This window comes from Xenopus laevis, chromosome 4L, assembly GCF_017654675.1.
Source record: "Xenopus laevis strain J_2021 chromosome 4L, Xenopus_laevis_v10.1, whole genome shotgun sequence".
Taxonomy (NCBI): Eukaryota; Metazoa; Chordata; class Amphibia; order Anura; family Pipidae; genus Xenopus; species Xenopus laevis.
Window position 1 is genome coordinate 150,621,246 of NC_054377.1, and position 56,698 is coordinate 150,677,943.

At 41.8% G+C, this 56,698-nt stretch overlaps 1 protein-coding gene across 5 annotated transcripts; it reads left to right on the plus strand.

Annotated features, from left to right (window-relative positions):
• The first annotated feature begins 3,818 nt into the window (after positions 1–3,818).
• Positions 3,819–50,367, plus strand: tasor.L (transcription activation suppressor L homeolog). Of its 5 annotated transcripts, none has more exons than XM_018240354.2 (24): positions 3,819–4,278; positions 6,673–6,815; positions 7,240–7,332; positions 9,142–9,214; positions 10,115–10,206; positions 13,414–13,575; positions 15,303–15,430; positions 16,234–16,265; positions 16,714–16,819; positions 18,156–18,259; positions 18,346–18,449; positions 19,269–19,341; positions 19,417–19,482; positions 20,369–21,025; positions 23,439–23,821; positions 25,634–25,751; positions 32,740–32,799; positions 42,019–42,896; positions 44,873–44,995; positions 46,580–46,739; positions 47,553–47,661; positions 47,748–47,929; positions 48,046–48,213; positions 49,385–50,367. In XM_018240354.2, the coding sequence occupies exons 1-24, from the start codon at positions 4,059–4,061 to the stop codon at positions 49,858–49,860; spliced, it is 4,710 nt and encodes a 1,569-aa protein (XP_018095843.1). In that variant the 5' UTR covers positions 3,819–4,058; the 3' UTR covers positions 49,861–50,367.
• The last annotated feature ends 6,331 nt before the right edge of the window (positions 50,368–56,698 follow it).

Below are 56,698 nucleotides of genomic sequence, written 5' to 3' on the forward strand. Positions count from 1 at the left end.
GTTTGATTAGGCTTGTGGTGCAGTAAGTTCATGTTTATTATACAAAATACAGCATTTTTTAGCCTTATTCTATTTTAGACGTTACTTCCCCTTTAAAGTATCGGATTCTGTATGGAATAACACAAAATTGCCATTACAAAAATATGAATATGCAAATTCAAATTTGATTTGTTAATTGCTTGAATATTTTGTGTAGGATTCAGCTCTCCCTATGCTGAGGGTTTGGGGGCCTCTACATTTTGGTCCTCTGTTAGCGCTTTCTTCTCTCTCTTATATGATTCAGTATTTGCCCATATGTAAAATGTATAGAACTAGTGCATCCATGATCATTGATTGTTACTTTTTCAGGTAATTTTGAACTTTGAAAGATTCTTCTGAAGTCCCGTATGTGGTGCATTGAACCAAATGGTTGGAGGGTTAAGAAATGAAAATTGGAAAAGAAAACTGCACACAGTTCAACTTTATCAATGCGTCCAACTTTGACATCCTTTCTGGAGTGATGGAAAAATTTAGATCCTGTGATATCGGTTCTATTACTCTTCCATCACAGCTGTAACATTCATCACAGAGTTGACTTTAGCCACTCAAAAAATGTATACAGAAAATCACCATAATAAGCAACCTACGAAATGAGCTATGTGGCAATTAAGAATCCATTGAAAAAAAAACCCAGACAACCAGACTTTTCTTTTTTAAAAAAACATTTTTCCAACCTATAAAATGTGATGTTTTTTTTAAACAGTAGAGTAACTACTGTGAAGCAGGCCCCTCTCCTCTAGAACCATGCCCAATCTCATTTGGACACACAGACCTGGATTTTCTTGCCATGTCACCTATGATGAGATGCTGTAGAGTCTCCTGTGAGCCGCATGGGTGAGCGTCACGAGTGCCATTGCAATCTCCAGCGCCGATATTCTTCAGTAAAATATTGTCAGAACATGTCAGTAGCTCAGCCACAACAGGGCACAAGGGTACACAGAAAACGACTAACACAATATATTTTTTACAGTATATTTTATTGCAATAAATATCCAGTTTTATGATAACCTGCATTATTGTCTCTCATCATTCTTTTTTTCTACTCCAACATTCTCTAATAGGGTTGCCACCTCACTCCATTAAAGCAAGACATCTGAAATTCACTAGTATAGAAAAAAAAGTCTAAATTGCGGCACTTGTTAATATGAAAATAAATCTGAGATTATAAAAGCACGAAAAATCTCAATAATTTGGTATGAAGGATTATTTACATCCTTATATGTGTGTTACTGGCTTGTTCATTTAAGGGGCCCTGACCCCCAGAACAGTCTATATACACATACGTTCTAGAGTTCATTCCCTAAGGATGCAGTTAACCTACCAGTATGATCTTTAAGCTATTGCAGGGAACTGGAAGAACCAGAAGAAATACTTGCAGATGGGGAGAAAATACAGACTACATCCAGATAATGCCTTGGTTGAATCAAACCCAGAACATGGACTGAAAGATTATTCATTGCATTACAGGGTGTGATTCTCTATCTGCCATTGAACGTCAACATCCTAACTTCATCAGGGTATTTCACAATCTTCTGGAGGCCTAACTGAATACTGGTCATCACCACCGTACACCATGCAAGCTGGAAGCGCCAATATTTTCATGGTTCTCCTGTAGAATTGTCATCTCTCTCCTATAAAGTCAAACACATACAAAACTCACCTGTTGTCTGACAAACTAGCGACTCATTTTGAAATGTGCACAAACTGGGTGACACTGGTTTCTGTGCAGACGCCCACAATACAGCCGCTAATTAGCCATGTAGGGTGTGGCTTTCATTCTGGTTAGGTATGAAATTGTGAGGTGGCAAACCTAATTTTTTGCAAACCAAAACAAGCAAATACATTCACAAAACTTGAAATACATAAAAGCTAATTTAGCAGTCTTTTAGCATGCTATCCCTTACTGCACAGTAATGGAACCACTTGCTCTACATTCACAAAGCTCTGCAGTCACCATCTCATAATGAAATGCCCATATAGCACGGTTTAACCAGAGCATACTATAGAACAGTCTTTAGGGGGCCCATAAGTCACATTAGTACAGACATTGAGCTATAATTTAGTTTTCTCTTCAAGAAACCCAAATAATGACATAAAAAGTGCTGTAAGGGTCACTGGCTTCAAAGAAAGAAATTCTGGATGCAAGATATTCTTAATAAATGGGCGAGGAGATAGTAGTCCCTAAATTAGCATTATTGCCACTCTCTTATTGCACTATACCTGCTACTACACTAACATAGCTCCCAGTGCCAGATTTCTAAAATATCCAAAGCCAGCTGCCTCCTGCCCCCCCTCCTCCTTACGTGTGCACACGCAAACTTACTGCTGCTCTGCTCCCTACTCCAGATGTAACAGTGAATAGCATAGATGTGGCTGAGCGGCGTGCTGCCCTGGGCCTTGAGAAATATCCGGCCCAGATAGCCCCGGCATTGGTGATGTCCTAAGTAGGTCCCCTCAACACACTCCCTTCCTAATCATGATCACCACATGCTCCAATCAGTGTCTGGCAAGGACAAAGGGGAATAATTTTCAAACATAAAGCCATTTTTATCAAGGCACTTAAAGGACACCCTGATAAAGCTGCAGCACTAAGCAAAGGCCTTCAGGTGCCTATATATCAAATATAGCACTGGGCACAACCTGAACTATGTCCACATTGGGCATCAAAATAGGCCCTTGTACTACAAGTATACAGGCTCAAATCTATGGCATCTTACAATAGCCCCTCTGGCAATAACCAGATTCTAGAGACTGTCATCTGAACCCACGTCTTCCTCTAAAACACAATATTTAGTCTCCAATACCCCAACATTGGTAAGTCCCCTACCGCTGTTCATGTGCCCCTCTGATACCGACGGTCATACTGAAATGTTCCCGCTGGTGAGGAACCACTGGCCATCCTGAAAACGGAGCACATGTAGCATCAGCTACAGTTAAGAGCTCACCAGATAAAAGTTGAAATCAAAAATGTGAGGAGGTTTGTATGAGGTGTCCACCTCCGAGCAGAACATGCAAAAAAAACATAGGGTAGAAGGAGACACGGGAAGAGCTTAAGAATTAATGGTTTGTCCTGCCTCCGTAGAGAACGTAACCCATGTTCTACACCGAGACGTAGGGCCGTTAGGGTTGCCACCTGGCCGGTAAAAACGATGGTTGATCCCAATGTTATTAATAGGAAAAAACTATAAGTATATGGGAAGGCCGATTTTTTTTTCCAGAAAAGGTGTCAACCCTAATGACCGTTCTCATAAATAGGTCCCTGTACTACAAGTTTACAGGCCCAAATGTATTGCATCTTACAATCGCCCCGCTGGCAACAAACAGATTGTACAGATCTCAACCCACATCTTCCTCTAAAACACCATAGTGAGTGTCAAACAGCCCAACATTGGTCAGTCCCCTATCACATGACATGTCCCACTCTGATAACTGCTCTTGCCATCTGCTTCGACTGAAAATGACTCTGTGGAGCCTCCATACTCTTCTCTCTGCCTCAAACACCTCAGCTTGAACTCCATCCGGGTACAAATCATCCCCACACAGCTGATTACAATCTTGAGAAAAGAATGAAAGCTCACAGTTTATTCATCCACCTCACGGCTCGGAATCCTAAAATGGCGGTCGTCCTCTCAGCTTTTTTTGTTTTGAAGTTTACGATTAAGTCACGTCCATCGCTCCGCCCACAGTCTGACAGCGTGACGCTACTACCCCGCCCTTGGCGCGCTCAAATCGGGACAACATGAGCCCATTACCCCGCCCCTTTATTATATAAGTACGGGTGACTCCGCCCTCTGACATCAGCCCGAGTAGTTATGAGGAGGCGGGAGCGAAGCGGCACTGCAGGCAGAAGTGAGATGGCGCCGAGCGAGAAGGAGACCCGTGAGATGGCGGCGGTGCGTGTTTGAGAGGAAAAAAAAGCAGCAGCATGGACTAGAACTCTGCAACCAAATCCTATCGCCCAATAAACTTTACCCTGATATAGAACGCTCGTATTTCTCTAGATAGAGCCTTGCAGGAAAATGGAAGATAACAAGAACGTCGCTGAAGTAAAGTCGGGCGCCGGGAGCCCGCGTGAAGCCGAAGAGACGCCGGGAAAATCGACACAAAATGGCGAAATCGAGGCGCAACAGCCACTGAAGCGCAGTAACAGCGCGGAAAGCGGCGGCGCGGGGCACAAACCCCCGGAGGAAACTCCCAGGAGGCGCTTTCAGATCCCGAGGAAGAGCCGCGATAAGAGAGGTGGTGAATCTCTTCCGCCATAAACCGACAAGAGTCTGAGGGGCTAGAGAGGCCGCCATAGTGTGTGTGTGATAGGGAGGAAATGCATTGTGGGATCGACCAAACACGTGTCATTCGTTCCCCACCCACGAGGTGCTGCTGTAAGCCACGCCCACGCGCAGTGACGAGTTACTTTTCAAGGTCATGATGACAAGTGGTTTAGGCACCTTCTTATTCGACTCTCAGGCACACTGTGGTCCCTGTGATGTTAGTGGATGTAGTATTTGCCTTTAATAGTGGGCAGGTAGGTTTAGGGACGTCACTTCTGCATGGTTAGGCGAATAGGGCAATGATGCATGAAAACTCTGGGTCTGGATCCCCGTTTTCATTTTCCTTTAGGGTAACCTGGACTGAAAACTTCGTGAAATCCCATTGTAAGATTCGGGCTTGATACAACTGTCGTCTAAGGAAATCATGTATTGAAACTGTTTTTGCATTGGTTCTCCTTTGAATTTTATAGCTAGGGTTTTTTTTTTAATAAACTGTTGTGGTAGGAGCCTTCCCAGCTCATGTTCTGGTTTCTACGGGACTCATTCCCCAGCCCATGAACCCTATAAAGCCGTACTCAAAAGCAGAACAATTTTAAGTGTATATTTTGTTGTCTCCATGTTCAGTGCATTTTCTGAAGTCACCAGAACATTCCATGTAATGAATTAATTAATGGTGAAGCAATTATTTTTGATTACTATAATCCAGCAATTGGTTGGTTTGAGTTGCAATTACAAAGGCTAAACTGATCTCCACATAGTGACTGGTGTATCGCAGTCAGGGCCCTAGCTTTGCATAAAGTTTAGGTTTGTAAGAGTCACCCAAAATGAATTGCCATCTAGGAGTGCTAAGTCTAACAACATAATGTTAGTGGTTGGCCCTCGAGGAGCTTTGAAGCCACACCCAGATGCCAAGACAATGCAATATCGTAGCATGATCATTGGAAGCTTTGACTGTAGATCTGTGACCTTTCTTGTAATGAGGTCATAGATAATTTTGTTTTCATTTGTTGCACATTGTAAACACACAAACCAGTAGGTTTTAAGTTGTCTTCAAAGGATCTTACATTGTTGATCGGTCTGATAACAGACTAGTTTGGACATGAAGTGCATTCTGGGAGTGTTTATTGACAAAATATATGATGTTACCAGCAAAGTCACCCCCAAAATGCCTTTTCTGCTCTCATGTCGGCACAGAACCTACATTGCATTTTATTGACCTCACTGGTAGATTCGTGGGTAGACATTATGTAAAAATGGCCAAAGTGAAAACAGTTCTTTAATATAAGTAAACTTGTGGTTGGTCTTGACTTTGTGCATAAGACTAAAGTTTGGATTTCTATATTTGAATGTTCCATTGTGTGCACGCTAGATGTGGGTCTAGTTTGTGTTGGTGTTATTAGTTACCCGGTGAGTTATTGTACCTGCCCATGAAAAGCCATAATCTACGCACGCTTTCAGTTGGTGACCATATTTTAAATAGCGGTGCTTTGATAGTAGCATGGCATCATAAAGTTTAGAATCCTTTTTATGTCTAATATATAGCTTTACAGAGGGTTTTTTTGTGTTTGGGAAGGTGTGAGCTGTGTTTAAAAAAATTTTAATCCATCCCTGATCAAATGCTTTGAGACAAACTATTTTTATTTCCTAATAAGGTGTGTTTTTGACTTAAAATCTTGTGACTCCGCGGAGTGTGGTTGTACTGCACGAAATGTATTTGTGTAGCTGATAAGGCTTCTCGGTGTGTGCCTCCTGCGCATATGGTTGTGCCCCCACAGTCATTAGTTCACTGATTGTTAGTGATTAGGTGAAATTAATACAAGATGATTTGTGTTCTGTGGTTAGTGAAGGGTTATTTTTAGTAAATGAAGTAATCCGATATTCATTATAAATGGTAATGTAACACACCTGGGGAATAGTCATTTATTCTTTGTTATGCAGCTTTGAGACTTGAAATTTAATTTCATTAACTTATTTTACCTTTTTAAGTTGTAATTGAATTTTTAAATGTATTCTATACTACATATGTGTAAATTAATTTTCAATGCTTCTGTCTGAGTGACTGTTTACTGTTACATGTATATAAAGGCATTTTCAGAATGTTAGTTCAGAAGCAGGCGTGATCACTTCAGAGCCCCTCCTATGTTTTACTTTGAGTCAAATGGCGGCCATGGATTTGTGGCTTTGTTACTGTCACTTGTCCATATTTTAAAAGTAAATAAAACCTTTATGAATAAACAGTTTTTTAAAATGTTTATTTGGACTTCCGTTATTTTATTAAAGTGGATGGAGAAACGTGTGTATTTATTTTTTATTTTTGCATCTCTTCCGACACAGCAGTAGTAACTTTATTTTTGCTTATTTTTAGCTCTTCAGATTATTAGTTCTGGCTCTCGGGAGTTTGAAGAAATTTTGAAAATTCTTCATTCATCTTACCTGGATGCAAACTCAAAAGCCAATTTCTCATACAAATGCGCTCGACTGGTTCATAATGAATTCTTGGAAAAAGAGGTTAGTGAACGAATGATCACTAAAAAAGATTGAGTTTGAGGAAACTATTGTTTGTATCTCAACCTCAAAATTGTAGTATGCCCATGAAGAATTTTGCATACTCTTATTTGTGAGTAAAACTTTTCTTAAAGTAAAGCCAAGGACATTTGTAATCACTTAAAATGAATTTAGGTGCATGGGGGAAAATGGTGATTAAAATATTTCAGCATTTAATACATTTGGATAATTTTAGAAATAAGCTTATTTTTTTCATTGTAGGGTGGGTGTTGGCAAATTGATTTGGTTAAAAAAAGTGTTTGTAACAACAATTCTTTACAATTTAGTCATTAAAACCGAGTTCAAAACAGTGTCCTGTTGTAATTAAAATTATTTCTCTCCCTCTCTCTCTCTCTCTCCTTATCCACTACTTAAATACTTCCTTTAGTTTACTGAGAAACGAAGGCAATTGAAATTTGATGGCCGACTAGATAAAGAACTTGCTGACTCTTATACGTTTCTTATGGTTGACCTAGAGCAGGTAAGACATTAAAAGATGCCATTGAACCTAAAACGTGTTGTGGCCCCCCCACCCTTCCCTCCCACATATGAGATTGTAAAGTGTTTTCACTTGGTGAGCTCCCTGTCTGCACCATATGCTAACTGGCCTCATTTTGTAGAATAATGGTAGCCTATATGGGAATACCTTCTAATTTTTGTGACAAACTTTTCGAATCTTGTGGCAATGTGTATATTTAACTGACAGAAGCATAAGTAGCCACAAATCAATCTGGTGTTTTTGCCATCAACTCTTGACGTCGGAACCAACCTATAGGAAAGGGAAATGTTTTTCGGATTTGGAACGGTATGTTAAAACGGAACCAAAATTTCTATAATAGTAACTGTTACTAGTAGTAGATGCATATCTGTAGATCAGTGCTTTTACTTAAATATCTTGTATGGATGGAATGAACATATCATTGTAAATATGAAAGCACAATAAAATGTTCACATTTAAGGAAATTCTGGAATTTTAGGAAGCTGAATGACACATTACGAATGTTTGATGTTGGAAAAATCCTACAACTGAAAACAACAAATGCTGATCTGTAAAGAAATTAATTTGAGAGCCAATTAGCATTTTGGAGCTTGTGCTTTTTAAAATACAACTTTCACGTGAATAATTCATCACTGCAAGAATTTCTCTGGTGTGCTAAGGTTCCTGCACCAGATGTTCGAAGATGCCTTATAAGCAGGGGCTGGCTGCTGCCTCCCCAACACAAGTCCCACCCCTGACTACCACACAAATAGGCCATGTGGACATTTGCCACTGGTAGTAAAGAGGGCGTTTTACAAGGAAAATATTGCATTCCAGGTTCTGGTTGACTGGCTTATAATAATATTACAGGACTTGGGATTCAGTAAGGTGCATACTTGAGGGTTAGCGGACTACAAGATTACAAAGGTTTGAAAAAGGAATCGTCGAGAAGCCCATGCAGAGATAATGCATGGACAGATACTCTTATTTTAAAAGCAGTCTGTGTTCTGGGCAATGTGAACTATCAACCTTTTCCTCATGACCTGTCCCTACATACTGCAGAAGCTAATATATGCTCAAAAAGGACTGTGCCATGCAATCTATTCGTGGAAAACTAGGGAAGAGGATTTTCTAAAATCCTTTTCTGTCCTGTTATTTTTCAAGCTATCTTGCTTTTTCAACAATAACGGATATATAGGGTAAATTACACCCATATTTCCATGCTGGATCATGTTTGTAAGTAGGCTTAAAAGAAGGATTGAGCGCAAGCGCTTTTATTTGTTTCTGCTCTTATTGTCAAAGTTCACTGGTGATCCAGGACAGAACACAAACTTTCTTGGACATCATGTTTATTTAGGACATGTAGCCACTATGAGAACGGACAAACCTGTGTTTGTGCTTCCAACCTTTACAACTACATAAGTTTCATCTTCCCATTTGGGCTGCTTATTCTTTAAGATGTTTACTCTCCCTCAATACCGTCGCTGGCTAGTTCATGTTGAGTGATTGCCTAACTGAAAGTGCAGACCAACATGTCCTTAATTGCAGGTCAGTCATTATTTACAAGTATATTTAGTGTCAGCCTATGCCACATTGCAATACAGTAAAAGGGTACAGTCTACATACAAATACTGGCAGATATAGGTGATATGGACTGCATAAATCCAGTTTGAGACTCGTTTGAAACGAACATAGCGTCTCCCCGAATTCTCAATGGAGTATGCTAATGTGTCATTTATCTAAAGGTGTGTTGTGTAAATGCACTTAATACAGCTATTTTACGATATTGGGTGATTTTTGTTCCTGTTTCAGATGCATAGTATTGTTGAAAAAGGATTACATGTGGGGCATTCTAGAATGACTACACTAGGCAAACCTAGCATGGGTAAGTATCGATCAAGTGTTATTGTGTCTCTTGTAAATGAGTCCGGACATCTCTTTAGGGCTACAGAAAAAGTGGGAAATTCTGATGCATATTGACTTGATTCTACCCACTGCATTATTCTGCCCAGAAATACAGTGTAGTAATAAGACTCCATTAAGTATCATTCGCCACATTTTGCTTAGGCTAAGTCATTTGCAGCTATGGATGCAACCTGCTACGGCAGCGGTTGTCTAGACATTTTCAAGTTCCCTTTGGAGTTTCAACCTTTTGTAAAGACACTGGTTTAGCTCATAAGATTACATATATAGGTAATCATACGTGTATCAGCCATAATTCTAAAAATATCTCGTCCAGGAGCATGTTTTCAACTCAAATCACATCCTAACTGACCTTTGAGCTATAGTGCGGTAAGCATGCTCTACAGATCTCACCCTTACTTGCCTTCAGTTGCCTTGCTTGCAACTACTTCTGGTTTAACCAGTACCACAGTTTAGGAACATCTACCGTAAGAGTGCTGGAATCACTATCCGTTCCAGTGAGCACAATTAATTCATCAGTGCAATCTGTGGGCACACTGAAGATAGCCACAATTTGCAAAGGAACATGTTTAGATGTAATTGTATTTGTGTGTAGCATCAATGCTTGCTCAGTTTTGCATCCAATTTAGCATTTAGCACTTTGCATTTGTGTTTTTAAGTGAACCCTGTTAAATATGTTAAAGAGGTTGTTAACCTGGTACAGGGTGTAGCTTTAGGCTGTGTGAAAACTGAATGAATTGTGTATTTAGGATGGCCATCGTGAAAAAATTGTAAAAAATAACTTGGCATGTTTGATTATTTGGTCAGAGATATGATAATTTTGCACTTGGGTTTTCTTGACCATTTACATTATCCTCAACAGGGGTGTATCTATCAAGGTATGCAGATCTGTTGCAGGCCAATCCTTTAGAAACTGGGACAACTGGAGATATATTCATATTTAAAGTAATAAAGGTAACTTAGAATTTTCCTTATTTTTGCTGTATTGCTGTGCTAAAGACCAAATAAAAGTCTTATTATAATTTGTCCTGTGTCCTTTTTTTCCACCTCTCCTACTTCTCTGGCGCTTCTGTGAACCCTGATGGTTCTATCTTTTACTGAAACTTTGGAAGATTGGATATAAACATGCTGGAACTGATGACACTTAGGATCCTGCCATTTAACCATCTCGCCCCTTTTTCAATTATCTTAGACTGTTGCATGCTGACAACTTTTAGGGGCAGATTTATCAAGGGTCGAAGTGAAAATTTGAATTTTTAAATTCTAATTTCACTTTTTTTGTGTGAAATTTTAAAAATTTATAATTTATTGGCCCTTTAAGAATTCAATATTTGTCACCTTAAACCTGCCTAATTGCTGTTTTAGCCTATGGAGGATATCCTGGGATCAATTTGTAGTTGTTTGCAGCCTTCCTGAAAATAGTTTTTTTTTTTTTTGGAGAAAAAACTCTATGATTCGAGTTTGTGGGTCGATCCCGTTTGAAAAATTAGAATTTTTTGATAAATTGCAGTTGATCAAATTTTGGTAGAATTTCAAGTTCATGGGAGGTTAAAAAAAAAAAAACTCCCATGAACTCTAAATTTGACCCTTGATAAATCTGGCCCTAAAGTAGAATATATGACATTGAAATTTTTTAAATCTTTTTAAAGAGGAGAGCAATTCCATTTGTTTTTACACACGTCTGCAGTAAATCATTCCAGCAGAGGCATATTTATCAGTACAGGTATGGGATCTGTTATCCAGAATGCTCGGGATCTTTATACTTTAAGTCTACTAGAAAATCATGTAAACATTAAGGATTAAAGGGCTACTGTCATGGGAAAACAAGTTTTTTCCCCCAAAACGCATCAGTTAATAGTGCTGTTCCAGCAGAATTCTGCACTGAAATCCATTTCTCAAAAGAGCAAACAGATTTTTTTTTATATTTAATTTTGAAATCTGACATGGGGCTAGACAAATTGTCAGTTTCCCCGCTGCCCCAGTCATGTGATTTGTGCCAGCACTTCAGGATGGAACTACTTTCTGGCAGTCTGTTATTTCTCCTACTTAATGTAACTGAATCAGTCTCGTGGGACTTGGCTTTTACTATAAAGTGTTCTTCTTAGATCTACCAGGCAGCTGTTATCTGGTTACCTTCCCATTGTTCTTTTGTTGGGGGGGTAGAAAGGGAGTGGGTGATATCATTCCAACTTGCAGTAAAGAGTGACTGAATTTTATCAAAGCACAAGTCACATGACTGGGGGCAGCTGGGAAACTTGCAATAGGTCTAGCCCCATGTCAGATTTCAAAATTAAATATAACAAAATCTATTTGTTCTTTTGAGAAATGGATTTCAGTGCAGAATTCTTCTGGAGCAGCACTATTAACTGATGCATTTTGAAAATGTTTTCCCATGACAGTATCCTTTAATTATATTTTAGGATTAAGTACAAGCTACTGTTTTATTATTACAGAGAAAAAGGAAATCATTTTTAAAAATTTGGATTATTTGATTATAATGGAGTCTATGGGAGACAGCCTTTCCTATAATTTGGAGCTTTCTGTATAACTGTTTTCCGGATAACGGATCCCATACCTGTATAACTTAATGAGTGTTAATATAATCATACCCTGTCCGGATCTTGAACTAGTGCTCCATTAGGTGCATGCTAATTTAATGTAGCTGGAGAATGCAAACAACATGGCGATAGATTTGTGAGTTATATAGTGCATAATGATTTCCAGGTGGGGCTGTGCATGCAGCTGATTACCTGTACACATGGAAGCTGATTTATTTAGTTTTGAGTGTAAAGCTGGCCATATACACATCAATATAATTGCACAAAAGTTATTGGGCCGTGTGTGGGCTCCAAATAATTGCCTGAAGTTTTCGTACCATGGCGGGCGGTTGTTGAGTCGATTGCACAGGCAGCCACGTCCCCCAGAGCCAAAATTTAGATCTGAAAATCGGAATTATATTCTGGTTGTTGACTGTCAATTAATGGCTAGAACATCATCCAATTTTTTTAATTTTTCTACTTTAATCCTTCAATGTAGTGGTTAGTTTTAGATTGTTGCATTTTGACATTAGAAACTTTGTCGTGCAAGGAATAAAATGAAACCAGGAAAAAAAATGTATATGCCAATTTAAGGGTAGAAACAATATGATAGTGTAATTAAAATATTGAGATTTTTTTTTTATTCTCTTAAAAAAAAAAATCCATAGAAATATTTCTATATAACGGAGGGAGTTTAGGTATCAATTCTTTTTAAAAATGCCCCTATGCTTTCCCCAGACCAGCAGTACCTGCAGTTCAGTAGTGGGAAAAGTGCAGTGTCTGCCCTGTTTTTTTCAGTCACCTGTTTAGGAGGCTTTGAAATTCTTCAGTAGGCAGATTACAAATGAAATCATTGCTGGAGACTACGGCAGAATTGCACCGTCTCCAGCCCAGCGTGAATGACAGAATCAAACAGGATCCTAAATTGTGTTGGAATGTTGCCTAACCTAAGTAATGGTGAGACGCAAAGTCATTTTGTTTTGCGGTTGAAAAGTCACATTGTTTAAGACTTGAAAATCTTGACTAAAATAAAAGTTCAGAGACCATCACCATATACTTTTACTAATTTTACTTGCATGGTTTTTTCATATAAAATTTCTTGCTATTTTTTTCCGACTTTTTTTTTTTGTTCCAAAGATGTTTTATGCAGTTTTAATTCTTTGTCTTCATAAGCTTATGATTGCATGGTATTTCAAAAATGTAGGACTTGGTGTCGATTTTAAACCTTCTCCCGTGGAACATGATCCATCTTTTGTTTGAGTTCTGCTGACAGGATAGTATGTGCTGGTCCATTGTATGTGACCTGCAATGCATACGATTTTGTCGATTAGTTGCCGTTTATTATTACATAATTTTTGTATGTTATTTTATTTATCAAATAAAGTTTGTTTTGTGTAACTACGTATATCCGATCATGTCTTATGCATGCAATTCTTTTAATTGTTTAAAAAACCTGATTTATTTTTTAACAGGGCCAGAGATAGCCTTTTGTCTGAAACTCTGAATATCTTTAATTTTGTTTGTCTCCTCCGTTAGTTGAAAACTTTCAACCGTTTTACCATATTTGGGGGTTAAACATACTGTGGGGAATTAAAAATCATTTTTCATTCATTTTCTATTTTAGGGGAAAATGAAGTATGTTTTTGATCACATTAGAAGTAACCAGATGGATTCATTTAGTGCTAATGGAGGTTTGGACCCAGTCCCCAAACATGAATGCCATGTCTTAAAAAACATGAATGCAGTGACCGCATTGCTCGGCTACAGAGCATTTGAGCGTACCCAGGTACTGTTTGTTCTTATTATGAAAAGTCTATGACAAGAAGTTAAAGCAATTTTCTACAAAAACTTTAAATTCAGCTTGATTGGCAAAGGAGTTCTAAAATTTTTATTTAAATTGTGCATACCAAACCCTGAACCCCAGCTCCTCTCAAGATAAAGGGATGTTGGATCAGGAAATTCAACGCTTTTGAGTCAGAAATGATTATGTAATTAGTTTTTTTAAAGGAACACTTACTTTCTTGGGCTAAGTTTGATCAGGAAGCCATCAGTACTTTTAACTCTACTTGTTAAAGTCCATGGTGCCTATCCTCTATTTCAGCTTCTGCGGTACCGAGGACCAGAAAATCTGGCCAACATGGCGGAGGGCCGATAATGGAAGCTCCAAAACAAATACCAGGCTTATGTTCCACAGGCAGAGCAGGGCACACACAGGCAGAGTACGGCACAGAACAGGAGCATAGTGAAGGCAGAACAGAGCAGGGGACAGTTTCCACTGATCAGGACAACTCTAAGATTTGCTACATACTGTGACCCATTGCTTGTGCTTGTGTGAACAGGTGAACAATGGGGCAGTTTCAGGCTTGCTCTCGGGTGTGAACAGTACAGGGGGATTACATGTCTGAACAATACAGGATATAGTCTGAATTTGATTAAACAATGCAGGGGCCAGGTAATCTCTGTAGTGATACATTTTAAAGTTTACACATGGTAAGCAGACACAGCAGGCAGACTGATGTGGGGGCAACACAAGGGGGGGTCGGGATTCGCCAGTTGGACAGCCCTGTTCTATTTCATTGTCTTTTGTTCTTACCTGTTTTATTGACAAAAGTCATTCGGTACACTAATAAATTCCGTGTTTATAGAAGTCATCTCTCACTACATACTTAAGACACAGAGTCAACAAAACACAGCCTAGAGCAGTGTTCCCCAACCAGTGTCTCACAAGCAACATGTTACTCACCAACCCGTTACTCACCAACCCCTTGGATGTTGCTCCCAGTGACCTCAAAGCAGGCACTTTTTTTAATTCTTGGCTTGGAGGCAAATATTGGTTGCATATAAACCAGGTGTACTGCCAAACAGAGCCTCCTTTAGGCTGCCAGTCCATATAGAGGCTACAAAATAGCCAACCACCGCCCTTTTTTGGGACTCCCTGGATTTATTTTGATGCTTGTGTTGCTCCTTAATCCGTTTCATTTGTATGTGGGACTGGTAACATAAACATGAACTTACTGCACCAGAAGCCTAATTAAACAAATGATTTATGTTTTCAGAGTTGGCCGCAGGGGGCTGTCATCTTGTAACTATGTTAAACATCTTTGCAAGACCAAGTCAAATAATATATGCGAGCAGTTGATACAGCTAGACTGATTAATAATCAGAATATGCAGACTGCATTGGGTCTGCAGATACAGGACAACAAACAAAGCTGCTTCAGTTGTGGGGAGCTCCCCTTCCTGTTTGAAAGTGGGATTGTTTCCCTGCAGAGCAGTTAGGGACCGTCTGAAGTTTTCGATCTACAGCTGTCAGAGCTTCAGCTAAGTATGCTTTGGATAATACTCTTTCCTAATTTAAAGGCAGTTCCTTCCACCTCAATAGTGCTTGGATATCACTGGGGCAGTTTCAAGCTTAGGAAGACTAACAGAATTAATTATTATTTCTCACTTTTGTTGTAAAACTGCCACCATTAAAAGTAAATGATGTACTTTTGTGTATTTTCTTGTGTTTTAGTACTATTTTTATGAGTATGGATTTGACGATGTCCTCAAGAGACCAAGGCATGTGTGCCCATATGCTGTTGTGTCATTTGGCTACAGAGATGAATTGGCAACGAGGCAGCCTTCTTTGCCCGCATCTGGGTAGGTATTTGATTTCTAGCTCAAGCGTAAAAGAGAGGGATTCGTTTTCAAGAAGGCATCATGTATCCAACATAATCCAACTAATAGATCTTTTAAAAGAGAGCTACAGGCATGGGACCGGTTATCCAGAATGCTTGGGACTTTGGGTTTTCAGGAAAATGGATCTTTCTGTAATTTAGATCCTCATACACTGTCGACTAGAAAACCATGTAAACATTAAATAAAACCAATGTTTTGGTTTTGCTTCCAATAAGGATTAATTATATCTTGGTTTGGTTCAAGTAAAAGGCGTTGTATTATTCAAGAGAAAAAGGAAATAATTTTAAAAATAAATAAATTATTTATAAAAAAAAAATTGGAGTCTATGGGAGACGGCCTTTCTGTAATTCGGAGTTTACTGGATAATGGGTTTCTGGATTATTGATCCTATACCTGAAAAAATGATCAGAACCAATAAAGTATTAAATGCAGATTTATTTTCTGAATTTTGGGCTTGTTTGTGTGTCAGAACTCATTAGTTGTATTTCACACCTTCAGTTTGTACTGTTTCTGGATAATGCCTTGTATAATGGACTCCTCTTTATCTGTAAACCACAAAATGGCAGAGCAAACGGCAATTATCCTAGTTCTCCAAGTGAACCTTGGTGTGTATTGCCCCCCCCCCAAAATCTTTAATAGGTTTAATAATTTGTACTTTCGGTAGTAAATTACACTCAATTCGTGTTTTTTTTTCCTTTTTTGATTTTGATGATTGTATCAGTTTTTTAGTGACATTTTTTCTGTGTTTTTTTTTTTTTTTTTAGACCAGTTAGTTTTCCCACTGAGAGAAGCTTTGGTACGTATCCTTCCTGCAACGTGAAAAGTGTTCTCCCCAGTCGTTTTCTCACTGCCATGTTATTTGCCCACCCAAGTGGCTGCATTGGTTCCCAGCTCCCTCTCCATACTCTTCCAGTTTCTGCCTACAGAAGGTGCATGTCGGCTTTCAACTTACAGCAGCTTCAGGAAGCAGCAACTACCCATTCAAATATTTTTCATCCCTTGCAGGTGGAAATATTGTCTAGGGAGAACACTGTATAAATGTGTGTAAATGTTCTTGATTTAACTGTCCCTGTAATACAGAAGAGAACTTTATTTTATGTATACATCAACAAATTAAACAGATGAACATTGAGAACCTGATTAAAAATGGCTGTAGCAACATTATAGAACAAAATTATTTTTGCTTCTTTACACACTTTTATTTGGCAGAATTGCAGTCATATTCAGTTGCTACTTTTGTTTAGATAGGAGCAGTTTCACTTTATGGAGAGGACAGCTTCTTAACAAAGGAAAACTGTTGTGCTATGCATCCCTGAAATCAACAAGTGGCCCCTTTATCCCGTACAGGCTGTAAGTATATTCCTTGCATTGATATTCTCTTGTTGAAAAGCTTTCCCTGTCTCATGTTCAAGCTTTAAGCTGGCCACAGATGCAAAGATCCGATTGTACGAATCAACTTACAGTCGGACTTTCCCATCTCCCGACCTGCCACTAACCATAAAGATCAAAGTCTTACCATTCAGAAGTAGTAAGAACAGATCAGCCGATTTTCTGCCCCTGACAGCAATCGTACAATAGTTATGTCGGAAACGTACGATAGTTATGTCTGAAGATCGTACGATCGGCAATACACACAGAGATATTACCCGCAGCCGACAGAAATTTTCTAACCTGCCCGATCAATGAAACGACCGATCTCCGCCGGACGAAAAATGTCGGGACTCTCCTCACACGGTCCGAATATCGTACGAATACTCTATTCGTACGATCGGATCTTTGCCTCTATGGCCAGCTTTAGGGTGGCCATACACGGGCAGATTAAAGCTGCCGATACGGGGCTTTTAGACCGATTCGGCATCTTATCTATCAAGCAGGTTTTATTCTTTTTCTAGTTGATGCTTATTTAAGATAAGCAAGTCTCTTTAGGAAACTGTGACTTGCAGCTTAAAGGGCAATTCATCTTCATAAGCAAAAATGTATGTATGTGTTCAAACTTTCATAACCTGCCAAATGTTGTAAAGTGAACATGATACTTTGGGGATGTGGTCACAAAAATGTTGCTATGCTTTACGTAACAAATGTGTTGTGGTTAGCAAAGTGAAATGGCCATCCAGCAATCCTTCAGGACCCTAAACTAGAGAGATGCAGAGAGAAGATGCATTGCCTAGCAACCACCCCCCCCCCCAGCATTGCACCCTATGCACTTGCCTCTTATGCCTACCCCTAATTATGGCCCGGTCTCTGACACTGACTCAGGAAGAGCTACTGAGCTGGAGGCCTGGTATTAAAAGTCTAAAACTGCAAGTATCTCAAATCACAAAATAAAATTGAAAATTAATGTAAAATTCTAAAGTGCTCCAAGTACTTTAAATCTTTGTAGCTTTTGATGCCCTATAATGTGAAGGAGTTTTCCTATTTTACAGTCCTCCCATGTGGACTTGCTTAAGGAAGATTTTGATAGATTCAGACTTTATCTGACCCTCAATAATTATTTATTTATTTTTTTTTATACCAAGCAGCAGCTCTGCTATGCTTTATGGTTAAGGTTCTAGCTATTTCTGTAACCGCATTCTGATTGATCTTTCAACGCCAAATACTCACAATTGTTTGAAGGTGAACTGTCACTTTAAAGTTATGACTTTTTTTTGCTTCTTCCTATGTTTTATGTTTTGTTTTTCATCTAAAGACCCGACAAGCTGGACTTGGATATTGTCATTAAAATTGAGCAGATTAAGAAGAGCGTTCCGGCAGTTTTATTTTATAAAGAAACTCACAATAAGCCAAGTGAAGGTAATACAATCTCCTGCCTTAATAGCATGCAGTGCAAGTACATTGCAACCAATCACAGCTAGTTCATTCATTCTGTCTTATAACAGCAAAGCATGGAGGGATATACAGCCGGCTCTATGAAGTAGTCGAGAAGACAAGAACTGGCAGTCATTTGCAGGGATTACTTCAGAAAATAGAAAGAGAGAACCTGGTAAGTTCCTTTTTTTTTTTTTTTTTTTTTAATTTGACAAAATGAATAGCTCTAATGTGTTCTAGTAAAGACTAGCGGGATTGCAGTAATTTCCAATTCAGAGTACTATTCTAAACCAGAACACATGAAGGGGCGTTTAAAAATTCAAGTTTCTGAAATCGAAAAAAGATTAAGTGATCGCAAAATCGAAATAGACCATCAGCTTAAAGCCGATGAGTTTATGTAGAGGTCAGTGGGCATTGTCCTTTCAAAAATAGATATTTTTAAGTGTGCAGTTTCCAGATTAATTCTAAATTTGGCAGACTCGTTGAGGGTGGCATGTGATTTGACTGCATTGGTGTTTCACCGTTTCAGGCTAATGCCAGATGATTCTGCCAAGAATCTGCCCCTACACTGGCGTTGGCCTCCTGTCCTGCCTGAAACTATTATGTCGATCCTGATAAAGGTACATGAGACTGTTTTGGGTACGGAATGCAAACTTAAGTTTCTTCACCAAAATCCGATGTGTGCCTGAACTTAGGCCGAAACAATTGTTCAGGTGCAGGCAGGATAGGAGGCTCATGGCAGCGTAGGGGCTGATTCTTTGCCTGCAGGACAATTTTCAGCCGCACGCTGGACATGAGAAGTTATTGGGTTGCTTTCAGTCTTTGCAGTGTATGGTCTACGAATGCCTCCCTCTGAGCACATCAAGGCAGCTTGGTCCTCCAAATAATGTCCTTCTGGCCCAGATAACCTGGAAACTGTGCACCCGCTGTTTTATTATGTTTATTCAAACAAATGGCATTTCCCTGGCTAATGTATTTTTATTTTAAATCATAGGCTTTAGTTAAACCATTGGATGACAGAGGCTTCATGTTCCTCTTTTTTCCCTCACCTATGACTTCTTCATATGGTAGGTATATATCCTTCTGGAATATAAGATTCATAAAATAAGAACCAAAACTAACTACTGCACTATTTTTTCCAGCTGCTGCAAAGACTCGTCTTCTCCATGCCCTATTTATTTATCATGAATCCAGAGTCACCCTACCTGGTAAGCACATTGACCCTTCCATTTTATCGATATTTAAAAAAAAATATCGATAAAATATCATACTTTGCCTACAGAGGTTGAGCTATGCTAGTTTTTATGTTTGGCAGGCCAATCAAATATCTGTGTACTATGGATATTAGTTGGTTCAGGGATTAGACCAGTTTCAATATTTAATCTGCCGATGCACCATATCTGCCAGTTCATACGGTACACTGGCAGTTAGGGGTTTCTTTGCTGAACCATAGTCAAACCTTTAATATTAAATTTTTTATTTTTGGGCGACTTCACTTATTGGCATGTACAAATTAGAGTTTCGGATTTGGCCAATCTGTTGCGGTGGTTTTGGTATTCGGCAGAATCCTGAAATACTGCATTCGATGCATCCCTAATTTGAAGATTAGAAAGTGACCTTCTTTTCACTTTCTGCTGTTGTTGTTAGGGTTACATGCCATAGAACCATAGAAACTTGACTGTGCCATATATCACCCTTATACCCTATCTGTTCCTTTCATCATTAGTGGGGTAGTATGTGGGGTCATTCTGTGTATGGTTTCTTTAGCCTTCTGGTGCAAAAAAAGGCCCATTGCAGGTAAGCAGCAACACTCCTGTTTCCTGATTGTAGTGACTCCTGATGGAACAGCCTTGCATTATATAACTAAAGTATCTTTTATTTTTATTGTATTTTTTTTAAAAACTGAAAAAGTTACATTTGTATTAAAAATAAAAAATTGGTTTCAGACTTTGGTAGACACAACAAATGTTGCTTTATATAGAGTTGGCTAAGCAATTGTTGACTGAAAATGATGGTTTCATGTACGTTCCATGATGTTTCGTAATAAACTCTTTACTCCGTATTCATTACCGTAGCATTTCTTTCTGTCAACAGTTGCCAACGTTTCGGTACCTCCATCTTTCATGCCTGAAAGCCATGAGTTTATGCCAGAATTTTTAACATTTGTTCCTGCTCTCCATTTTGCTCTTCACAAGAGCCAGTCAGACACTTCTGCTGACTTTAATGACGTTGTCGAAAAACATTCCCGTGTTTATTTAAAGCGCCGAGCAGAGATACCGCACAAGTCCAAGGAATATATCCTCAAGCCTTACGATTCTCGATTGGATTACAAAAAAAGTCTCTACGTAGCACCCAGAAATAAAGGCCATATTGAGTCTGCTCTTCGCAGTTACATATTTGGCTCAGAAGCATATACAATATCCGTAGATAAGGCAAAAGAAATGGTTAAGGAGAACCAGAGGTTTCAGCAGTTTAGTCCAGTATCAGACTATGAACCTGTTGAAGATGATCACGACAGCTCCAAATACAACAAAAAGGCTCCCGTTTCTTATACGGAAACTAAAAGTGAAAAGGCATCTGAGAACACAGACTGGGACATTGACAAAATTAATGGCTTGATAAACTTGATCCAGAAAAAGAAACAGAGCAAACCAGAGACCGATGAGCCGTCAAGCGTTGGAGTCAAAAGAAAACGTGAAAGGCACTCGGAAAATGTCTGGAAGCCCCGAAAATGTGAAGAAAACTTTCACCGTAAGTTAAACTTTAATTTCTGCTTTTTTTTTTTTTTTTTTAAGGGATTCTCTTAACGATTTTTATGATGTAGTTTTTATTTCTAAATGACACTGTTTACACTGCAAATGATTCACTCTACAATATAAAATGTCATTCCTGAACCAGCAAGTGTATTTAGTTGTAATATTGGTGTGTAGGTGCATCTCAGGTTATTTTGCCTGGTCATGTGCTTTCAGAAAGGACTTTAGGATGGAACTGCTTTCTGGCAGGCTGTTGTTTCTCCTACTCAATGTAACTGAATGTGTCTCAGTGGGACCTGGATTTTACTATTAAGTGCTGTTCTTAGATCTACCAGGCAGCTGTTATCTTGTGTTGGGGAGCTGTTATCTGGTTACCTTCCCATTGTTCTGTTGTTAGGCTGCTGGGGGGGAAGGAGGGGGTGATATCTCTCCAACTTGCAGTAAAGAGTGACTGAAGTTTATCAGAGCACAAGTCACATGACTGGGGGCAGCTGGGAAACTGACAATATATCTAGCCCCATGTCAGATTTGAAAATTAAATCTAAAAAAACCTGTTTGCTCTTTTAAGAAACTGATTTCAGTGCAGAATTCTGCTGGAGCAGCACTATTAACTGATGTGTTTTGAAAAAAAAGTTTTTCCCATGACAGTGGAAATCAATTCTGCTACTGCCTGGTACAATTATTTATAGTTTTAAGGTACACACAGGCAGATGCTGAGCCTTCTTTAAAGCTTTCCACCTGCCTATCCATTTTCACTAGGGTAGATCTGCCTGTGTATCCATATGAGCTGTGGGCTAAATAGAAACTATTATGAAGTAGCACAGCTTCATACATATCAATTGTACTTACAAGGTATACGCTAATTATCACTTAATTGGTTTTATCATTATTCTTTACGGTATGTTGAGTATTTTACTTATTTAGGCTGCTTAGTAATCACTTGTTTACACAAACATTTTATTATTTTTTTGGTCCAAACTTCAAATTTTATTTAGTGTATTTAGCATCTTCTTTTCATTTGCATGCACTGCTGCTCTCTCTTGACTTTACTGATCCAAGCCCCGACTCAAGACAATTTCAACCCTGTTTGATTTTGTAGTGGTTGCAGGCTGTGATTATGTGACCTGTATAATCCATATAAAAAAGATCTGTTTCTTATACTGCTGTGTGTATGTGTGTTTCACCATGGCTCCCAGCTGCCCATATTCCTGATTTGTAGAACTTGCAGAAAAGCAAGTTTGGGACAGATAGCTACCATTACGTGTAAATGGGCATGTTCTAAAGCAGTGATCCCCAACCAGTGGCTTGTGAGCAACATGTTAGTCATCATCATCAACCCCTTGAAAGCATTCGGTTCTGCTGGGCAAAAGGATTTGGCCGAATCCGAATCCTGCTGAAAAAGGCTGGATTCAGTGCATCCCTAATATTTAACAAACAATTTTTTATGAAACCTTAACATAAATATCTGAATGAAAAGCATGAAATAGGAGGGTGATTTAGTCAAGCTGTTTGTTGACAGTGTCTTGAGATCTACTGACCACCAACTAAAGGTCTACTGGTAGATCCCAATCTACGTTTTGGGCACCCCTGCCTTGGATGTTGCTCCTAGTGGCCTCAAAGTAGGAGTTTATTTTTGAATTCCTGGCTTGGGGTAAGTTTTGGTTGCATAAAAATCAGGTGTCAGGGTAGTGGCAGACGGGAACAATTGTTCTCTTCTTCAGGCAACTAATCTCCCCGAAACGCCTTCCCGCTGACAAGAATATGAATCGCTGGCAGGATGGCATACATATCCTAAATTGCCTCACAAGGAAACTTCAGGTGACTTTGGAAATCCGAACGATTTGTATGCCATCCCACCTGCGATTCATATTCTTGTCAGCGGGAAGGCGTTTCATGGAGATTAATTGCCTGAAGAAGAGAACAGTTGTTGCTGTGCTACTAATCTCCTCGAATCTTCATGTGTGCCGCCACCCTAAGGCCAAACAGAGCCTCTTGTAGCTGCCAGTCCACCACCAAATGGCCACTCATAACACTTATTTTGCACCTTCCAGGAATATTTTTCATGCTAGTGTTGCTCCCCAACCCTTACTCCTGAATGTGGCTCATGGGTAAAAAAAGGTTGAGGACCCCCAATCTAAAGGGATCACAATTTCACTATGTTAAGAGTAGGGATGCACCGGATCCAGGATTCGGTTCGGGATTCAGCCTTTTTCAGCAGGATTCAGATTGGCCGAATCCTTCTGCCCAGCCGAACCGAATCCTAATTTGCATATGCCGAATTTTTAGCAAAGGATTCAGGGGTTCGGCCGAATCCAAAATAGTGGATTCGGTGCATCACTAGTTAAGAGTTATAACTTGATACTAGAACAGTAGATATTTTGTTTTCATGTTGGTTGTCTTTTTCCTTTTAGATGATAATGAACCAGGCGAAAGTGCCCAGTCCCTTATCTCTTCTATGGGTGGACAAGATACAGACCTAAGACAGGAAACTCCTGAACCGCTCACTAGTGAATATCTTAAAATGCTGCTGGAGAAGCTGGCGGACTCTTGTATGGATCCTGCTCTGGTACAGTCTTTAAAGTCATTGAAGCAAAATACCACAGAGGAACTGCCTGCTCAGAAACTCGAAAATGTTTCTTTAGCAGCACATGATACAGAAAGAGAGGCTGTCCGACAAGTCTATGAAGATCAAACAAGTGATTATCAAGAAAACACTACATCATTTTCAGAGGAAGCCCAGGAGGCTGAGGGTAGCCACAGTGATCCTTTAGTTCCCATGGAAGAAAATATCCTGGTAAGAGAACAACATGAGTCCTACTATTTCACACGGGGCACCGTTTATTTTTATTGTTTTATCCGACCAATCATTTGTTATTATTAAAGGAGAAGGAAAGCTATGGAGGCATTTTATTGCAAATAGATTAGCTGCAATAGTGCAAGCTAGAATGCTATATTTATTCTGTAGAATGTTTTACCATACCCGAGTAAAAAGCTCTAGAAGCTCTCTGTTTAGGATAGCAGCTGCCATATTAGCTTGGTGTGTCATCACTTCCTGCCTGAGTCTCTCCCTGCTCACTTATAGCTCTGGGCTCAGATTACAGCAGAGAAGGGAGAGGGGCAGGAGAGGAACAAACTGAGCATGCTCAAGCCCTAGCCCTGGAGGTTTGAGCTGAAAATAGGAAGTCTGATACAGAAGCCCATGAGTACACAATAGAAGGAAAGAAATGTGCTGTTTCTTTTGACAGAGGACTCAAAGCAGCATTACTTTGAGGTTTTACTGGTATATTTAGGTGGACCTTTCTCATAAGGCTTAGTTAGTTTTAAACTTTCCTTGACCTTAAAACCCACTCGTTTGGCCAGGATAACAAATGAGTGGATCTTTGCCTGTTTTGGACATGCATGTGCTGGGCCAAATCCGACAGATCATGTTGCAAGCCTGCAGAGACCCAGCGAGCAAGGACCACATCATTGTGCCTATGCAGTCCTGGATTATCAAACCTGCCAGATATTGGTAGATAAGGACATCAAGAAGGTCCCCGTATATGGGCCGGTACACTAATGCCCCATGTGTGCATCTGTCATTTTCTATTTTTTTTTTTTCAATAAGAAGAAAAAAAATCTATGGGCCAGTGTCGGACTGGCCCACCGGGAAACCAGGAAAACTCCCGGTGGGCCCAGGTGTCAGTGGCCACTCATGCTGCTAAACATTTGGCCTATTTCATGGCCATTCCTTATTTCTATGAGAACAAAGAGGCTAAATAGATGGAATAATAGATAATAGTATGTAAAGAAAAGAGACTAGGAGAATAGAGGTTGAGTGAGGAGAGGAAAAATAATAGTACTGAGAGTGGGCCCCTTGTCTAAGGTTTTTGGGTGGGCCCCCAGTGTCCCAGTCCGACACTGGTTTATATAGTGGCATAACTATATATAGAGAGGGTCTGCTTCCTCTATAGCCAACAAACCCCCCCCCGCTCTTGCCTGCAGCGGGGGAGCAGAGAGTGTCGGCATGGGGTGGATAATTGGTGGAGTCTGGGTGTTGGAGTGGGGATCAGTGTGCTGGGCCCCTCTGAAGATTTTTTTGCACTCTAGTTACGCTACTGGGTTTATTTCTTTTTCCAGTAACAAAAATTACACTATCCCTGGTTCTGGTTAGCAGATAAGGGGAGAAGAATCTCAAAATGTCAATTTGCATTCAGTCTATATCAGGGATCCCCAACCTTTTGAACATGTGAGCAATATTTAGAAGTAAAAGGAGTTGGGGAGCAACACAACCATGAAAAATGTTCTTGGGGTGTCAAATATGGGCTGTGATTGGCTATTTGGTAACCCCTTTGTTGGTTGTAAACCTACATTGAGGCTGTGTTTGGTAATGTACCTGGGTTTTATACAACCAAAACTTGCCTCCAAGCCTGAAAAAAATAAAAAATAATTCAAAAATAAGCTTTGAGATCTGCTTTGAGGCTACTGGGAGCAACATCCAAGGGGTTGGGGAGCAACATGTTGCTCGCGAGCTACTGGTTGGGGATCACTGGTCTATATGATTCTGAACATTTATGGCTGTTGTTGCAGTTAACATCATTTTACTTTCCTTTTTATTTTCTTTAAGGATCCGCCATTGGAAAGTGCAAGCCCTTGCCTCAGCCATACTGCAGACAATATCTGCCCCATGCAGGGTCCTAACAGTTTGGATTTGGAAATGCACTGGAAACTTATCCCCATTGCTGGTAATACTTTGTATCTTCATCTTGCAGTTAGTTAATATGGGTGATTTTGGTACCAACTGCCATCCAACTGCACCTGCCATTTCTGTTGCCTTCCATTGCCGACTTATACTGGCTAATTGATTGTTACTCTTCTCTGGTGAGAAAAGCTTCATGGCTGTGACTCCCTCTCTCGCCTGTGCTCATCTGTTGGACAGCAGACACATTGCTGTTGATTCAGGCAGAGAAAAGGTCGATTTTTTCTTTTGTTTAAGAGTACACTCCTTTTCGACATTCGTTTAAAGGGGTTGTTAGTTTTTAAATTAACTTAGTATGATGTAGAGAGTGATCTTCTGAGTCAATCTGCAATCATCTTTCACTTTTTATTATTTGTGGGTTTTGAATTATTTAGCTTTTTTTTCAGCAGCTCTCCAATCCGCCATTTCAGCCATCTGGTTGCTAGAGTCCAAATTCCCCTAGCAACCATGCATTGATTTGAATAAGGGGCTGGAATAAGAATAGGAGAGGCCTGAATAGAAAGATGAGAAATAAAAAGTAACAATACATTTGTAGCCTTACAGAGCATTTGTTTTATAGATGGGGTCAGTGACCCCTCATTTGAAAGCTGGAAAGAGTCAGAAGAAGATGGCAAATAATTAAAAATTGCAAAAAGAAAAAAATGAATGCCAAATAAAAAGTTGCTTAGAATTAGCCATTCCATAAGATACTAAAAGTTAACTGAAAGGTGAAATGCCCTTTAATGAATAGAGCTTGTGCAGAAAAATACCCTCCCTTCCCCTAGCTTTAACCTATTATCAATTTAGACAATTAGCAGCTCATTTTACAGAGGCTGCTCAGTTGGACTGCTCATAGGTTTTTGATTTGTTTTGGAAGTGGAATCTGACTCATCGTACAATGTTGCTCAGTTTGGTGCAATACATCAAAATCACACAGATATTTGTTTAAATAATAAGCAAAAATATATTCATAAAGGCCCTGTTCATCGAACATGTGTTGAAAGTAGCAGTAACACAAACAAAATGAAATTGTTTGCTCTAAAGGATCGACAATATAATGTACTGTTGCCCTGCACTGGTAAAACTTGTCCGTTTGCTTTAGAAATACTATTATAGTTTATATATACAAGCCATGCCTGTGTAGCCGTGGGGGCAGCCATTCAAGCACAGGATACACAGTGGATAACAGATAAGTACTACTATAGTTTATATAAACAAGCTGCTGTGTAGCCATGGGGGCAGCCATTCAAGCACAGGATACACAGTAGATAACAGATAAGTACTACTATAGTTTATATAAACAAGCTGCTGTGTAGCCATGGGGGCAGCCATTCAAGCACAGGATACACAGTAGATAACAGATAAGTACTACTATAGTTTATATAAACAAGCTGCTGTGTAGCCATGGGGGCAGCCATTCAAGCACAGGATACACAGTAGATAACAGATAAGTACTACTATAGTTTATATAAACAAGCTGCTGTGTAGCCATGGGGGCAGCCATTCAAGCACAGGATACACAGCAGCTTGTTTATATAAACGATAGTCGTGTTTCTAAAGCAAACGCACCAGTTGTTAGTGCCAAGCAACAGTACATTATATTTTCATTACTTTTTTACTTTTTGGTGTTACTGTTCCTATAAAATTAGTCGAATGAATGTATTGATTATAAATATCTGAGCTAACATGAATGCAGTAGAATGTTGCATGCATCCGGTTTCTGTTCCGTCCTGCTGGGTGGATGCTGCAAGCAGGGGCAGATTAAGATTGCCTTTGATTTAGGAATATGCTGTCCATATTCCAAAAATCACCACTTTATATGATATGGGTTTATGTGGTCAACTGAGACTGGCTGGAAAGGTGGGACATTGTCTCTGACTTCAGAGGAACCTAGAGGAAGATTCCTTGACTTTGTAAGGAAGGGGCAGGTCAGAAATAGGTTTGTTTCACACGGCTTAAAATATTTGGCAAGAGCTAAAGCCGGAATCACCTGCCAGAAACCTAATGCTGCCCACACCTCAAATATACAGTATTTACAGTGAAGTAAGGTAGGAAATCTTATTATTCAATTAAATGGGTCTGATTAATTTTTTGAAGCACTGAGTATATGTGTAAGAAAATTATATGACTACCCACTACTCCTATGTAATAAGTGGCGCAATACTCTCTCCATACAAGAATACCTCCGCAGACCATAAAGAAATCCAGTCTTGTAGAGTTCCATCCCATAGAATATTGTCCGTAAAACAGCAGTACAATTGCTGTACATATCACTCCCATGATCTTTAGCGGGAAAGGAACACTTCAAACTAGTTGCTCAGCCCATCAGCTTGCCCTGGATCAGGGCTGTCCAACTGGAGGCCGCGAGCCCCCCTTCTGTGGCCCCCCACATGCTGTGTCTGATTACCATATGTAAAATTTAAAAGTATCACTACACAGATTAACTGGCCCCTGCGTTGTTGAGACCTTAAATTCGCACTGTAATCCCCTGCATTGTTCACACTTGTGACACCTCTATTGTTTATATCCTAAAGTGTGTGCCATTCTCTGCTTGCCCAGTGTTGCTTGTGTGCCATTCTCTGCTTGCCCAGTGTTGCTTGTGTGTGCCATTCTCTGCTTGCCCAGTGTTGCTTGTGTGTGCCATTCTCTGCTTGCCCAGTGCTGCTTGTGTGTGCATTTCTGCTTGCCCAGTGCTGCTGGTGTGTGCCCGATTCTCTGCCTTGCCCAGGTGCTGGCCTTGTGTGTGGCCTATTCTCTGCTTGCCCAGTGCTGCTTGTGTGTGCCATTCCTTCTGGCTTGCACCAGTGTTGCTTGTGGTGTGCCATTCTCGTGCTTCCCAGTGTTGCTGTTTGTGTGTGCCATTCTCTGATTGCCCAGTGTTTGCTTGTGTGTGCCAGCCAGTGCTGTGTGTGTGCCAAGTGCTTGTGTGTGCCATTCTCTGCTGCCCAGTGCTGCTTGTGTGTGCCATGCCCAGTGCTGCTTGTGTGTGCCATTCTCTGCTTGCCCAGTGTTGCTTGTGTGTGCCATTCTCTGCTTGCCCAGTGTTGCTTGTGTGCCATTCTCTGCTTGCCCAGTGTTGCTTGTGTGTGCCATTCTCTGCTTGCCCAGTGCTTGTGTGTGCCATTCTCTGCTTGCCCAGTGTTGCTTGTGTGTGCCATTCTCTGCTTGCCCAGTGTTGCTTTGTGTGTGCCATTCTCTGCTTGCCCAGTGTTGCTTGTGGTGCCATTCTCTGCTGGCCAGTGTTGCTTGTGTGTGCCATCTCTGATTGCCCAGTGTTGCTTGTGTGTGCCATTCTCTGCTGGCCCAGGTGTTGCTTGTGTGTGCCATTCTCTGATTGCCCAGTGTTGCTTGTGTGTGCCATTCTCTGCTGGCCCAGTGCGGCTTGTGTTGTGAACATTCTCTGCTGGCCAGTGCTGCTTGTGTGTGCCATTTTCTCTGCTTGGCCCTCAGTGTAATGGCTTGTGTGTGCCATTCTCTGCTTGCCCAGTGCTTGCTTGTGTGTGCCATTCTCTTGCTTGCCCAGGTGCTTGCTTGTGTGTGCCATTCTCTGCTTGCCCAGTGCTGCTTGTGTGTGCCATTCTCTGCTTGCCCAGTTGTTGCTTGTGTGTGCCATTCTCTGCTTGCCCCAGTGCTGCTTGTGCTTGGTGTGCCATTCTCTGCTTGCCCAGTGCTGCTTGTGTGTGCCATTCTCTGCTTGCCCTCAGTGTTTGCTTGTGTGTGCCATTCTCTGCTTGGCCCAGTGTTGCTTGTGTGTGCCATTCCTCTGCTTGCCCAGTGTTGCTTTGTGTGTGCCATTCTCTGCTTGCCCAGTGTTGTTGTGTGTGCCATTCTCTGCTTGCCCAGTGCTGCTTGTGTGTGCCATTCTCTACTTGCCCCAGTGTTGCTTGTGTGTGCCATTCTCTGCTTGCCCAGTGTTGCTTGTGTGTGCCATTCTCTGCTTGCCCAGTGTTGCTTGTGTGTGCCATTCTCTGATTGCCCAGTGTTGCTTGTGTGTGCCATTCTCTGCTGGCCCAGTGTTGCTTGTGTGTGCCATTCTCTGCTGGCCCAGTGTTGCTTGTGTGTGCCATTCTCTGATTGCCCAGTGTTGCTTGTGTGTGCCATTCTCTGCTGGCCCAGTGCGGCTTGTGTGTGACATTCTCTGCTGGCCCAGTGCTGCTTGTGTGTGCCATTCTTTGCTTGCCCAGTGTTGCTTGTGTGTGCCATTCTCTGCTTGCCCAGTGCTGCTTGTGTGTGCCATTCTCTGCTTGCCCAGTGTTGCTTGCTTGTGTGTGCCATTCTCTGCTTGCCCAGTGTTGCTTGCTTGTGTGTGCCATTCTCTGCTTGCCCAGTGTTGCTTGTGTGTGCCATTCTCTGCTTGCCCAGTGTTGCTTGCTTGTGTGTGCCATTCTCTGCTTGCCCAGTGTTGCTTGCTTGTGTGTGCCATTCTCTGCTTGCCCAGTGTTGCTTGTGTGTGCCATTCTCTGCTTGCCCAGTGTTGCTTGTGTGTGCCATTCTCTGCTTGCCCAGTGCTGCTTGTGTGTGCCATTCTCTGCTTGCCCAGTGTTGCTTGTGTGTGCCATTCTCTGCTTGCCCAGTGTTGCTTGTGTGTGCCATTCTCTGCTTGCCCAGTGTTGCTTGTGTGTGCCATTCTCTGCTTGCCCAGTGCTGCTTGTGTGTGCCATTCTCTGCTTGCCCAGTGTTGCTTGTGTGTGCCATTCTCTGCTTGCCCAGTGTTGCTTGTGTGTGCCATTCTCTGCTTGCCCAGTGTTGCTTGTGTGTGCCATTCTCTGATTGCCCAGTGTTGCTTGTGTGTGCCATTCTCTGCTGGCCCAGTGTTGCTTGTGTGTGCCATTCTCTGCTGGCCCAGTGTTGCTTGTGTGTGCCATTCTCTGATTGCCCAGTGTTGCTTGTGTGTGCCATTCTCTGCTGGCCCAGTGCGGCTTGTGTGTGACATTCTCTGCTGGCCCAGTGCTGCTTGTGTGTGCCATTCTTTGCTTGCCCAGTGTTGCTTGTGTGTGCCATTCTCTGCTTGCCCAGTGCTGCTTGTGTGTGCCATTCTCTGCTTGCCCAGTGTTGCTTGCTTGTGTGTGCCATTCTCTGCTTGCCCAGTGTTGCTTGTGTGTGCCATTCTCTGCTTGCCCAGTGTTGCTTGTGTGTGCCATTCTCTGCTTGCCCTACACTACCTGTGGAATGTAAGCCTGTTAGGGGCTTATTCTTGCGGTTTGTTAGCATTTGGAAATTGTTGTTAAGGGCCCCTAAGGTGTTTAATCATGTGTTGGGGGGTTGTTGTATTATCCACAGGGGAGGATGAGGCATATGGATTTAAGGGGATGTTTTCAACATGACATCAGTTTTTCAATTGATAAAGGAATTTGCCTGCAGTGAGCACCAACCATTTGGTATTTTGTTGAGCTACCACCATTAATGTGAATATGATCTTACCAGTTCTTGTGGTAACATGAGTGTGGTTTACAGTGGGTGTGGTTTAAAAGGGGGCGTGGCCAACACTGACTTTCATTATTGGCCCTCCACCACATAGGTCCGTAAAATTGGCCCTCGGTACCACAGAACTTGGACAGCACTGCCCTGGATCATAGGGGGCATCTAGGGGGGGCTCCAAATAAGTCTTAATAAAAAAAACAAAGCAGGGCACAGACCTATAGAATTAATGGGGTTCTACATATGGATACCAGGAACACTTAACTTTAATTTAATGACATAACTATTTCTGTTTGATATTGTTCTGTTCATCATTCGGTTTTTAACTGTAACATTGGAATCTGTGGCCCAATCAGGTTTAGAGTTAAATCATCCTCTTTGTAGGTCACTTTTCCATAATCCCAAATCCAAACTTGTCTAACCACCCGAAATATGGAAGGATCATAACTAGAAGATCACGTATAAGTTTAATCAAAAATACCGGATGAGATTTATGTGCAAAATATGGTGCCCCCTGTCCTTCTTTAATTTTAATTTAAAAAATAAGTTAGAATATATACAGAACATGTTAAACACCGCTCCTATTTCTTGGCTTTACTAACATTCATGTAGATCACTCCCCTTTTTGGTTCTTTGTCATTTTCTTCTTCAAGGGAGTGTCAACCCAAAAGAGAGAACATTTGCATGATGAAATGTACGGTAATGTCTTTCTAAGCAACTTCCCAATATCAATGAATCGCAGGTTTTTAGTGTAAAATTTGTGTGTAAATGTCTGTGCTATTGACATAAGAGTAAATAATGGATATTGGGGAAGTTACTTAGAAGGACATTACTTTTCATTAAGCAGAATTCGAATTTTGGGTTTATATGTCCTTGTGCAGCTTCATCCTCTCACATTCTCCCTCTTATGCTTAATACAGGTATGAGAGCCATTATCCAGAAACCCATTATCCAGAAAGCTCAGAATTACGGAAAAAAGCGTCTCCCATAGACTCCATCCAAATAATCCAGATTTTTTAAAAATATTTCCTTTTTCTTTGTAATAAGACAGTAGCTTGTACTTGATCCCAACTAAGATATAATTAATCCTTATTGGAAGCAAAACCAGCCTATTGGGTTTATTTAAAGTTTCTATGTAGACTAGTCTATTAGACTTAAAGTATGAAGATCCAAATTATGGAAAGATCCGTTATTTGGAAAACCCAAGATCCCGAGCATGTTGGAAAACGGGTCCCATACCTGTACTTTTACTTTGTTGGTTGAGCCCGTGTAATGGCAGTGTCACAAACAGAAAGTATTAAAAGCAAAATGTTAATGAAAATACGGATCAGAGTAGAAGTATTAAGTGAATTATTGTTACAAGGGTTTCCATGCGCACGTTATTGGGAGCGATTATTTCTTTAATTACACAATGCCAGCGCCCATTTTAATTAAATCTTGCCCCCAGAGAGTGATCTGCACCTTTCAGTACATAGAACACTATAACATGGGCGACCAGCCTTGTTTTTTGGGAAAGGGAAATCCAACGGAGAGAATTTGGATAAAACCCATGATTTCTAACTGCCGGTTTCCCTCAGGAGAGGAGGCGAGAACTCCAGAAGATCATGTTGGAACCCTTAGAGATGAGAAAACACCAGGTGAGGAGGTGGAACTGCATTTGATCCCAATTTCCGGTGCTGCCGCAACTAATGGCCTAAAATTAAAATGAAGCACGAGCTGTTTGATGGCTTCCTTGCTTATTCAAATATTGGACCTTAATATAGAGAAGCTCTTCAGCTGCAGGGTCCAGCCATCCCTTTGTGGCAGGTAAAACCCCCCAAGCATAATGTGGCTGGGATTGTGCTACTTGTAGGGGCATATTTATCGAAGGTCGAAGTTAAAAAAAATTCGAACTTCGAATTCAAAAAGACCAATCGAATGGAGGTTAAAGTTTTTTGGGGTCGAAGGCGAATTCAGCCTACTTCGAATTGTACTTCGATTCAAAGTTTTTTTTTTAACGTTGACCTTTGATCTCCCAAACTCCCCCTAATGCCTCCATACTGGTTGTAGGAGGTCCCCCATTGGCTAAAACAGCACTTCATCAGCTTTTAGGTGGCGAATGGTTGAAGTCGACGTTCTAAAGAGAATTTTGAGGTTTTTTCAAATTCGAATAGAAGTAGGACTATTTCCCACTAACGTAACTTGGTGGGGGCGGGCCCTGGTGCGAGCCATGCAGACGGGCCCGCCCCACCCTCGTGTGCGCAATTTTTCTGTGCCGCTGCAGCCGACTCCAGCCGGCTGCAGCGCGCACGATCTTCCGGGGGCCCTGCGGGGGTGCGGGCCCTGGCCCATTTGCACCCCCTGCTCCCCCGGTAGTTACGCCCCTGCTATTTCCTAGTCGAAGTACACAAAAAATAGCTCGAAATTCTAAGTTTTTCACTTCAAACTTCACCTCGACCTTAGATAAATCTGCCCCGTAGTGTGATAGGTGGGCAACTACTGCTTGTAGATATCGGACCAGCCAAGCACTTTCTTCTGCATCAGCTTTCTTTATTTCTGCACTTCCTTCTACATTACCTTTATTCCCCTCATGCACAATCATTTCCCACTTCCAATATAATATAAATATCTAGCCCTGATGTTGCTGCACTACGTCTTGTTTAAAGGGGTTGTTCACCTTTGAGTAAAGACGCAAAGATTTTTATTTGAACGACCGATTTCAATGCAATCCAACCAATCCGTCCAATTATCGTGAGGTTAGTGGGAATCGGACATCCGACATCGGTCAGAAAATTGATCGCCCAGGTTTGAAATTTTTATTGGTCACAGTGAAATCTATTGTCCAATTGTTTGCAGGGCCAAGCAGGCAGCTCCCCTCAGTTTTCCTGGCTTCAACTGGACAACATCGCTTGAAGTGGTCTTTTTAGTTGATGGACAATTCGTACATTTAAACGATTTAAAAAGATAAGCTTGGTGTTACGGCAACGAAAAGATCTTAACATCTATGGCCAGCTTTAACTGTTAGTATGATGTAGAGAGGGATATTCTGAGTCAAATTATAATTGGTTTTTATTTGTGGTTTTTGACTTATTTAGCTTTTTATTCAGCAGTTCTCCAGTTTGCAATTTCAGCAATCTGGTATCTAAGGTCCAAATTCCACTAGCAACCATGCACTGATTTGAATAAGAGACTGGAATAGGAGAGGTCTGAAGAGAAAGATGAGGAATAAAAAGTAGCAATTACATTCAGCCAGGCACGCCCAACAACCTGTGCATGTGCGGAAAAACCGGAGCGTGCGTGCTCGGAAAAAAAAGTGTGTGCGTGAAACAAAGATGTGGACAGACCGCACATGCCGGCCAGAGCAGGGACCGGACTAGGGGGTAGGAGAGGCAGAGAAGGCACGTGCCTGGCACCCCCCCTGCTTTGCGCCCTAGGCATGTGCCTACTCTGCTTACTCCGGCCCTGATAACAATACATTTGTAGCCTTACAGAGCATTTGATTTTTAGTTGGGGTCATTTGAAAACTGAAAAGTCAGAAGTAAAAGGCAAATAATTAAAAACACTATAGTGATATTTACTAACCTCAAACTCCGGGCCAGTGATCCTATCCGGAGAAATCTGCAGCAGCCTGGGGTTATTCCAGCGAGCACCACTGAGAGATCCTCTTCCTGTTGCTTCTTTCTTTGGTTTTCAAATTTCCCGGGGCAGATGCAGGTTTTCTATGAGTGGGTCGATCATTGTTTTTTTTTTTTTTGTTTTTTAATGCTATCCCCCCCCCATACATATTGACTTAATCGGATACAAAAAAAATCATCAACTTTTAGTATGTTATAGAATGGCTAATTCTAAGCAACTTGTCAATTGGCCTTCATTATTGAATTACAGTAGAACCCCCATTTTACATCCCCTAACATCCCCCCTAAGTTTTCCCTTATTTTACATTGTTTATATACCTATATATTATGCATAATACATTTCCCTGATTTTACACCATTTTTTTCTGGTCCCCTGAAAAACTTAAAATGGGGGTTCTACTGTATTGTGCCTTCCGACACTCTTTCCAGCTTTCAAATGGGGGTCACTGACCTCATCTAAAAAAACAAATGCTCTGTAAGGCTACAAATGTATTGTTATTGTTACTTTTTATTCCTCATTTCTCTAGTGTGTGCTTGGGGGACACAGGGAACCATGGGGTATAGCTGATGCCATTAGGAGGTAGGACACAACAACTGAAAAACTAGCTCCTCCTCTGCTGGCTATACCCCCCAGCAGGCGGAGCCTACTCCAGTTTTTTGTTGTGTCCTCAGGAGGTCAGGACATGTCCTTATTTCCTCAAGAAATTTTTATTTTTTATGACAAAAGGAGTTATACCAGTCGCCTACACTGTGTGGGATGCCTTGGCATATATTCTCCCATCGTGGGAAGTGTTCCTGGGGTACTTGCTACACAGCTACTACCATCCAGTTATTTTATCACCCTCTCTCATTGTGCATAGGAGGAGTGAACTGGCCAGGACACGGAAGGCGTCGGGACCCTGGGGGAGGGTAAGTATACCTGGTTTCCCCTAGTCTCCGGTATTTCACTAAGAGCCTTCCTTCTCCCCCTCCCTCCCTCTTGGACCGGAGGAGAGAGTAGACTGTCACCTTATCCTACGCTAGAGGAAAGAGCACGCTACCAACTCACAGGGAAGGGGGACAGTGCACATAGGCGGCTAATCCCCCTAACTGATAGGGAAACATAGCCGCGGGTTCTGCTGGCATCTCTTTTTTTAACATGCGGTTACTGTTATATCGCATAACTGAGGAACAGCGCGCATACGCTCACAAGCGTATTACTATAGCGCTTCCGGGTAGTGCAGCCGCATACCACGTGACGCGCACTGGCGCGAAAGTAAGGCGGCTTCAGGGGAAAAACCCTCCAACCGGAACAGCGCATTCTATTCAGACCGCAGTCAGCGCGTATCCTGTCACTCTGTTGTCGGGACCGTCGCTTATCAAGCAGTGCAGCACGAGCAGGGAGTTGTATATCTACAGGACACGGTGACTGGAAAACTAGCCCCTTTTTCCCTGACTTACTCCCTAGCTCTGTCAGAGTATTTTACTCTTATCTGCTTACCTTATCATGTCTGAGGAAAATAGTGAGGCCATTTTTTCCAGGGGGAAAACAGCCTCTGTAAGATACCTTGCTTGTGCCAAGTGTCGCAAAAAGCTTCCCTCAGGGCAAAAAGAGCCTATTTGCTCTAAGTGTAAAATGGCTGAGCCTGATAAGGAACCCCCAGCACCTGTTCCTACTCAAACAGACCAAATTCCTCAGACATCTGCTGTACCTATTCCAAACGTTTCTACTCCAGTACAGACAGTGATTCCAGACTGGGCAGCCCAGTTAGCTACTGGCATACCTAAATTAGCATTGTCTTTGGATAAAATTCTGTCAAGACTAGATAAACCCAGACATAGGGGATCAAAACGCAGAGCACCTTCGTCATCAGACGAAGAGAGTGATAATCATTCCAGAAGTTCGTCTCCAGTGCCCTTAGGCAGGGAAGAGACCCTTAGTTTATCAGAGGGGGAGTTATCTTGCAGTTCAGATATGTTAGATGAGGAACCTTCCAAATTTTCAGCTGAAGCGATAGATGATTTAATCGCTTCCGTTCTGGAAACTCTTAACATACAAGAACCAGAAACAAGTACAGATAAGTCTAAGATCCTATTTAAAAGAAGTAGTAGATCTTCACCTACGTTCCCTTCTCACGCGCAGCTTGAACAAATAATTCAACAAGAGTGGAACAAGCCAGAAAGTCGTTTCCAACCAAATCGCAGGTTCCTCAAACTCTACCCATTCTCTACAGATACCACCGAGAAATGGTCTTCCCCTCCTTCAGTGGATGCTCCAGTCTCACGTTTATCCAAGAGCACAGCTCTTCCAGTACCAGATGCTTCGTCCTTTAAGGACCAGATGGACAAGAAAATGGACGGGTTACTACGCTCCCTTTTCTCAGCATCAGGCACTGCCCTTCGCCCAATCCTGGCTACAGCATGGGTCAGCAGGGCGGTACAAACATGGTCGGATTCCCTCGTTCAAGCGATCCTTTCGGGAGTGCCAAGACAAGAACTTTCACAGCTGGCGACGCAAATTAAAGACGCAAATGAATATATTTGTGAGGCGGCCTTAGACGCAACCCAGGCAGTTAGCAGAGCTTCAGCTCTATCTATTGCCACTCGGCGGTCACTCTGGATGAAACTATGGTCAGCTGATTTATCGTCCAAAAAATCGCTTACATCATTGCCATTCAAAGGAAAACTCCTTTTTGGCCCAGATCTGGATAAGATCATTAGTCAAGCGACAGGAGGAAAGAGCACGCTACTTCCTCAACCAAAAGCCCGTTCTTCCTTTCGGAGAGGGAGGTTTTTTCGACCTTCACAAAACAAGAGCTCGAGACACTCTCCACCACGGAATACAACATCCAACAGAGGAAGCTTCACGGGTAAACCCAGAACCTCTTGGCAGGCTCGCAAACCTTCTACCAGAACATCGGACAAGCCCTCCACCGCATGACTGGAGGCATCCGACACATGCAACACCTCTGGGGGGAAGGCTAATCCACTTTTCTCAAAAGTGGTTAGAAATCACATCAGATTCTTGGATACAGGAGGTGGTAACTCAAGGTTATCACCTGGAATTCAATTTGTTGCCCCCTCGCAAATTTTTCATGTCAAGAATCCCAAGAGAACCAGACAAGTTCAAGGCTTTTCAAAACGTGCTGCATACTCTTTCAAAAACAGAGGTCATTTCCTCAGTCCCCCCCAAAGGAGCACTTCAAGGGATACTATTCAAATCTGTTTGTCGTTCCCAAAAGAGACGGATCAGTACGTCCAGTACTGGATCTAAAGGGACTAAACAAATTTATTCGTCCAAGAAGGTTCAAAATGGAATCTCTACGCTCTATCATTGCAGCAATGACCCCAGGCCAATTCCTGACGTCCCTAGACATAAAGGACGCCTATCTACATGTGCCAATCTTCCCCTCTCATCAAAAGTATTTAAGATTCGCCATACAAAACCGCCACTACCAATTCAGGGCTCTTCCTTTTGGCCTCACTTCGGCACCAAGGGTGTTCACAAAAATCATAGCAGTAGCCATGGCAGAGATACGGCAGTTAGGCATATCCATAACCCCGTATCTCGACGACCTGTTAATCAAGGCACCCTCTTTAGCAGAAGCACAAAGAGTAACCCATCTTGCTATGAACAAATTACAAGAACTCGGTTGGTCTATCAATCTAGAAAAATCATCCACAACACCCAGTCAGTCTATGGTTTTTCTAGGACTACTGTTCGACACCCGGACACAAAGAGTGTCCCTGACTCAGGAAAAGATTGTTCATCTCAAAGCTCTCATACGTTCCTTACTAGCAAAAACAAGCCATTCGACCAGATTCTGTATGAAGGTACTGGGGGTCATGGTATCTACAATAGAAGCGGTTCCATTTGCCCAAATCCACATGCGGGAACTTCAATGGAACATTCTTACACTATGGAAAAGAAAACACTTGTCTCAAGAGATTCGTCTCTCTCACAGGACGCGAGTATCCCTGACCTGGTGGCTACGAACACAATGCATCTCCAAGGGAAGACCTCTGGGAGAACCACATTGGAGACTAATGACGACGGATGCGAGCCTGTCAGGTTGGGGAGCGGTACTAGAGGGCAAATCAGCACAAGGTCTGTGGACTCAAGTGGAAAGCCCCTTGCCCATAAATCTTCTGGAGATCAGGGCTATTCGTCTAGGACTCAGGCACTGGCAAACAGAACTAGCAGGTCAACCAATAAAGATACAGTCGGACAATTCAACAGCGGTGGCTTATATAAATCACCAGGGGGGCACAAGAAGCAAGGCAGCTTTACAAGAGGTCCGGCACATTTTTCAGTGGGCGGAAAAGAACAACGCCAGACTATCGGCCATTTTCATACCAGGTCTGCAAAACTGGGAAGCAGACTTCCTCAGCCGCCAGACATTAGACCCAGGAGAATGGGCGCTGAAGGAGGAGATTTTTCAAGAAATAACTGCAAGATGGGGTTTTGCCGGAAGTAGACCTAATGGCGTCTCGCCACAACAGACAGGTTCCAACCTTCCTTGCGCGATGCCGGGATCCTCTGGCACTGGCAGCAGACGCTCTCACAGCCCCGTGGGATTTTCAACTAGCCTACGCATTTCCTCCAATTCCCCTGATACCCAGAACAATCAAAAAGGCACAAAGGGAGAACACCACCCTCATTCTCATAGCTCCAAACTGGCCTCGACAGTCGTGGTTCTCGGACCTCGTAAATATGTCAATAGAATAGCCGTGGATTCTGCCAAACGTGTCAGATCTATTACATCAGGGCCCAATTCTACACCCGAAGCCTCACAGCCTCAACTTGACTGCGTGGCTCTTGAGACCAGCATTCTGAAGCAGAAGGGATTCTCGGACGCTGTGATTCAAACCATGCGAGCAGCGCGAAAGCCTTCTTCTGCCAGATCATACTATCGGGTATGGATTAGTTACAGGCAATGGTGCTACAGACATAAAGTAGGTTTTAAGTCTTTTTCTACTGCAAAATTGTTGGATTTTCTCCAGGAAGGTGTGTCTCTAGGATTATCTCTCGGTTCCCTCAAGTCACAGATTTCTGCTCTTTCTATTTTATTCCAGAAAAGGCTAGCACTTCTATCGGATGTCAAAACATTTTTACAGGGAGTAGCACATGTGGTTCCTCCTTTCCGCAAATCTGTTCCAACATGGGATCTCACCTTGGTTCTTAAAGCACTACAGAGAGCTCCCTTTGAACCAATGGCATCAATACCATTACATTTGGTAACATTAAAGACAGTGTTCCTATTTGCAATTACCTCAGCAAGACGAGTGTCCGAAATCAGTGCACTATCTTGCAAATCTCCGTTCCTTACCTTTCAGCATGACAGAGCAGTGCTTCGTACGGTACCTTCCTTCCTACCCAAGGTGGTATCGGCATTTCACATCAACCAGGAAATAACTATTCCTACTTTCTGCCCTTCACCAAAAAACCCCAAGGAAGCAGCACTGCATACTTTGGATCCAGTACGTGCTTTAAAGTTCTATCTACATAGAGTACGGGAAGTACGAAAGACTGAATCTCTTTTCGTGTTAGCCTCAGGTCCATTAAAAGGATCTCCAGCCACTAAGGCTTCCATATCCAGATGGATCAAACAGACGATTCAAAGAGCTTATGTAGCACAAGGTTTAACACCTCCGGATAAAGTGAAAGCGCATTCCACAAGGGGAATGAGCACAACCTGGGCTTTTCGGAATCAGGCCTCAGCAGAGCAATTATGCAAAGCAGCTACGTGGACATCCCTCCACCCCTTTGCAAAGTTCTATCATTTTGATTCATTTGCGGCACATGACACACGCTTTGGTAAAAGGGTGCTTCAGGCCGCAGTCGAAAAATCCAGTTAGGGCCTCTCCCGCCCTGAGACTGGGGGACAGCTTTGGTACGTCCCCATGGTTCCCTGTGTCCCCCAAGCACACACTAGAGAAAATGAGATTTTGTGTACTCACCGTAAAATCTTTTTCTCTCTGGTGGCTTGGGGGACACAGGGCTTCCCTCCCTCGTGGAGGCCTCTTCTGTTTTTTCTCAGTAACATGTGTGATAAGTTTTCAAGTTAATTGTTGAAGTTTAAAAATAGTAAAACCTCCTTCGTTCCTTCTTTGGGACAAACTGGAGTAGGCTCCGCCTGCTGGGGGGTATAGCCAGCGGAGGAGGAGCTAGTTTTTCAGTTGTTGTGTCCTACCTCCTAATGGCATCAGCTATACCCCATGGTTCCCTGTGTCCCCCAAGCCATCAGAGAGAAAAAGATTTTACGGTGAGTACACAAAATCTCATTTTTTCTATTCAGGCCTCTCCTATTCATATTCCAGTCCCTTATTCAAATCAATGCATGGTTGCTAGGGTCATTTGGACCCTAGCAACCAGATGGCTGAAATTGCAAACTGGAGAGCTGCTGAATAAAAAGCTAAATAACGCAATAACCACAAATAATAAAAAATGAAAACCAATTGCAAATTGTCTCAGAATATCAGTCTCTACATCATACTGACAGTTAATTTAAAGGTGAACAATCCCTTTAAAGGGACAAGTATCATGAACCTGTGGTATCGAGGAACAGAACCCCCGACTTCTATGTTCACTCAGACAGTGGATATCCCTTTTTAAGGGGAAATTACTTGATAAATTATAGATGAAAAGGCTTCTTCAACTCGGATAATAATAACTTTGCAGATGGTCTTTATTTTATAGCGAAGCTTGACCATTGTCTTTTTCCAGACTTTTTATTTTTGGTTATGAAGGTTCAGTGAACCTAGGAACAGGGTGATTGTTTTAAAGGGGAACTGTTAAATGTTTACTATGTACAGATATTTTAGGGCTGATGAAGGGGCGGGCAAAGTACACAATCTGGTCCAAATAATTTTTTGTCTTCAATGCAATGGACCATTCTCTGGAGAACCTGAAGTTGTCATGTGAAGCTTTATGCACCGTCCAAATGGAGCATTGCACCCTGAGAGCCAATCGCATGCTGCAAGGCACACCTTACATGACACGTAAGGTCCATGCATGGGTGGCCTATAGGTATCCTGTTGCAACTCCTACTTCTGAGTCATTGATGATAAGCAAATAAGAGTCACTACATGGATATATCAGGGGCCTTGTACATAAAGCCTGCTCAAGGCACACCTGGGCTCTTTGCTACCGGTACGATGCAATTGTTGAATGGGAACGCAAGTCTCGACAGACAATCGCAGGGCAGTTACAAATGGGTTCAAGCGATTATTTAGAATTAACCGCTTTGTTTTTATTTTTAGAATTAAACCTCACAAAAGAACAACTTGTCTACGTGTCCACAGAAGACGCACTTCCTAACGACCCCAGAGCCGGACACAAGAGACGGGTGTCCCGATATTCACCTCTTCGCGAGACGGGAAGGAGGAGGCCGAGACACGATGGAGACCATTGCCGCAGCCGGACCGCCCCGTCGAGAACAGAGCGCAACATGTTGCAGAGCAAACACTGCCACAACGGGCTGATAGAGAACACCGTCCTAGAAATTTACAACACGTTTTCTGAGCAACTTCATGATGTTTTAAAACAAAGAGACGTTCCCTACATGGTTCCAGCAACACCGCCGCTTCTCTCGTCAGACGACCGGGTCTTGAAACTTTCCGACTGTCTGTACGAACAAGCGTCGGACATCTGTGTGCAGCAGTATGTAGATGACTTGCACACCAAGCTGGATAATGTTGTGGCCATCCATATCAATTCCTGTGCCATTTCCAGGACATTAACACCCGTTACAGAAATAATGGCCAGCCCCGGAGTCCATCCATTTCACCCTACACAAACTCTAACCGAATATCCTCACGCCCATCACCATTTACATTGTGATGTTCGGGAAGAGCATCCTTTCTCCGCAGACCACGTCGATAAAGTTGGAGAGGAAAATGCAGCAAATGGCAACGAGCCATCGCATCATTCCAGAGATCTTTCTCAAGAGACTCCAGAAATCAGTGCGCCCAACGTGACGGATCTTTCTGCCCCGCATTTAGCCATTTCAAATTTGATCAACCAAATTAATCCCGAGGTGTTCAACAACCTGGTGAAAATCATCACCCATGTGAACAAAAACAGTGTTAAGTTCTACATCCACTCAGAAGAGGAGAACACCATTTGTCAGAATATTAAGGTAACATAATTAATGGGTCTGCTGGTTGCTAAAATGGATTTAGATTTGGAAAAACAAAATGGTGGCCAAATTCTATGATCAGGGACTTTAAATTCAGATGAGCTCACCTGGACTAGGCTTGGTAGTGATAAGTGATACAAACCAGAGAAATCACATTCTACATTTCATTATCATTGAGTCTGCCAAATTTCAAATTGAACTCAAAAACTGGAATGAAAAATAGCTTGAAAGAAAAATAAAAATTTGACTTCTACATAAACTTGCTTTCAGCTACTGGATGTTTTTAAATTGAGCTGAGTTTTTAGTGCTTAAAGGGGTTGTTCAAACAACTAGTTGGTTTCAGATCGATCACCAGAATTAAAGACTTTTTCCAATGACTTTCTATTTTCTATGTTTGACGGTTTTTCTAATATTGAAGTGTAAAGTGTCATTTTTCTCCTTCTGAAGCAGCTCTGGGAGGGGGGGTCGCAGACCCTGTAAACTGTTCTAAATTGATACATTTAGTTGATACATTTCTTATTTTTGTCCCTGCTGAGCAGAATCTCTGGGTTTCATTACAGGCAGCTGTTAAAATTGATACAATAGTTACTATTACTCCAGAGATGAGAAATGGATCAACTAAATGTAGTAAAATTGTAACAGATCAGAGTCTGCACCTGAATTACTGAGCTGCCAGACTCAAACACCAGAGACACCAACATTCACCTTTAACTTAGGTTTTGGAAAAAACTTAAAAAATAAATAATGGAAAGTAATTGAAAAAAGTCTTTATTTCTGGGGAACAATCTAAAAACAACTGAATTGAAAAAAGTGTTTGGAAGGTGAACAACCCCTTTAATAAATCTCAAATTCGAGATTCATGTTTTTTTGTCATGGAAAAATTTGAATGTTGATGAATTTGCCCCTTAAAGGGCGGGCACCTTTTGGCCAAAAGTATTTTCCCCCACCAAAGGTTGGGGGTAACTGTAGTTTCTTTTTTAAACAATTGGCCCCGGCAGCGCCTAGGACACTCACACCGGTGATGCAGAGCACATGCACATGAGCAATTTGTGGCATCCGATCATTATGCATGTGCCCCAAAATGGCCCCTCAAACCTGGAGCTCCTTCCGGATGTGGGTGTCCTAGCGCTGACATGGGGCAAACTGTACTTGGACTGTACTGTTCCCCTCAACTGGAGTGCAGGCTCTATTAACACTCAACTTTGGTGGGGAAAATATTTTGAGCCCTTTAAACCCAAACTTTCTGTACAGTTATTGTGGCTTGAGAAAGTTTTAGTTTATATTCACTCTTCCTTATCTGTTAGCCTGAGACACAGAAATCTAAAACTAAACTGATTTTAGTCTAGGGAAGAGTCCGTAGTAAGGGTAAAACCAAACGCATGGCTATACAGTCAACTGATATTAAGGGCAGTAAATTAGGGATGCACCGAATCCAGGATTTGGCCAGGATTCGGCCTTTCTCAGCAGGATTCAGCTAAATCCTTGTGCCTGGCTGAAACTGAATCCTAATTTACATATGTAAATTAGGGGCGGGAGTGAAATCACGTGACTGTCTCAAAACAAGGAAGTAAAAAAAAAAATGTCCACGTTTTCCTTTCCAGCCGCTAATTTACATATGCAAATTGTTTCAGATTGGTATTCCACTGAAACTTTCACGGATTTGATGTATCCCTACTATATAGCTCAGATTATGGGGTCCAGGATTTGGTGCATTCCTAAAATATTTTATTGGTGTGTGTCCGAAATCCCCAATACTGAAAGTAAAGGCATGCTTAATAAATATAAAATCAGTAGGGGTAGTAACGCAGTGCAACGGAAAAAGGGCCACATCATGTGATCTCATAAGTGCAGAGAGTAAAATAAGCTTTTCTCTGGATATATTACAAGAGCAGTAGAAACTCATGTGACTCGGGGATGTTCTGTATATTTCCACTGAACCTGATCAGACGACCAATGACATTTGTGTTTGCTGATAGGAGTACCTGTTAAAGCTGGGTAATGCCGAGTGTCGGCCGGAGAAATTCTTGGAATCCAAAACCAAGGTGGATAAACTGCTTATAATTATCCAGAACGAAGACATTCCCAACTGCATTCATAGGGTAAGCTGTTTGTTTTCTTTTTATCAGTATGAATACAGGAAATGTGAGTCTGCACTCAGCTGAGTGTGCTCAGTGTATGTTTTATTTAGAGTGGGTCAGACTTGTTAATACATCTCATCCAAAATATTCCCTGAGCAGAACTGCTACACCGGACTGTGCCAGGAGATTGGTTTAAGGGTGAAGGCACACGGAGCTACTAGTAGCAGCTAAAAACACCCTGCCATGGACAATACTGAGAATGGGCAAATCCACTTATCACAATTGTCTAGAAGTAGTAGTAGTAGTAGTAGTAGCTGCTACTAGTAGCTCTGTGTGTCTTCACCCTTAGGGTGGGCAGATTTTAGTGTGTAAAAAGTCCCTGAAGTTTCCTCGTGGGAAACCGGCGCGATAAGTATCCCATCCCTTAGGGTGATGGCACACGGAGATGTAGTTGCCTGCAATAAATCTTCACTATTGCAGGTGGCTAATCTGCCCAAAATTTTACCCAACCTCTGGTGGAATAGCATAAGCGTCGCTTTGGTTTTCTGAAGTTGCTCGAAGATGCTTATTCCATCCCACTGGCAATTTGCATTCTTCCCGGTGGGATGGCATTTTGGGCATATTAGCCCCCCACAGTAGCGAAGATTTATTGCAGGCAACTAAATCTCCCTGTGTGGTGGCAACCGAAATGCCTTCTTCCTGGCAAGAATGTGAATTGCTGGTGGGATGGCATATGTATCGCTTCAGTTTTCCGATGTTGCCTCACGAGGAAACTACTGGCGACTTTGGAAAACCGAAACAACACACATGCCATCCCACCAGAGATTTATATTGCTGCCGGCAAGAAGGCATTTCAGGGAGATTCGTCGCACGAAGAGGTGGAGATTTCTCGCTTGGCGACTAATCTCCCCTTGTGCCACCACCCTAAGTCTTTGGCCACAACATCCCCTCCACTCTTGAACACTCTCTTCTGTGTCTGTGCCCAGAGTCACTGGCCTGAATGCAAACACATGGAGTGGATTTTAGCATGAAACTGAATAATCTCTTGTTTCACCTCCAAAATCCCCTCCATTAATCTGCAACGAGGCCGACGCAATCAATCTAGATGCAGACACAGGAGGAAGCAAATTCCCACAGACCGACCGATTTCACCCTGCGTTACCCACAGTGCACCCATATCCCACGTTTTGGGGTTTTTTCTCCGTTTTTTTATTGTTTTACCAATAACAGTTTACAGCGTCATGTGGTATATACATACAGTGATTCTGACAATATTTCAGTTTACATATGTGTGATCACATAACACTATTTTGTGTAAATATCCGAGCTGGCTGCTGTTCACTCTGAAACCAGTTCCAACTATAAAACCTATTTAGTGATAACAGGATATAAAAAAAAAAATAGAAACCAACTAAAAGCAAAAAAAGGTCTAGAAAGTGGGTGAACTCACAATTTTTACGATTTGTAAAGGTCCCTATTCTATTTTTCAGTAGTTAGTGATTATAGATATAGAGGGACCCTCCCTTCTCATTTGTCTATCCAAGGTTGACACACTTTTAGGAATGAGGATCCTACATTTTTAATCCGTAACTTTGTGCTTCCCAGGTACCTGCGCTAGTCTTGCTGAAGAGGTTGCCCTCCGTGAGTTTTGCCGGAGTCGATAGTTTGGACGATTTGAAAAACCACACGTACAATGAAATTTTTGTGTCTGGGGGATTCATCGTGTCTGATGAAAGCGTTCTGAACCCTGAAACTGTCAGCGCCGGTAAGTTGGCTTCAAATGGGGCCCTTCAAAGGACACTCGTTTAAACAGCTGTCCTTATGATCAATGCTGTCTGTTTCTTATTTCTAGGGATGAACCGAATCCATCATTTTTGGATTTGGCCTTAAGTGAATTTTTAAATTTAAGAACAAAAAAAAAATTGTAGGAATTGTGAACAAAGTGTCATTTTCAGTTGTCAGTTACCTTTAACTGTCACATGACTTTAAGGCTTTGGATTTGGTCTGGCAAATGCCATACAACATACTTGATTCACTGCATCCCTATTGTTATAGTTCTGTATTGTTAACTTTGCTGCTCAGATTTTACCATAAATTGTGCAGGAGTCGGCAGGCATGGGACGTTAGACATGATTGATTATATATAACTTATATAGCTGTAGTCCTTTAAAGGGATGGTTCACCTTTAAGTTAACGTTTAGTTTGTGGTTTTTTATTTGTGTTTTTTTAGTTATTTAGCTTTTTAATCAGCAGTTCTCAAGTTTGCAATTTCAGTAATCTTGTGTCTAGGGTCTGCATTCCCCTAGCAACCATGCACTGATGTGAATAAGAGACTGGAATATGAATAGGAGAGGCCTGAATAGAAAGATGAGGAATAAAAAGTAGCAATAACAATACATTTGTAGCCGTACAGAGCATTTGTTTTTTACATGGGGTCAGTGACCCCCATTTAAACCGGAAAGAGTCAGAAGAAGGCAAATAATTCAGAAACTATAAGACATAAATAATGAATACAAAATTGAAACTGTGTGCGTGGAGTCATGTACAAATCAGCTGATCCGACCTGTTTGCCTTTCAGATGAACTGAAGAAATTCTTGTTGTTTCTGGAAGAAATAAACAGCCCCGATGCAAACTGGCAGTGGAAAGTCCATTATAAATTTCACAAGCGGCTTAAAGAGTTGGGGAGGTCGGTGATATTTATTGTTGTTTTCTTTCTAACATTGTGTAGAATTTCCCATTAAGAACAGCGTTTCATTTTGTGGCTTCTTTTAGGGTGAATGCAAATGCTCTAAATATTCTCACCCTGTTAACGACTTACCAGAAGAAGAACCTGGTTGAGATCCTGTCCTATCATCTGAGCTGTGATCCCCAAAACCAGCCGGCGCCACAGCTCGAGTGTCTGATCAAACTTCAGGTCCAGTACATGAAGCAAAGGCACGTTATCTTCCTGACAGGTAAAGAAAGACAAACCTCTTCCATAGGTTCCTTGCAACTGTCAGTTTTGCTGGAAACCTACATTTGTATTTAACTGTTGGGGTCCGCTTTGCTCAGAAATGTGTGTATTTTTCAGAAAAAGATGCCGCCCGGTTTCCAGATTACTGTGATAATGGTATCGTGGTTACAAGAATGGTGGATTTTATGGATAACTTTTCAAGCCTCATCGGTCACCATAGTTCCAACAACGAAGAGCACCGCCTTTCACAGCTGACGGATGAAGGGGATGAAACTGGTAATTATGGTAAAATCTTTATCTATCTTAATCATCTAATCTGGTTTAGGATTGATTTATTTAACATACAGCTCGTTACATGGGAAATAACACACACACACATATACATATAGACAAATACAAGAGTCCTCTGCACTCAACCCATTATCAATATATTTAAGACAGAGACATTTTGTGCTACTGCTACTAAAAAATGCCTTACCCTTTAAACAAAACAGGGATTGTTTGTCCATATATTGCAATATATTTAAGCTGAACAACTGTCAGTCATCCCATATCTGGCCAGTCCTACGCTTCATTTCATCTGATTCATTAAGAATTCAATTGCTTCATTATACATTTGTGTGTGGGTTCAGGCAAATGCCAAACTGAATCGGAACCCTAACTCAAAGTGATACTGACACATTTATAAAACAGCCATGTGTCCTATTGCTATGTAAAAAAGTCAAGGCTCCTCCCCCTAGCCCAGTGCGTAGAAACAGATGCCTGGGAGTGCATGAACCGTAGTACAGGTATGGGATCCTTTATCAGTTAATTGGTATCCAGAATTAAAGAAAAGTGATAATTAAACAGTATCTTGATCCCATCCTTATTAGAGGCAAAACTTATTGGGATTATTTAATGTTTAAATGTTTTCTAGTAGACTTAAGGTATTACCGAAAGATCCGTTATCTTGAAAACCCACAGTCCCGAGCATTCTGAATAACAGGATTCATACACAGCCGTAACTAGAGGGGGGCGGGCCCTGGCGCGGGACGTGCGGTGGAAATCAGCCTCATTGCCACACAAAAACGAAATATATCAAGTCAGTTGGGTATTTATTTGTTTTCCATTGATCCATTCCATTAATCTGTAATACTCTGTATTTACATTTATTTTCTGTATTTACATTTATTTATTACAGTTTTAAATCCGGGATGCGCAGAGAGGAAGATGTTCATGTGTTTTATCACTAACCCAATATTACATCTCTCCTCTTTTATTGTAGTCAACGTATCTTTTTACACCCCATGATTTTCAGACTTCGCCTTCACATAAGCCCTTTTTTGGGGCAGTGAGTTTAAAAAAAAAAAAAATCCTAACTTTTCCCTCCAAAAGGTTAATGGCGGCAGTACACCTGATAGAAGATTCTGGCGAGTGAGTAATAGCATATTTAGGAACCTTCCTTTTTTCAATACAGCTCCTGGGGAAGCGGATGTGAAAGAGGAGGAGGACATGTCTCTGGATTCAGAAGATGACACTCCACCAATAGAAGTTTGCTCGGACTCCCGGCAGCCAGAATCCCCCAATCAGAACATTTCCAGTGCGTTAGTTGACAAGGATCAAACAGAAAGTCCTAGTACCATAAATCAGAGTAAGACTCCTACTCTTGATGAGCTTCAGCCAATCACTCCCGTGTCTGTGGCAGGCTCCACCACTGGCGAAAATAGCGTTTCCACGGGCGACGAACTAGGCAACACTACGCAGGACTACAACAGAGATGTGAATCTGTCCCACCAGTTCAGCCATTTCAATGTTCTGACCCATCAGACTTTCCTAGGATCCATGTACCCCGCCCTCAGCAACCCAGCCCCAGCGGAGATCTGTTTCATGAATTCCTGCAGTCAACAAACGGAACCAGAGAAATCCCACAATTCCGAGTGCAAACAAAAATAACCTCGTTTTGTTTCATGTAAACCAAAAAAAAACACAAATATTTATATATCGGACTTTTCTAAGTGTTCAGTTTCTTACAGATAAAGTACATTATTATTCTCTACACCCAAAAGGGGAAACACTTTTATTTTCCCCGCGCTTGACGTTGGAATCATGACTGCATGTACCATTAACCGCATCTGCAAGGAAATAAATATTTTTATTCGGACATTGTATTGGAAAATGTGCACTTTTTATGTTTCATTTTTTTTTTGTATTTAAGCAGTATTTAGCGGCTTTTTTGTTTTTTCCCCCCCCCCAAATGTGGTCATTTTTGTAAATGTATAGAAGCCACTACTTTAATGGCCAACGCAGTGTTATGTAAATACTTAGGAATGTTTACTTTGTAAAGTTTTCTTTTATACCATGTCACAAATTACAGTTTTAACAAATTTACAAAATGATGAGATGTTTATACATATATATCGGTGCATTCTCTCTGTATATGATTAAACTTCATGCACTTAACAAGGCTGCGAATCTTAATTTATTAATCTGTTAAAGGCAAAGTTAATATGTATATTCATGAAGAGTCATTTGATTATTAATACCACAGCTTGTGGTGACTGTTAAGGTTGAAGTGGTAAAAGCAGAGGTACTTGTTCCAGGTCCTGGAAGCGGTAGGGGGAAGAAAAATTCCTCATTGCCCCCACGGTTCTACCCACCACTAAATCCACGGTGTCAATAATACTGAAAGTTATACGGTCCAGCAACTGCTGCAAGGACATTGGTTGTGAGTTGCTCTACTACAGAGATCCCCAACTTTTTATACCTGTGAGCCACATTCATATGTAAAAAAGAGTTGGGGAGCAACACAAGCAGGAAAAGGTTCCTAGAGGTGCCAAACAAGGGCTGTGATTGGCTATTTGGTAGCCCCTATATGAACAGGCAGCCTACAGGAGACTCTGTTCTGGTTTTTATACAACTAAAACTTGCCTCCAAACCTGGAATTCAAAAATAAGCACCTACTTTGGGGTCACTAGGAGCAACATCCAAGGGGTTGGTGAGTAATGTGTTGCTCCTGAGCCCCTGTTTGGGATCACTGCTCTACTACAAAATAAATGTGCCACAGAAAAGTGTTCTGCTGGGATTCGAGGACGGAACCTTTGGGTTTCTGGCTCGGTGTTCTTTCCACTGAGCCAGGCGAGGAGCTACAGTAGCATGCTTGCTCACTATCTTTCACCTGGACTTTACCATCCATTCCTAGCAACCTTATTGGTTGGGTGGAGTCGGCCAATCAGAGCTGACTTTGCCCTCCTGACAGTCATGGCTTGAGCATTAGCTACTGGTGGAGCACTGACCCTAGCTCCAGCTCCTGTGCTCTCGCTCTCCTGTTTCTTCTGGCCTTGTTCATTGTTTCCAGTCCTGTTTGTTCCGCTCTCCAGTTCTGATCCTGTCCTTATCCATACCTCCCAACATTTTGGAAGTAAAAAGAGGGACAAAAAAATATTTTTACGCACGTAGTGCAGCAAATTTTTTGACCACATGCCTTTCTGTGGCCACACCCCCTAATTACCATGTTTGTTTTACAAAATTTGGCAGGTTATGAAAGTTTGAAAATATTTCTCCTTATCTAAACTGTGTTTTTGTGTCTCAAATTTGTTACAAAGTATCTTATTTGCACCTGTTAGCTGTTCTGGGCTCTCTGCTAAAAGCCAATTAAGTGAGAAACTTTGTTTCTTTTTCTGGCTGTTCAGTGCAGAGAAAAGAGGGACTTTCCAGTACAAATGAGGGACTGCGGGTTGAGCTGTCAAAAGAGGGACTGTCCCTCCGAAAAAGGGACAGTTGGGAGGTATGCCTTATCTAGACTGTGCGCTCGCTCTGTCCCACTCCAGCCAGTCCTTGTGTCTTTGCCTGCTCCATCACAATCCTGTTCTTCAACTTATCTGTTCCTGTGGGTCGTTAACAGCCCCTGCCTTAGGGACTTCCTCCATTCCCTATATAAATCCCTTAGAGAACCTGACAAAAAGTTTCAGTAGAACCTACTGAAAAAAATATATCTATTCCCATTGATGTTTTAACAGGTTTGTCTTTACCTGTGTAACCATCGCATGTATTGAAAGAGAACAACTTTTTGATATTTTTGGACTAAGTATTCAAATCTGCCATAAATATCTCTATAGAAGTTATTATCTTCAAGGAAATTATAATTCGTTTTTTAGTGCCTTTATTACATGTGGATATTTAAAGAAAAGTGGAATTTGTGCCTGTTGCTGCTTGAAGGTCCCAACTTTTAGGAAAGATACGGCACATTCACGAAAGACGTGGCACAATAAAGTAAGAGAGGGTAATTTTTTAGACTCAACCACTATTGATCAACTTGGCAGGCTAATAGCCCATGTATAGGGCAAACTGTAACCTTTGCAACTGATATTTCTTTTGAGTCTTTCAGATCTGTGTGTCTGGTAGGCTTCAAGAACTTTATTGAGCCATGGATGTGGTTCTCTCCTGTTGGGTCTTGTGGCCCCACCTTCTGATCTTTCCTGAGGGACCAAATGATGGGCTCAATCCAGGCATGGAATAGTTCAATAGGCTGCACTCAATCTTCAATCACTCTTTACTGCTGCACTGCAAGTTGGAGTGATATCACCCCCTCCCCTCCCCCCCCCAGCAGCCAAACAACAGAACAATGGGAAGGTAACCAGATAGCAGCTCCCTAACACAAGATAACAGCTGCCTGGTAGATCTAAGAACAACACTCAATAGTAAAAACCCATGTCCCACTGAGACACATTCAGTTACATTGAGAAGGACTAGATTGAGCTGAGCCATTAGTGCAGCTATAAAGTGAGCCTGTGAACTCAGACTCCTCTATTGTATAAAGAAAAGAACTGATTTAGCACATTTGCCTTTTCTGTATCTGTTACAACCAGACTGGTACCATTATTTAATGGAGCAACACTCTCAACCTGTGTCTTTTTACTATTAATAAATGTAAAAAACTTTTTGGGGTTAGTCTTAGCCTCTGCCGTAATGCACTCTTCATTTCCTTTCTTTGCCTTCCGGATTGCTGATTTACAACATTTATTATAGTATTTATATTCTTTAAATGCAGTTCTGTCCCACTTCAGCAAGATTGCAGCATTCTCATGCAAAGAACCCTGGCTGGTCATACATCCGTATAAAGTGGTCCTTTACACCACTGACATTTCTACCCAAGGTGGTGTCTGAATTTCACTTGAACCAGGACATCACTCTGCCATTCTTCTGCCCTCAACCACAAAGTGATAAGGAGACAAGGCTACAACATAAACTAGATTTAGTGTGAGCCCTAAAGGTATATTTAACACGGTCAGCACCATACCGCTTTTTAGAGACCCTCCTGGTCTCCTACTCAAGTACGCATAAAGGAAAAGCTATTTCCAAAAGAACTGTGGCACGCTGGCTGGTAGAAACTATCAATGCTGCTTATTATAGAAAACAGAGACCAGACCAGTTACAGTGAAGGCTCATTCAACCAGGGCACAAAGCACATCCTGAACTCTTCAAAACTTGGCATCACCAGCGCAGATTTGTACAGCAGCCACCTGGGCTTCGCCCAACACTTTTATTAAGTTTTACAAGTTAAATGTTTTGGCTTCTCAGTCAGCCGTATTTGGCCGAAAATTTCTTCAGGCTGCAGTAACTCAATGACCAGACTCATTGTCAAGAGTGAGTTTATTGCCATTTCATCCATATACGTTTGTACAATACACAGTGAAAGGAAACAACATTCCTCTAGGACCCTGGTGCTACACAACATAGATGTACCGGACAACAGACAAAAAGTGCAAAAATCTGCTACTCCTGCAAAACAGGAGAGCACAGTGCAGGGACAGGACAGGACAGTGCACACTCAGCAGATGTAATATGTACAGTAAATAATGCTAAACGTCAGACATTATGGTGTATCATTGTGACATGACAGTAGCAAGAACATGAAGTGCAGATGTGCTCATAGAGAACAACTGTATCCAATGGCTATTCATCCATACAACAGTGTACAGTGGCTGTGCATAGTAAGGTCAGATGGTGTGAGTGAGAGATCTGTCCAGGCCCTGAGTATTAAGGAGCCTTATGGGTTGGGGGAAGAAGCTGTTACACAGTCTGGTAGTAGTGTTGCCACCCGGCCAGTATTTTAACGGCCTAGCCGGTAAAATACCTGCCGGGGCCGGTATTACAAATTTACCGGCAATGTAGCTGCCGGTAAATTTGTAATACGATCAAAAGGAGCCCTCGGCCTGCCCCCAATCCTCTGCAACTTACCTATTTTTTTGCTTCTTCTAGCGTCCGCAGGTCTTCGTTGCGTGACCCCACCCCTTTGATGCCACGCCCATTTTGACGTCACGTCCCGCCCATTTGAGGCCCTGCCCCCCCAGCAGCCGGTAATTTTTTTTATAAAAGGTGGCAACCCTATCTGGTAGTGGGGCCCTAATGCTTCGTTACCTTTTTCCACATGGCAGGAGTGGGAACAGTGAGTGTGAGGGGCATACCTCCCAACATTTTGGAAGTAAAAAGAGGGACAAAAATTTTGTCCCGCATGTAGCGCATCAATTTTTGACCACACCCCTTTCTGTGGCCACACCCCCTAATTACCATGTTTGTTTTACAAAATTTGGCAGGTTATGAAAGTTTGAAAATATTTCTCCTTATCTAAACTGTGTTTTTGTGTCTCAAAATTGTTACAAAGTATCTTATTTGCACCTGTTGGCTCTCTGCTAAAAGCCAATTAAGTGAGAAACTTTGTTTCTTTTTCTGGCTGTTCAGTGCAGAGAAAAGAGGGACTTTCCAGTACAAATGAGGGACTGCGGGTTGAGCTGTCAAAAGAGGGACTGTCCCTCCGAAAAAGGGACAGTTGGGAGGTATGTGAGGGGTGTGTTGGATCAGACACAATGCTGGTGGCTTTACGGATGCAGCGAGTGGTGTAAATGTCCGGGATGGAAGAGAGACACCTATCCTATGGGTTTACCTACTCCGTTTGAGGGACAGCTTTGTTACATCCCCCAACGTCTGCACTGACAGGAGGTCCGACTAGAGACAAAGGGATTCTATGCTCCCTGGAAATCCTTGTCTAGTAGGACCGAACTGTCAGTGCAGTAAGTCCCACGAGGCTGATTTAGTATGGGCCACGGGACCTCTTCTGTCACTCTCCTTTCTACCTTTTGTCTCTACTTTTTGTGTCTCTTTTCTACCTTACCTGTCTCCACTGACAGAGCTTTCCAAACCAACGGAGGATTAAGAGGTGGAGCCGGCGCATATAAGCGGAGGAGGGGCCAAGAGAATCATTATTTGTGTCCTGTCTCCAGAGGGGATGAAGACAAAACCCGAGCGTCTGCACTGACAGTTTGCGCCTACTGGAACAGCATTTTCCAGTGAGTTTAAAATCCCTTTTTCTGACACTGGGTTCAATCTTGCCTCCCAAAAAGCTTCTGGTAATGTCCCGATTGCATTAGATGCCGTGAAAAGACTTGAGGCGTCAGCTCCAGGGGCAGCAAAGTCACCCCAAAACATTAGCCAATCACCATCATGTTGGTGCTTTTTTCTTTGAAACTTCATTTTTCCCCATAACAGAGAGACATTTTACAATAGGTTTTATTTGGGCTTCTTTGTCCCGCAGGGATTAATGTGAAGTGTTTCTGGCAGAGGATCAATTTGTGGAGCTTCAATCAAGTTACAGAACCACAATATGGACCTTTCTCTTCCGCAGCGAGGCCTCCGACCATAGAGCCCCATTTTTATTTATGGCGACATCTGAGACTGTTGCCTGAAGGTCAGTCTGGCAGTTAACCCTTTCCCTGCCAGCCGATTTGTCCTAAATGCGAACATCTACTGCCAATCAGTTTTTAGACATTTTGTACTCTTTCACTTTAAGGGCCTTTCCGGGGAGGGGGTGGTCTTTTAATTTACCCAGGGAAACATATTGTTTTTTTCAGAACAACCTGAGCTTTCAAAATATGCAAGACTTTTGGTGGAATTCCACTTCGTAAAAAGATAAAGGCTTCTAAGTGTCTAATACAATGAAACAAATCATGTTTTACCTACTACAATCACATATATCAGAAACATCATTTATTTTATGTATGAGAACACAGCCGATTTGGAAAGGTCTATGGGGCAAATTCACTAACCTGCGGAGTTGAGCTAGCGAACGCTTCGCCAGATTTCGCCGCACAAGTTTCACCAGGGCACCGCTAATTCACTAAAATCCGAAGTTGCGCTCAGGGAGGCGAAAGGTAGCAAAGTTGAGCAAGAGTTAATTCGTCAAGGAAAGCGAAGTTACGCTAGTGATGGCTAATTTGCATACGGCGCCAAGTTAAAGTACAATGGACGTATATGTAGCAGCAAATTACACTACACAAGCCTGGGAAAGCTTCATAAAATAAAATTGTTATATTGCCCTATGTGCCCACTGTATAGTTTAGGTGCCATATGTTAAGAAATGTAGGGGGGAAGGAGGGTACCCCAAAAAAATGTACTATCTTTTTCAGCCTATCACCCTTAAAAAAGGAAAAGACGCCAGCGTTTTTTGGGACTTCGAAAAAATTTCAACTTTTTTTGAAGCAATCCCTATCTACTCTATTGCACTTCGCCTGGTCTGAGGTGGCGAACGCAAGTCTGGCGCAAGAGGCAACGTTCAGTAAAATGCGCAAGTTAATGAATAAGCGTAGTTACGTCCCTTCGCCAAAGCGCAACTTCGCCTGGCGTAAGGGTGCAAAGTAGCGCTAGAGTAGGTCCACTTCGCTAGCGAATTTACGCCAGCACCCGTTAGTAAATCGGCAAAGTAATGAAATAACGTCACGCTGGCGAATTTGCGCTAGCA

What these genes read in the sequence shown, in the direction of transcription:
- tasor.L (XM_018240354.2), top strand. Translation starts at nt 4,059, where the DNA reads ATGGAAGATAACAAGAACGTCGCTGAAGTAAAGTCGGGCGCCGGGAGC. An exon ending in ATGAATTCTTGGAAAAAGAG is followed by an intron (nt 6,816 to 7,239) that starts GTTAGTGAACGA and finishes TACTTCCTTTAG; the next exon opens with TTTACTGAGAAACGAAGGCA. An exon ending in TCCCACTGAGAGAAGCTTTG is followed by an intron (nt 16,266 to 16,713) that starts GTACGTATCCTT and finishes ACTTTTGTTTAG; the next exon opens with ATAGGAGCAGTTTCACTTTA.